At 60.1% G+C, this 64,625-nt stretch overlaps 8 protein-coding genes across 12 annotated transcripts in view; 6 read left to right on the top strand and 2 right to left on the bottom strand.

Moving 5' to 3' along the window:
* The first annotated feature begins 6,832 nt into the window (after positions 1–6,832).
* SEMA4G (semaphorin 4G) lies at positions 6,833–16,485 on the top strand. The gene is given in 16 exon segments (XM_085229964.1): positions 6,833–7,571; positions 10,837–11,043; positions 11,126–11,274; positions 11,359–11,421; positions 11,506–11,604; positions 12,070–12,163; positions 12,375–12,488; positions 12,624–12,803; positions 12,964–13,132; positions 13,201–13,345; positions 13,429–13,651; positions 13,725–13,840; positions 13,924–14,075; positions 14,150–14,211; positions 14,438–15,883; positions 15,966–16,485. Coding segments are annotated over 15 exon segments (2,892 nt in total). The 5' UTR covers positions 6,833–7,306; the 3' UTR covers positions 15,292–15,883; positions 15,966–16,485.
* MRPL43 (mitochondrial ribosomal protein L43) lies at positions 16,475–17,128 on the bottom strand. The gene is made up of 3 exons (XM_085229961.1): positions 16,987–17,128; positions 16,807–16,913; positions 16,475–16,724 (listed from the first exon to the last, which is right to left on the bottom strand). The coding sequence occupies exons 1-3, from the start codon at positions 17,115–17,117 to the stop codon at positions 16,510–16,512; spliced, it is 453 nt and encodes a 150-aa protein (XP_085086087.1). The 5' UTR covers positions 17,118–17,128; the 3' UTR covers positions 16,475–16,509.
* A 152-nt stretch (positions 17,129–17,280) lies between these two features.
* Positions 17,281–20,876, top strand: TWNK (twinkle mtDNA helicase). 3 transcript variants are annotated; one of them, XM_085229957.1, is made up of 5 exons: positions 17,281–18,538; positions 18,859–19,099; positions 19,345–19,452; positions 19,786–19,927; positions 20,232–20,876. In XM_085229957.1, exons 1-5 carry the CDS (start codon positions 17,281–17,283, stop codon positions 20,451–20,453), a joined length of 1,971 nt encoding a protein of 656 aa, XP_085086083.1. In that variant the 3' UTR covers positions 20,454–20,876. The 3 variants fall into 3 exon arrangements, with proteins under 3 accessions (XP_085086083.1, XP_010713048.2, XP_085086082.1); XM_010714746.3 differs by having other exon boundaries at positions 20,196–20,876; XM_085229956.1 differs by having other exon boundaries at positions 19,786–20,063; positions 20,196–20,433.
* A 153-nt stretch (positions 20,877–21,029) lies between these two features.
* LZTS2 (leucine zipper tumor suppressor 2) lies at positions 21,030–25,882 on the top strand. Its single transcript, XM_085229958.1, is given in 7 exon segments — positions 21,030–21,181; positions 21,539–21,592; positions 22,355–22,825; positions 23,219–23,788; positions 23,985–24,200; positions 24,202–24,255; positions 24,346–25,882. Coding segments are annotated over 7 exon segments (2,049 nt in total). The 5' UTR covers positions 21,030–21,157; the 3' UTR covers positions 25,006–25,882.
* On the bottom strand, positions 25,742–32,165 carry PDZD7 (PDZ domain containing 7). Its single transcript, XM_085229963.1, has 17 exons — positions 31,937–32,165; positions 31,172–31,536; positions 30,932–31,078; positions 30,492–30,660; positions 30,141–30,317; positions 29,637–29,784; positions 29,376–29,436; positions 28,514–28,939; positions 28,224–28,424; positions 28,053–28,094; positions 27,683–27,843; positions 27,516–27,607; positions 27,342–27,433; positions 27,198–27,269; positions 26,641–27,051; positions 26,328–26,428; positions 25,742–26,237 (listed from the first exon to the last, which is right to left on the bottom strand). Exons 2-17 carry the CDS (start codon positions 31,356–31,358, stop codon positions 26,088–26,090), a joined length of 2,637 nt encoding a protein of 878 aa, XP_085086089.1. The 5' UTR covers positions 31,359–31,536; positions 31,937–32,165; the 3' UTR covers positions 25,742–26,087.
* On the top strand, positions 32,153–36,032 carry SFXN3 (sideroflexin 3). Of its 2 annotated transcripts, none has more exons than XM_085229959.1 (11): positions 32,153–32,354; positions 33,078–33,244; positions 33,316–33,486; positions 33,576–33,674; positions 33,749–33,824; positions 33,905–33,990; positions 34,275–34,402; positions 34,476–34,525; positions 34,634–34,683; positions 34,881–34,928; positions 35,035–36,032. In XM_085229959.1, the coding sequence occupies exons 1-11, from the start codon at positions 32,154–32,156 to the stop codon at positions 35,129–35,131; spliced, it is 1,173 nt and encodes a 390-aa protein (XP_085086085.1). In that variant the 5' UTR covers position 32,153; the 3' UTR covers positions 35,132–36,032. The 2 variants fall into 2 exon arrangements, with proteins under 2 accessions (XP_085086085.1, XP_085086086.1); XM_085229960.1 differs by lacking the exon at positions 32,153–32,354 and adding an exon at positions 32,733–32,884.
* A 3,143-nt stretch (positions 36,033–39,175) lies between these two features.
* On the top strand, positions 39,176–43,907 carry KAZALD1 (Kazal type serine peptidase inhibitor domain 1). Its single transcript, XM_085229953.1, has 5 exons — positions 39,176–39,335; positions 40,453–41,030; positions 41,719–41,879; positions 42,338–42,485; positions 42,569–43,907. Exons 2-5 carry the CDS (start codon positions 40,535–40,537, stop codon positions 42,652–42,654), a joined length of 891 nt encoding a protein of 296 aa, XP_085086079.1. The 5' UTR covers positions 39,176–39,335; positions 40,453–40,534; the 3' UTR covers positions 42,655–43,907.
* Positions 43,908–60,458: 16,551 nt separating this feature from the next.
* The window catches only part of TLX1 (T cell leukemia homeobox 1), a 6,303-nt gene continuing 2,136 nt past the window's right edge, over positions 60,459–64,625 (top strand). Inside the window, exons 1-2 of one of the 2 annotated variants that reach the window (XM_003208074.5) lie at positions 60,459–60,927; positions 62,368–62,569. In XM_003208074.5, the coding sequence (XP_003208122.3) occupies positions 60,459–60,927; positions 62,368–62,569 (671 nt within the window). Of the gene's footprint in view, positions 60,928–62,331; positions 62,570–64,625 lie in introns of both variants that reach the window. The other variant, XM_085229228.1, reaches the window with a different exon arrangement.

Raw genomic sequence — 64,625 nt, 5'->3', positions numbered from 1 at the left:
TTTCTTTGCCCTCATTCTGTTTTTCCCCGCAGTACGCGGCTGCTGTTTGCTGAGAAACTGTGTCAGCTTCCTCGTAATTAAGAGCCTGGCAGGAGCGAGCGCAGCGGCCGTTCTGGAGATGTCACCTCTGGCAGGGAGCTGACCGTAAGCTGGGGATGTGGGGTGGTGTGGGGGGACCCACCAGGAGCCCAGCACAGAGCAGTAAGTAACCCCCATCCCTCACAGCTGGGATGCTCCAGCTGCCCACGTCCTCTCGTCTAGCAGCTCCAGCTGCGTCGGAGCCAAGGTTACAGCCTTGTCTGGGTTCAGCCCTCTGGGATGGAGCCCGTGTGCGTGCACAGGGGAGGAACAAAACAAGCTGCCGTTGTCTGCAGGCTGCATCTCATCGGCTGGGAAATAAATAGTTGTAATGTTGGAAAGTGAGATGGATGGAGAGCTCTCCAGTCAAATGGCCTGAAAATGAGTGAATAGAGTGAAGTTACTCAGTGGTGCTCTGTAATTTGGCTTCAGACTCTGTAGTTCTTTTATTAGCACGGAGGCTCAAAGCGGACAAAAGGAGATGGTGGAGCTGGGGATATTCTTGCCTCAGGATGTTGCGGGGGCTGAAAGCAGAGATGTTCAAAAAACGTTTTAGTGGCAGAAAAATCCATCAGGGTCTGTGAAGTGAAAGCGGCCGTCCCTGGCTGAGATCTTCCAGGCTGTATCCTGCAGGCTGTGGGGCGGGGACCCAATCCCACCTCCCATCCCATCTGATAGATGATGTCGGCTAGCAGAGAAGCAAAAACAAGGGAATGTGAGGCTGGATTTTAAATCTTTCCCATGTGATACCTTCGTGACAGAATTCGGTATTTCCCTCTGTAGCTGCTGTGTCGGGTTTGCCTCTTGGGGGCAACCTCGGCCTGCTCCAGCCGTGGCAAAGACAAAAGGGAGTTAACGCGGTGGGGAGGGGGTGACTCACTGCGTCTCTCCCTGGCTTTGCTTTATCAGATAATTTTTGGCAATCGATGCAGTTATTTGCTGAAAGGGTTTAAGGGAAGCTGTCTAGGTTGGCCTGCTCGCCGCTTTTCAGAAATGACCCAGTTGCTTCTTGGAGGTCCCAACCTTGCCATCTTTCGAAGTTTTTGCTGCCTCGCTGTCCTTTGGAGAGCGTGGCACGGGAGGACTGCTGCTCTGCAGCTCCGGGCTAATGGGCAGCACATAAATCCGCTCGTGTAAGATTCACAGCGCTCTCCCGCTGCTCTTTTGCCAGGGATCCCTTGGGCAATCGCTAATCCTATCAGCGCTGTGGTTATCCTGACTCGTACGTAGGGGAGATAGCAAACTTATTGCTCCAGCTCCGCTGGAGTCCCGTGTTCGTGAGCAGACGTGCCACACAAACCCTGTCCATAAATAACCATTTACATTTATTTAAAGGGCGTTGAGGTATATGGTGGAATAAAAGGAGTATTATTCATGCTTCGTGCTGCGGTTCCTAATGGGGCTTAGCACGCTGATATGACCTACAAAGCTTGTTGTTTCGTGCCCGCAGTGCTCTGATGTTCTTCCTACCCCGAGGGTCAGAAATGACGAGAATAAACGATGGTGACGGGTGTCTGCCAGATCCCCGCTCCCTCGCCTTGGAAGTGTCCTTGCAGGGAGCTGCTGGTGACATTGCCTGGCAGGCAGGGGGACACTGCGTGCTCGGCCGCTCACGCGATATGCACGGAGCGGCCTTGGCGTGCCGTACGAAATCGATGCCTCCTATATGCATAGCAATGCATCCACGGTTGGCTTTTTTTCCCCTGAAGTGCAGTGGGAGGGCTGGCCGGGCCACCCATGTGCGATGGCTGCGAGAAGCCCCGGTGTCACAGACTGCATGCAACCTCACAGCTCCCAGCACCTCGGTGCAGCCCAGGAGCTGCGGGTGCCCAAGAGCTCTGCCTGCTCAGGTTGCTGGGCTGAGTCAGTCCTGCTGGGACAGCGGCCCGGCTCCGGCCAGCCGGCTGCTCATTAACCCAGCCCTGCGGTGTGCGCTTTGCTGGCTTTGACACTGGCTTTAATAGCTCCTTCCTCTTCTCTTTTTTTTTTTTTTTTTTTTTTTTTTCCTTGTTGTTTATAAAGGTAATTGGCTGTATGGATATGCATGGACATGAATCAAAGGAATTCAGCTGACTCTTAAGAAGCCCCATTTACACCGTCATGTAATAGGAGATTTGTGCTAGAACACCAGGATGTGATGAATGCTGCCCAGTCCATAAACACCTTAGGACAAAGGCTGTTTGTGAGTGAGACATTTTGGTGTAACTTCCCAAAATCTGACTGCGTAGGGGGAAAACCATCAGGCTTTGGAATACATTAACTTGGTTGAGCAGCAGAGGTAGTGGTGGAATGCAAACCAAAGGCTGCAGAGAAATTGCACTGAGCTGCAAAGCCTATGTTTGTTGAGAAGTTGCATGTCCCCACGGCACGTGCCCAAGGCTCCTCTGACATCTTTTGCATGAATTACCCCAGAACTTTAACAAACAGCACTCAGAGGGTACGGCTGCCATCTTCCTCAGATGGAAGCAAAATCCACAATGTCACAGAGGCCGGGCTGCTTTTGGGATGCGTGCTGATAGATGTGTTGTTAGGAGGGAGATGTTTCCATGGCAAAGCATCACCCTCAGCGGGGCTGTGACCCTTGGGACCATCCTGTGCACTCACAGCATCGCTCTGGAGGAGAGAGGGAGCTGCGGGCTGTGCAGGAAGGCCTGAGCTCAGCCTTTGCCAGTCCTCTGACTTGGGAAGAAAACTAAAACCAGAGGCAAGACTGAAATAGCTCATTTTGTCTCAGCAGACAAATACTTGCTTTGAGCATCATTGTCGCTCAGTCTAAATTACTTTTAAATGTTGCTTGGGATTGGGCAGCCTTTCTCAGCTGCTCGCTGTGCAGCACCCCACTGGGGCAGTGCCTGTAAGGCCGAGCACTCGGATATCACAGTGATTCTTCCTGACGTCCACTTGGCTTCATTGTCTGACCCATGATTCCCCACCGAGGAGATGTCTCGGCTACATCCCAGCTGCACGCCTCTCCTCTGAACAAAGGGCTCTGTGCCCAGAGGAGGCTGGGAGCCATGGGAGGCTGGATGGATGGTCCTCTTGGGGATGGAGAGGAGAAGCTGCAGGCAAGAGGAGCTGAGAGCCCTCTTGGTAACGACAGCTGACGTTACCATAGGGCCAGAGGGATTTTAGCACCTGATTTGTTGTCCCTACCTCTCGTTTCACAGGAGCCTTGTCATGCACGGCACGGACAGGCGCCACTTGCAGTGCAGTCCCCCAGGGCACTCTGCTTTCGACACAGCCACGCAGCTCTCCCAGCTCTGCCGGCTCCCTGCTGCGCCTTCCTGAAGGCAGCCTTGCAGCCGCCCTCCTCCCCATCTCTGCAGCGCTTCTCTAGCAGATGTATTTTTAAATCCCAGCTCATAAATTTTGGAAGCTCCTCTCCTTCCCCCGCCCCCTCGCCCCTATCAAAGTGTCAGAGGCGAAGAAAAACCGTGAGAGTGATGTACGCGCTTAGCTTCGGCTGCCAGCGCTTGCAGGTTATTTACGGTGCTGCCGAGGCTGCTGCTTAAATCGTGTGGATGGCAGCAGCCCGGGCTCGGTGTGCAGGAGGGAGAGGTCGCAGCCCTTTGGTTGGTAGCGTGTGGCTCCGTCCCTGCCATCGCTGCTCATCCCTGGAGTTTTTCTGCTCCCTCCTGTCCCACCTGCTGCTGACCTGCCCTTGCCGTGTGCTGTCTGTCTGTCCGGACCGGCTGGGAAGGCTTCCCCTGCCTTTCCCTGGGGCAGCAGGGCAGGGGAGGGCAGGCGGAGGCTGCCGTGACTCAGCTGCTGCTCCCTGCAGCCAACCTGCACCTGGGCAAAGCATCCCCATTTCCACTTGTAAACGTCGGCACCGGGTGGGGGGAGTGTGGCATCCAATTGTGCAGAGGTTGGGGGCAGTGACCCCCCGCTGCTGTACGGAGCCAGGGAAAAGTCTCATCCATAAAAGAAACTGAGCCCTAAGTGCCCGCTTGGAGCCGCAGCAGCAAGGACTGGCCATGCCCATGGCTTCTGGCACATTACAACTTTCTCAGACAAATCCTGCAATTGTAATTTTCCTTGCTGGCTCCCGGCCCCAAGGAACGGTGGTTCGGAAACTTTGCTCAACATTTCAATGGAAGAGGATCCTGTGCCTTTCATGCTCTGCGCCTACTGGAGCATTCATCTCAGGGCCGATGCGCTTGGCAAGGCTCACAAGAACTGCACCGGGTCAGGATGACCTGAGCACCAATGGCTCCTTGTGTCCAGCTCTGTGCTGCGCCTGGAGGGATGCAGGGGAGCTGGGGGGAGAGCTGCTGTCATTCCCGAGTTGGGTTCATCCAGAACCAAGGGGCTCTTTCTGCACCCCTTTCAATACAGCGTTGGAGCTGCGAGCTGGTGGGCACCATGCTGGATTATCATGGATTTCACAGGGTTTCATAAATCCCCAGCTCCCAGCACGAGGAGGTTTTGTAACTTGCGGCACCGAGCCAAATCCCTGCAATGGGGCTGCATCTTGCTGCTCTCGCTCGGAGCGAAGGAGGGGCAGCACCAGGAGCAGCCCGGCCTCCCCACCAAGTGCTTTCTGACCAAAGGCAGCAAACTGGGGGCAGCCTGGAGCACCCTGCGTGCCAAGGGCTGCGGCACTCTCCGCGTTGTGAGATGATCCCAGCAGTAAATGGAGCACTGTGGCTGTGTTGTCGTTAGCAGTGTCACTTGGGATGGTGGTGTGGTGTGATGTGGAAGCCATCATCATGCTGGCTGGGTGTCAGAGGGGCAAAGCGGGCTGCAGGCAGGCTCACTGGGAACCAGCTGGGTGTTCTGAGTGACACAAAGGGCAATTACAGAGCAGCCAGGCTGGGCTGGCTGGCTGGGCACTGCAGCGGCTCCTCTTCTTCCTCCCCACCCAGCTGCACTGCACCGCAGGGCTGGAGCAGGACTGTACTGTGTTGAGCCCCCAGCTCTGGCTGCAGCCCCAGGAAGGCTTCGCATGGCAGCAAGGCCCGGCCTCTGCACCAGTGGGGCCCTCCATTGCTCCGGAGAATCTCATGGGGGCAGCAGAGCAAGCGGAAGCTCTGAAAATAGATCTGTTTCCAGCTGCCGATGACTCGCGTTAATTAATTAAAGCCTCGCAAGCTCAGGCCTGTAAATAGGCAGCGTGGAGCACACCGGGCTCAGCTTGCTCTTTGCTCATGCACTAATTACCCCACTCCAAGGCCAGGAGCTAGCACAGCCTGAATTTGGGCTTGGGGCCACGTGGGCGGACAGGAGTGCTGCTGCGGGACAGGACAGGATGGGATGGGATGGGACCGGGACCTGGGGAGAAAGGGGTTGAGCCATGGCTGGTGGTTGCAAACAGCTGTTCCTGTGCCCATCCCTGTACCAGGAAGGCAATTGCAGGCAACAGAGCCTCCTTGAACTCCCCATAGGGACAGCTGGCATGCAGGTGGCTCCCTCCATGCCATGCCACAGTGGAGTCGGGATGCAACCCAGGGGACCACACAATCTGAATTCTCCATCCCAAAAAAGCTGTGTGGGCAGTGCTGCTGCCCTGCCATGCTCTGGGTCCGGTTGGCTGTGCCGGGCAGGGCTGCAGTGAACCTGGTGCACAGGTGTCTGTCTTCCGTGAGGAGGGCAGGAGGCAAGGCGAGGTGCGGAGGAGAAGCGAGGACAGGAGGAAATGGCAATCAGCTGCTGGAGCGTGCAGGTGTGGCGGGAGAGCGGCCAGCAGCCTGGGGAGAGGGCAGCGTGCTGGGAGCGGTGCTGCACGGCTCTGCCAACACAGCAAGGAGGCACAGCACCCACCTCCCGCTCCAGCCAGCTTCCCAGTGCCCTAGATGCGACCTGCAGATTGCGTGCCGTGCTTGAGCTTCACGTCTTTGTGACGGATGAGGAAGGAGGGCTCAGCCACGTGGGGCAGAGAAGGCTCCAAGGGGCTCAGCACTCCTAGCACACCCCACGCACACGGTGCCAGCACCCCCAGGGCAGCACACCGGGGGATCTTTGGCTGCAAGCTGGCTGTGGTGCGATGAGGCCGTGCTGTTGTTTCCCCTATTAAGGACTTTGCCCTCACACAGCTCGAGGCCGGGCGCAGTGCCCGGCTGGGCGTGTAGGCTCGTGCACCTGGCTGCTGGCCGTGCTCCAGGCACCCACTCACCGGGTTCGGGGATCGGGGTGGCCTCAAGCCGGGGTGCTGCGGGACTTGGAGGTCACTCCCGCCGCTCTGCGCTCTGGCCCCCGCAGCACCTCAGGTCCGCGGCCCTCACAGCCCCGGGGCGGAGCGCGGCGCGCAGGGCGGCCGGCAGGGGGCGCCGTAGTGCGGGCGGCACGGCACGGCACGGCACGGCCCACGGCGGGGCCGCGCACAGCGACCTGCGGAGGGCAGCTCAGCCAGCGCCGCGCCGCGCCGGGCGGAACCGGACCGAACCGAGCCGCGCCGCAGGCAAGCGCCGGGGAGATGGGATCGGGGCCAGCTACCGGTGGGGTGCGGGGTTCGGGTGCTGGATTTGGGGTTTTGGGTCCGCAGACGAGGTGCTGCGTGCCCCAGCGTAGGGTGCGAGTGCTGAGCACGGGGTGCTGGCTCATCACCGGGCAAGATTTGCGGTGCTGCGTGCGAGTGCCGGGTCTGGCGCTGCGTGCACAGCTACGGTCCGGTGCCGGGTCCGGTGCGGTTCTGTGTGGCGGGCCGGGCTGCGGACAGGCACCTCGAGAGGGTTCGGGACGGAGGTGAACGGGGATCGGGGGTGCTGGGAGCGGTGCCGGCGGCGGCAGGGCCCGGGGCAGGATGGAGGCGGGGGACACCTGGCGGGGACTTTTGGATGACCACAGCTGCGGGGGAGGAAGGGACGTGCGGGTCTGCTGGCTGTGCAGCCCATCCTCCCGGCCCGTTCCGCTCAGGGTTTGGGGCTGCGCCGCTGGAGCTCGGGGATGCCCCGAGCAGGGGGGTTGCACCGTACCGGCTACCGTGCTTGTGCCGGGGCAGTGCATTGCGCCCTGCTCCTGCTCCTACTGGGCTGTGCTCGCACCGCCCGCAGCCCAGGTGGGCCCGCGGCTCCTCCGTCCCGGAGCCTGAGGCGGGGGTGGGGGACGCGGGGGGGAGCCGGCGGTGCCAGGGCACCGTCTGTGAAGACAAAGAGCTGCCCAAAATGGACGAGGAGCACAGACTCCCCCAGAGGCAGGGATCTGTTGCTGTGAGTGATGCCCGCTGCCGGCCCCCTCTGTGGCTGCGGCCCCCACCCCGACGGCCGTGGTGACGTTGCCGCCGCCCCCCATGGGATGTGGCCGACGGGTACGGGGCAGAGCTGCCCCGCCGTGCTGTGATCCCTATCAGCGCTTTGTTTTTGTGTTGCAACCGGAGGGGAAAGAAAAACACAAAACCAGTGCCAACCCTTTCAGCTCCCACGAGCGAGGGCTGCGCGGCTTTTCCTCCCCCCACCTCCGACGTCCATCTGTTGGAACCTTTCCCTGCTTTCCCCACCAGAATACCGGCAGCGAATGTGGGGTGAGGGCAGTCGGGTGGCTGCAGCAGGAGGAAGGTGAGGTTTTGGGACACCTTTGGTACCGGGCTTTGCTCTGGCTGGGCTCAGCCCCATTGCTGCTCCCCTAGGGGCTGAGGATCACTCCATCTCACCGCTGCCAAACCCATGCAAATCCACCCGGCTCTGATGTGAGTGTGGCTGCATGGAAACCACATCAGGAAAGGCTGAGTCCCACACTCGTGGGGTGTATGGGAGTGGGATGCGGAGTTAAAGAGCATCAGCTGCAGTTTGACCCCAAAGCTGGAGTTGTTTTGGAGGGAAACTGGAACAAACAAGATGAGGTCGTTAAGCTGGAACCAATAAGAGCGTTGCCATCATCTAGTTTTGCTGGAATTCAGGGAAAAAGAAATAAGGAAACAGTTTATCTTTGGAATAAATAAAGCATAAAGGAACAGGCGTGCAGGGAGCGCCCGCAGCCCCATGGGCCAGGGCCCCTCTTCCCGTATCCCACAGCCATGGGAGCAGTGCCTGAAACCTGAGCACCAGGGAGAACCCCGTGGCAAAACCCCGAGCAAATCCCGTGGTGACCAATGGCCCAGCAAGATGGAGCGCAGTGCGTCCATGGGGATGAGCAAATGGGCCCGAGTTCGTCTCAAACCCCAAATCTGAGCAAAGCTGCACCGGCAGCTGCTGGCTCTGCAGCATCCCTTTAAATTTAAGGTTGAGGCTTATGAGTTGGGTTGTTTTTTTTTTCATTTTTAATTGTTCCTGGGGGTTTAATTCTAAAATTATTCTCCTGCTTCTGCTGGAGAAGCAATGTGCTCTGACCACAAATCCTTTTAAGGCTGAGCTGCACGATGAGCCACGGCGTGCAAGAGAACTGGCACGGGGACCTCTGCTGGGAGCTCTGCTGGGCACAGAAGGCTGTATGTCTGTCCGTCTGTCTGTCTGTCCATCTGGCCATGCAGTCTTGTTTTGCCACAGCAGGGGGAAAAAAAAAAAAAAAACAGAGAAACTGTTTGTTTTTTTTTCCGGTAGAGATTTTCCCAGCGCTGCCTGCCTCTCTCTGGAAATGTGGGGCTGGGGCGGCGATGCTGAGGATGGAGGAGGTGGGATGTGGAGATGGCTCATCCCTGTGATCCCGCAGCAAGGTGGAGGCACAGCACCTCGCATCCCCATCCCCCCGTGTGCTGGTGGGGGCAGCTCGGCGTCCGGCTGCGGTGTCTCAGCACACTTCTCAGTTCCTGTTTGGCTCCCATGGCGCTCTCCCTCTGCTGCGCCCACATCCCAAATTTGGGGAAAGGAGAAGCATCGCGTGAGCCGCGCTATCTCGTGCATCTCCTGGGAAGCGCCTCGGGGTCGAGCAGGGTTTTGTTTAAAGAACCAAAATAAATGCAGAGCAGTGCTGGTGGAGGTCACGGCACTCCTTCCCTCCCCGGCCCAGCACCCAGTGCATCACAGATCCCCTTTTCCCGGAGGACTTTTGCCAAGTTGGCGTTTTTCTTGCTGCTGTCGGCAAAGTCCTGTCTGGCTGAGAAGTGGATTACCTCCTGGCCTGGGTCGCAGCCGCAGGCATGTGGGGATGGGGATGGGTGTCCCTGCTGTGCCCCGTTTGGGGCCGTTCGCTGGCGCTGCACCCAGGGATGTTTTATGATCTGCTGCAGCAGAGGCATGGGAGGGCTGTAAGTTGAGGAAAAGCTGCAGAAAGTTGCCTGGCAACCCTCATCCCACCTCTGCTCGCTGGGTACCGCGGGATCTCGCAGGATTTCGCTGCCTTTCCAAAACTGAGGGCTGCCGGGGCTGCATGACCCTAAATGGGGATTATCATTTTGCTTAGCTTTCCCTTGTCTCCCTCCCTCCCTAAGCCCGTAGCTGTGCGGCTCAGGTGCATGCACTGCTTTGCAGAGCGTGGCTTAGGGATGCTGGTGGCCGGGGGAGCTCTGGGTGCCCCCCAGCTCATCCCATGCTCTGGGCTCAGACTGGGAGCAGGGCCCCCATGTGGGAGTGGGCATGGAGTGCCCAGGTCACTGCAGCGTGGAGAGCACAGCAGTACTCTGATCTGAGTTGGACTAGGGATGCTCTCATTTTCCGCCTGCTCCTTCCCCTACTCTGTAAGTATTAAAAAAAAAAACAAAACTAAAAAAACCCACAAAAACAAATAAATAGAAAAGAGAAGCTCAGAGCAACTCTTTCTTTCGGGTAAAACATTAACGAGCTCTTGGAGCGAGCTGCTTCATTTCCTTCAGGACAAAGTTGATCTGACGTGGGGGTGAAGGAGCCTTCGCACATGGGCGCAGCCGCTGGGCTAGAACGGCACGACGTGCCCAGCCCCGGCGCTGCCTGGGTTCTCCCGGGTAAAGTCCGGCGGTGCGGTGTGACGAGGGCAGGGTGTGCACGCAGGAGGTGCGGTCCGGCCATGAGCGTGGCTGCGCCGTGTTTGTTCCCGGTGGTGTTTGGGCTGTGCTGAGCTCATAGCTCTGAGATGTGACATGGGCAGGAGATGCTGTGTGCCTGCTCGCTCACTTCTGTGCCCTGCTGGTTTCCTGTTGTTTCCCTTCTCCCTCCCCTCTGCCCAAAGCCCAGTGCGGTATTTGCTTTAGGGAATCTGTCTGCAGCAGGCGTGTTTGAACAGCTTCGCTGGAGGGCCAGGTATTTGGTGTATATATAGAAAAAAGCCCTAAGCAAACAGGTTAATGCCAGCTGCTTTGCAGGGAGGTCTCCTGTGCGGAGATATCCTATGGTCTCTGTCCTCAGCAGGCAGCTATGGGGTGCTGGGATCCCACATCCCATCCTGCCTCCCCATGTCTCCCCATCCTCCTGTCGCAGTTACAGTCCCCGTGGACGCTGGTGTCCCCGTGTGGCCACTCAGCTCTGTGCCTCTCTGTGGTGGTTTCTTAGCCAGGATTTGCTTCCTGGCTGGGAGCTGAAGATGCTGAGCTTCAAGGCAGCTGTTGATAAAAGGGAAACTGAAATATAGTGGAAAACACTGGGGGGAAAAAAACAGTCTTGCTTGAAAACACATGATGGAGGTGCCAAGTGACCTTGTTTTGCTTTCACTTTGCCCTGTGCTGCATGTGCCTGGAGCATCCTTCCCCAGCCCTCTGTCCTCAGCAGTCCTGGTCAGCTCTCTGCACATTTGGGGTTTCCTTTACTTCCTGCCAACTTCTAGCTTGGTTCTGGGGCTGGAACAGAGCCCTTTGGCTTTCAGGTCACACCAGCTGCCCCGTTACCTTCTTTGCATATGGATAACCTGGGGACCACCCCTCGTGGTGGCCAAACTCCTGTGCCCAGCAGCCCCTCTCACCTTGGCTCTCTGTTCCAGAAGGTTCCTGGGCAGCCCATCCCCAGCAGCAGCTGTGCCAGCCCCTCCAGCCGGGGGCTGCCCTTGCTGGGCACCGGGGACTGAAGATGTGTGGGGACACGGTGCGGCTGCTGACCGCCCTGCTGGTGGCCGTGGCCATGGGCTACCCCAACCGGCGCTCTGCCACTGACCTGGATGCCACCCCCAGGATGACAGTCACCTTTGATGGTAAGAGGGCCCAGGGAGGGAACAGGAAGGAAGCTCACTCTGCTTGGGAGCGTTTCACTGTGAAAACCATTTTTCTCCGCAGAGTTGTCAGGTGTTCGGCGGTTCAGCGGGCACAGCCTGAACTACACCACACTGCTGCTGGAGGACGAGCGCGGTGTGCTATATGTGGGGGCCAGAGGGGCCATCTTTGCTTTCAATGCCAGCAATGTGGCTGATGGCTCGCACCGCATGGTGAGCTGGTGCCCCCCATTCCCAAACAGCCTCCAAACTTTTGGCGTGGGGTTTCACGCTGTGATGGCACTTCTCCCTGTACAGATCCGTTGGGAAGCATCTCCGGAAAAGCAGCTGGACTGCCTGCAGAAGGGCAGGAACAACAAGGTACGGCCATTACTGGGCAGTGAGGGTCCTGTGGTGTCCCCAGGTGGTGTCCCCAGGCAGTAATGTGCGTCCTGTCCACCGCAGACCGAGTGCTTCAACCACGTGCGGTTCCTACAGAGGCTGAACACCACGCACCTGTACGCCTGTGGCACCTACGCCTTCCACCCGCTCTGCGCTTCCATTGTGAGTTCGCTCGTCCCCATCTGGGGTGGCTTTGGGGTGGCAGCACCTGGGCACAGTCACTGTCACACTGATGCCACAGGTCCCTGACGGCCACGTGGGCTCCTGCATGTCCCGCATCCCTCCCACAGCCATGATGTGTGCCCCCATGTCCCCAGCTGCTCACGGCAGGTCTGTGCCTGTTCCCCCAGCTGTACTGCCAGTCTGGTTTGTCCCCAGCCACTAGAGGAGCCACCACACTTGGCTCCATCATTATTTAAAGTGCTTTGAACTACAACCCTCAAAGAAAATAACTCCTACGGTGACACAGATGTTGCAGGGAGGACCCAGCCCAGCTGAGGACAGCATTGGGTGTTGGTGTTTTGTTGGGAACTCATCCTGCCTGGAGGGGATGGCTGTGGGCGTGGCTTTGTCCTTGCCCTAGTGGACACATGGCTGTCCCCCATGCTGATGTCCCCGGTCCTGCAGGATGCTGACAGGTTCACACTGCCCTCCCGCTTCGAGGAAGGCAAAGAGAAGTGTCCGTACGACCCTTCCCGTGGCTACACTGGCCTCATTGTGGGTAAGTGACACTTCACCAGGTCAGGACACTTTGGGCCACTATGGGGGCAGCCAGCCACATGGACTATGCTTGTGGAGGGTGCAGTGAGATTGGGTATCTCCTTCCTTCTCCTCCTCCTCTGCCTGGGGCACGTGGATGTGGCGGCTTTTGGAGCTGTCCCCACAGTCTCTGGGGTATGGTGGCCATGCTGACGGGTGCCTGCCCTGTGCAGATGGTGGATTGTACACAGCCACACGCTATGAGTTTCGGAGCCTCCCTGACATCCGGAGGAACCTGCACCAGCGGCCGCTGAAGACAGAGGAGTCCCCTCTGCACTGGCTGAATGGTAAAAATGTCTCTGTCCCCTGGGATTGGTGCCTGTGCTCATCCAGAGTGGTGTACTGCAGGGGAAAACTGAGGCAGGGAGGGACTGGTGACCTGGTGAGTTCCCAATTGCTACCTCTTGCTCCATTTCCCCCAGATGCCGAGTTTGTGGCCTCCATGCTGGTCCAGGAAAGCAAGGACAGTCTTGTGGGTGACGATGACAAAATCTATTACTTCTTCATGGAGCGAGCAGGCGAGGAGACCACATCCTTCTTTGATAAGAGCCAGGTGGCTCGGGTGGCCCGGGTGGCCCGTGTGTGCAAGGTAAGGGTGTCCGGTGGAGCAGAGGATCCAGGCATGCACCTGGGGGCAGAGTTAGTTGTGTGCTCTGGAGGGTTCCCCTAATGGGGAACGGGGACTGTGAGGATGCGGACTGGCTCTGCACTGGGGGTGCCGGGCTCAGTGCACCCGCCAAGAACTCCTGCCCACCTTCCCAGAGTGATCTGGGGGGAAGAAGATTCTGCAGCGCAAGTGGACATCCTTCATGAAGGCGCGCCTGGTGTGCTACATCCCCTACTATGAGGTGCTGCACAGTGTCTGCAGCCTGGACAGCGGTGGCTGGGCCAGCACCGTCTTCTACGCCGCCTTCACGCTCTCGGCGCAGTGGTGAGTGGAGCCAGGCGTGGGGCTGGATGGAGGTGGTGGTGGGGGATAACGGGAGGTCCTGCACCCAGGAGGACGATGGAGGCCTCGGCCGTGTGCCGCTATGACATCTCCGAGGTGCAGCGTGCCTTCGAGGGGCCCTACATGGAGTACCAGGACTCCTCCCGCAAGTGGTCCCGCTACGATGGAGCAGTGCCCGAACCCCGGCCCGGCTCTGTGAGTGCTGGGGATGTGCGGGTTTTGGGGAAGGGGCACAGATGGGTGAGCCCCACTGACAACCGTGTCCTCCTCCTGGGCAGTGCATCACAGACAGCTCCCGCCGGAGGGGCTACAACTCATCGCAGGACCTGCCCAACAGCGTGCTGGACTTTGTCAAGCTGCACCCGCTGATGTTCGAGGAGGTGCAGCCGGCGGGCGGCGAGCCGCTGCTGGTCAAGAGAAGTGTGGCATACAGCCGCCTGGCGGTGGACCGGGTGCAAGCTCTCGATGGGCGCTCCTACGACGTGCTCTTCATGGGGACGGGTGAGTGTAGGACATGGGACGGGTCCCTGCGTGGTGCTGGGGATCCCTCATCCCCTCACCGCCCTGTCTGCAGGGGATGGCTGGCTGCACAAGGCCGTAGTGCTGGGCTCAAGCCTCCACATCATCGAGGAGGTGCAGGTGTTCCAGGACTCGCAGCCTATAGAGACGCTGGTGGTGTCCCGCAGACAGGTGAGGAGTAGCTATGGGGCTGGGGGTGGCATCGGGCACCCCATGTGTGGGGCAACACTGCGAGCTGGCCCTTTCCATCCCAGAGGAGCCTGTATGTGGGGGCTGCTAGTGGAGTCCTGCAGGTGCCCCTGGCCTCCTGCGCCAGGTACAGCTCCTGCTATGACTGCATCCTCGCTCGGGACCCCTACTGCGCCTGGGACGGCTGGGCCTGCCGTGACACGGCCAGCGGGGACAGGTAGGGGCACTGCTGATGGGCGGTGGCTGTGGGGCCAGCAGCAGGGCCATGTGCTGAACCCCAGTGTCCCACAGCACAGGGCTGGTGCAGGATGTGCAGAGCGGCAATGTGGGATGCCGGAGCGGCTCTGGGCGTGGTAAGTCATCATAGAATCACAGAATGGTTGGGTTGGAAGGGGACCCAAAGCCCATCCAGTTTCAACCCCTGCCATGGAGAGTTGGAAGGTCAGGATGCCCAGGATCCCATGCAACCTGGCCTTGAACACCTCCATGTGGGAGGCACCCACAGCGCTCTGGGCAGCCTGTGGCAGGGCCTCACCTCCCTCCAAGTGATGAATTTCCTTCTGACATCTGTCCCCGCAGGCTTCCTGCCATGGAAGAACCGCACGGTGCTGTGTGGGGATGATGTGCTGCTGCCCTGTGATCAGCGCTCCAACTTGGCACGGGCTGTCTGGCTGCTGAATGGCAGCGAGGTGCCAGGCACTGGGCAGGAGCAGCTGCGCGTTGGGGTGGATGGGCTGCTGGTGACCAACACACTGCCAGGACACAGTGGCGAGTACCGCTGCTATGGTGAGGAGCGTGGGCTGCGCACGCTGCTGGCTGCCTATAGCCTTACCGTGCTGCCCCAGCTGCCTCGTGCCACCACCACCACCACCTCTGGGCCCATTGCGGCCAGCCAGGCTTCTGGAGACACCAAGGTGGTCTATGTGTCTGCTATCGTGGTGCTGGTGGTGCTGTGTGCCGTGCTGGGTACCGTCCTGCTCTACGTGTCCTGCTTGGAGAAGCGCAGGGGGAAGTACGTGCTGGGGGAGCCGCGAGCTGTGAGTCCTGAGCTGCAGACCGTGTCAGCCAGCTGCCTGCGCAAGGCCCACAGGGAGGATGAGGAGGAGGAGGATGAGGAGGATCTGGCTTATCCCTGCCTGCGCATCATCCCTGGTGAAGCACCCACAGCCATCGTGTCCTCAGCCAAGGAGCTGCCGGTGGCTGTGCCCCCCCCTCCTCCGCCACCGCTGCCCACCGAGCTCACCAACGGGGTGGGCTCCCTGCCCAGCGTCCTCCGCAAGATGAACGGCAACAGCTACATGCTGCTACAGCAGCAGGACGAGCCGCTGTCCTCACCGCTCTACAGTGCGTCCTTTACAGAGGAGCTCAGCAAGATCCTGGAGAAGCGGAAACACATGCAGCTAGTGGAGAAGCTGGATGAGAGTTCCGTGTAGGACCGGGGTCCCACCAGTCCCTTCTCCCACCCCTGCCAGCAGTGTTACAGACTCAGCGAAACTACCTCTGGGACCGCAGCGCTGGGCTGGGCCCGGGCTCGGCCATCCTTTGGCTTTTCACTCACTTTCGAGACTTGATGTACAGAAAAAGAAACAATGGGAAAAGAAAGGGAAAAAATATCCCCCAAAGAAGAATCTATTTAAATTTGGGAGCTCTATTTATGTATAAAAACCCACCAATGGCGACCGCAAGCTGGAGGCAGGAGCTGGAGCACAGCTGACGGAGGACATGGGGAGGGAGGGCTTGTGTCTGTCTGTCCATCTGTCCATCCAGGCAGGCAAGACCTTGTCCTGGATGTATGGACCTGGCCCACCCCATTGGGCATCCCCAGCCCTGGGTGCTCAGGCACTGAGAGGTGGGTGCAGAGCGGGACTGTGGGCTTGCGGCTGTGCTGCAGGGCCACCAGCTGCTGCCTGCACATCTGCTCCCCAGGGCTGCCTGCAGGAAAGATGCTCAGCGAGGGACAGCGAGGAAGAGGAGAGCTGTCCCCACAAGTGGGATGAAACTGCCCATGCCTGCCATCAGCCCAGGGTGAGATGTGGGATGGGTGCTATGGGGAGGGGTACCATTGTGGGGAACCTGACCCTGACAGCGTGTTGCCCTCCCCCTGCAGGATGCTGTTGGCTGCAGGGCTGCTCTCCGTGCCTGAGGGCCACGCACACCATTTGGCTTGTCTGCATCTTTGCCATGTGGTGTGGGAAGGGACCAGCGTCCTCTCGGCATTCTTGCCCTGCAGACTGGACATGATGCACTTTTGCATCCTCATGCAGTGCCAGCAGATGCTGGGATCTTGGCCGCTGCCCCTGTGCCACGGACTGTCCCCTCACACGCTGAGGAGCCCTGCCCCAGGCTTGCTCCCTGCGGGGCCTCCAGCTCCCTGTGGCCCTGCTGGCCCTAACTCCCTCTCCACCCTCATCTACCTCTGTCCCTCACCCCGGGGACAAGAGGGACATCCCAGCTCTGTCCCTCCGTGTCCCCCTCTGCCACCCCCTGGACTGAGGGCATCGCCCAGAGCACAGCCCCCTCCCCACCGGGCATTCCCTTTCCTCTCTGGGGTGGACGAGCTACCCCGAGGCACATCGCGTTCCCCCGGTACGGCCCCAGGGCAATAAAAGCGACGGCTCTGCGTGGAAGCGGCGGTGCTTCAGCGTGCGGCTTTATTGCGGCGCCGTGCGGGGGCCGCGCACGGTGAGGACGGAGGGTTTGTTGGTGAGCGGGTGCCACTGGCCCTGCACGCTGGGGTTGGCGGTGTGGAAGGGTTTGCGGATGCGCACGATGTCCAGGCCGGACTGGGAGGCCAGCTTGGTGGCCAGCTGCACGATCTCCTCGCTCGTCTTGCTGGCGATCACCTCCTCCCGCACCGTGCCGTTCACTGCGGGACAAGACGGACGCTCGGTGTCGCCGCGCCGTCCCCGCGGCGCCTCCCGCCGTCCCCCCTCCCGCCCCGCACTCACGGTACTCGGCCTGCAGCACGGGCGCGGGGCAGTCGCACGGCCGCACGTACACCACCACGTCCGGGTGCCGCCGGGCGAAGTCCATCGCCTCCTCCTCCACGAACTGCCTGCGGGACGGAGGGGGGGATCCGAGGTCAGGGGTCAGAGGTCACGCGGCGGGGCGGCGGGCGGCGGGCTCACCTGGCTCCGCGGGCGTCGGGCGCGGCGGGGCTGAACACCACCTGCAGCCGCTGCAGCTGCCGCACGTAGCGGCCCACGCCGTTGTGCAGCACGGCCGTCAAGAAGCGGCTCGCCGTCCCGCGGCCCGTCATCTCGCCGCCCGGAAGCGGAACGGCGCTCCGCGAGAAGGGGAAGGGAGCGAGAGCATCCGGCTGCGCCGCGCGCCGGTAGTGACGGCGAACGCGGGAGGCATGGCGGCGCCCGCGGGGCTCCACGTGGGGGGGGCGGCCTGAGCCGGGCCGATGCGCGGGCGGGATGGCGGCGGTGCCGCTGCGGCCCTGCAGGGCCTCCGGGCGGTTCCTGCCGCTGCTGCGCGGCGGGGCGCGGAGCCGCGGGGCCTCCCCGTGGGCGGCGGGGCCGGGCCGGGTGGCGCAGCGGCGGTACAAGAAGGACGTGCTGCCTGAGCCCGGCGGCGCCGCGCCCGCCGTGTCCGTCACCGAGATCCGGCGGTACCTCCGCGCGCAGGGCATCCCGTTCCAGGACGGCTACAGCTGCCTGCACGCCCCCAGCCTGTTCGGGCCGGAGCTGCCGACCGCCGCCGGGCCGCCCTTCACGCTGTTCATCGACAAGACGACGGGCAGCTTCCTCTGCACCACCACGTTAGCCGAGGGCGGCTGGCAGGACCTGCAGGCTGCCGTGGAGCTGCGGCACCGCGGGATCCCGGCGCCTGGCCCTGAGGAAGGAGAGCACGAGGAGGAAGAGGCGGAGGCGAGGAGGGCGCGTGAGGATGCGCGGCGCATCTGGGAGCGGGCGCTGCCGCTGGGAGAGCTGCTGGACGAAGAGGAGACGCAGACCACCAAGGCAGCCTTCGGCATCGCACCGCTGGCCAACAGCACACTGAAGCGTTTCGGGGTGCGCTACCTGCGGGCGGCCAAGGCCCTGGTGTTCCCTTGGTTTGCTCCACGCGATGCAGCGCTGCGGGGCCTGAAGCTGCTGGTGGCAGAGCAGCAAGGTGAGGCCGTGAGCTACACGGAGGAGACGTTTCCCCGCTTCGACGCCTATCGCAACCTCTTTGGGCTGCCGCTGATCGGCCGTCGTGACACCGAGGTGGTGCTGACCGGAAGGGAGCTGGACGCTCTGGCCCTGCACCAGGCCACCGGTGTGCCCTGCCTGGCACTGCCGCGCGGGGCCACCATCCTGCCGCCTGCCCTACTGCCCTACCTGGAGCAGTTCAGGCGTGTTACGTTGTGGCTGGGTGACGACCTGCGCTCCTGGGAGGCTGCCAAGCTCTTTGCCCGCAAGCTGAACCCCAAGCGCTGCTCGCTGGTGCAGCCCGGAGACCTCCAGCCACGGCCCTTGGAGGCGTTGAACCGGGGGCTGAACCTCACCAAGATCCTGCGTGCCGCCCTGCCTGCTGGACACAAAGCCATCGTCTCCTTCCGACAGCTGCGCGACGAGGTGTTCGGGGAGCTGGCCAACAGCGAGCAGGTGGCTGGTGTCAAGTGGGCGCGCTTCCCTGAGCTCAACAAGCTGCTCAAGGGGCACCGCCGAGGCGAGCTTACCGTCTTCACCGGTGAGGGTCTCCACCCAAAGTCTGGCATGGGATGCTGCTCATCCCAAGCTTGGGATGCTGTTCTTGGGTTGTTCTTTTTGGTATGACCATTGCCATTGTGCATTCTCCCCCAGCTCGCTTCCCAGTTCATCCCAAGCTTGGGTTACTCTCATTAGGTTCTTCTTCTGGTTCTTCTTCTTGGTATGACCATTGCCATTGCGCATTCTTCCCCAGCTCACTTCCCAGCTCATCCCAAGCTTGGATTGCTCCCGATGAATTCTTCTCTAACCAGCTTTTAGTATGATCATCACCATTGCCCTCATTTCCCTGTTTACTTCCAGGTCCGACAGGCAGCGGAAAGACGACATTCATTAGTGAGTATGCACTGGACCTGTGCACACAAGGGGTGTGCACACTGTGGGGCAGCTTTGAGATCAACAACATCCGCCTGGCCAAGATCATGCTGACCCAGTTTGCCACCCGGCGCCTGGAGGACCAGCTGGAGCTGTATGATGAGTGGGCCGACCGCTTTGAGGACCTGCCACTCTACTTCATGACCTTCCATGGCCAACAGAACATCAAGTATGGCACCATCCCTTTGTCCCTTAATGGTGTTCTCCTTCTGTGTGCTGTGGCACAATGGGATAGATGTGGGGCTGATCACACTGTGGTGGTTGGGGTCGCAAAGTGTGACTCATGGGGCTGCACAGTGGCATCCATCTGGTGGAGGGGGTGGAGGAAAGGAAGGAGGGAACAGGCACTGTGGTGCCGCCAGTTCCCCCTGTGTTTGGCTGGGTGTCCCCAATGCTCCTGGTGTTCCCGTGCAGGACAGTGCTCGACACCATGCAGCACGCCGTCTACATGTATGACATCACCCACGTGGTGGTAGACAACCTGCAGTTCATGATGGGCCATGAGCAGCTCTCTGCAGACAGGTAATGCTTCTATGGGGGTTTTGACACCACCTGGGTGTCCTGTCTGGTATAGGAACCCACATTAGAATCAGTAAGAATGGAAAATAACTCTAGGATCAGTGAGTCCAACCCCAAGCCATCCCCGCTGTGCCCACTAAGCCACATCCCTCAGTGCCACATCTTTCTTTAATACCTCCATGGAGAGATCTGTTCACCACCAGCCTGTTCAGTCCCTCACCGCTCTCTGAGAGGAATGTTTCCTAATATCCAACTTCCCCATTTTGGGGCAGTCACCCCCATGGAGCACTGACACCCATGGCTGCCCCCATTGTGCCCTCTTGCTGTCTCCCACAGGTTGGCGGCACAGGACTTCATCATCGGTGCCTTTCGCAAGTTTGCCACTGACAACACGTGTCACATCACACTGGTCATCCACCCGCGCAAGGAGGACGACGAGAAGGAGCTGCAGACCGCCTCCATCTTTGGCTCTGCCAAGGTGGCTCCTCCTGGCCCTCAGGCGGGGACGGGGTGGGGACATCGGCACACCGTGACCCAAAACGTGCTGTGGTGGGGCTGGGTGTCCCCTGTCACCTGGTGGCAGATTGATGCTTATCGGCTGCGGGTGGGATGCGGTATGAGTTGCTCCATGGGGTAGGGGGGAGAATGCTGGGTTCACCCTCCGAGGGCTCGGTTCCCCACAGCTCTCTGGATGTGGGGGTGCCCCATGCCCTCCAGCACCCCCTGGAGATGTTCTCCTCCCCCAGGCCAGCCAGGAGGCCGACAACGTCCTCATCCTGCAGGACCGCAAGCTCTCGACGGGTCCCGGGAAGCGCTACCTGCAGGTGTCCAAGAACCGCTTTGATGGCGATGTAGGCGTCTTCCCGCTGGAGTTCAGCAAGGCCTCGCTCACCTTCTCCTCCTATGGCAAAAGCAAGACCAAGCTGAAGAAGGTGAAGGAGGAGAAGGCACCTTCTCCCAAGAAGGGTCCCAATGGAGGTGTGGGTGGCTCCGGCAAGCCCTGAGTGTGGCAGGGACAACCTTGGCACTCAGGCACACCATGTACCGTGCGGCTGTGCTCCTCCCGTGCAGAGCATCCTCACATTCCTCAGAGATGTGAGAGGAGCGGGAGAGCATACGCAGACTTTGGGGTCTCTGGACCCTGAGCAGGTCATTATATGGCTGCTTAGTAGGGGCCAAGGCCCAGGTTTACCTCCCACGTGGTATGGTGCTGGTACAGCTCTGCCAGCTGTGACCACAGGCCCCCCAGCCATGGGGTACCACCACCAGCAGCAGCAAGGCCTCAGGTCCCAGCCCCGGGCACCTCGGAGCCTCTCGTGGCAAAACACTGTGTCTGAGCCCGTCCTCCTCACCGCGGGGAGCCCCCGGTGGGCTTTTGGCCCCATCCTTCTGTTTTCTCTACACTTTTATTAAAGCAGAACCGTGAACGCCGTTTGTCCTTTGCTGCCGTCCCCGCGCTCCCATTCCCCATCCCTCCACCTCTGGGTCCCCTTCTGCCACGGGCTCGGACCGTGCCCAGGATGTGGGGCAGGACGGCACCGCGGGTCACACGGCCCCACGCGTACGTACCTCCCGCCCCAGCGCCGACCCAGTGGCGGGCACCTCCCCGCCACCGCGCCCCACAGCACCCACGCGCGGGTTCGCCACCCGCACCCCACACGCGTGGGGCCGGGAGAAGGCGGCGGCCGCCGGGAAGGGAGCCGGGCCCATGGCGGAGGACGGGGACGCGGAGGTGAGCGGGTCGCGGTCCCCCCCTGCCGCCCGCGGGGCCGGGGGGCGGGTTGAGGCCCCGGCCGCCCCCAGCGGGCCGTTCGCGGCCGTCGCTGCCCCGCGGCCCGGCCGTAGGGCAACCCCCTGCCGCCTCCCGTCCGCCGCGGGGCCGGGGGCCGGGGGCGGTGGGGCGGGCGGGGCCTGGCGCGGGCCGGGCCGGCGGGGACCGGCGGGAAAGCGGCGGCGGCGGAGCGGCGGGTGAGCGCGGGCCGGGCCGGGCCGGTGGGAACCGCGGAGGCCCCGCGGGGATCTTCGGAGGGGCGGGAGGGGGGGAATGGGGCGGCCCTGACCCCGCTCTCTGTTCCTTTTCCCGGCCCAGGGGGCGGCGGAGCCGGGCCGGGACCCGCCGGACGGATGGGCCGCGGCCAGCGAGGTGAGAAGCGGGGCGCCCCGCGCGGGGGCCCGGCGTCACCCCGGGGTGATGCTGGGGGCGGTGGAGGCGGGGGGCGGCCCCGGGGCGGTGCCAGCGCGGCGGGCGGAGCGCGGCGGCCCGGCGGCCCGAGCGCATCGTGGGGCGGCCCGGCCCGGGTGGGTCCGGCTCGGCCCGGGGGGAGCGCGGCGCTGCGGTGCTCCGGCGCGGGGGGCTGGGGGCCGGGGGCGGCGGGTTGACCGTGAGGTGTGGGAGAGAGGGATGTGGGGACAGGGGATTGGGGTGTGGGGTGCTGTCGATGCCGGGGGGGGGGGATCGAGGCGAAGGATGCGACGGGCGAGGTGTTTGGGGCGTCCTGAGGGCTCTGGAGCCGGGAGCTGGGGTACGGCAGTGCGGGCAGTGCTGTGGGGCAGGGCAGGGGTGCAGGTCTGGGAGCAGTGGAGCAGAGGAGGCACGGTGACGGCCATGCGGTGGGACCGTGCTTAGCGCGAGGGGCAGCCCTGCTCTCCGTGGAGCTCTTCCTTTGGGCCTCGCTGGGGAGCATTGGTGCTGCGTGAGCCCCCAGCGTGCCCTGTGCCTCCCCCCCTTCTTTGGCTAATCCCAGCTTTATGCTGCTCTGCTCGACGCCTCCTCCAGCCCAGCATATCTCTTGCACCCATCCCACATCCGCCTGCCCCATTATGGGGGTCCTATACTCATTGGCATCTTATGGGATGAATGAGCGAGTTTGCTGCTTGATGACCCCACGTTGCCTTTCTTTTACAGGCTGCCCGTGCCCCCCTGCCCGCTGGGGGCCCCCCTGCCATGGCTATCGTGCAGACGCTGCCTGTTTCCATCGAGGCCACCCCTGAGGCGGCTGCCCAGCTCCGCACTGCCGCCTGCTCGCCCCTGCCCACCCACAGCACCATGGGCAGTGTGGGCAGCCTGATCGCCAGCCGACCCTGCCACGATCGCTCCTGCCAGCCTGCTGGTGCTGGGGGTCCCTTCCGTGTGCAGGATACACTGCTGCAAGCTAGCCCCCCAGATCCCCTGCTCCACACTTTGCCCCCTAAGAAGCCGTGCTCAGCCACTGCCCATGCCTACACCAACGAAGTTTTCCATGGGGAGTGGCTGGAGGCCGCCTCTCCCATCAGTCCCTGCAGCGATTCAGATGAGGCGCGGGATGAACAGGCCCCAAGTGATGGCATCCGGGGGCCGCCCCCCAAGCTTGTCCCTGTCTCTGGCAAGCTAGAGGAGGTAAGATGGGAGCGGTGCTGGGGGATCTGCTCAGCACCCTGTGCAACACTGGGGCTGCTGGGCTTGGGGAGAGGTGCTGGTGCATGCAAAGAGAGAACACATGGTCCGTGTCCCTATGGGTGGTGGTGATCTCTGTGCTCCTGTTGCCCTCTTCCTCGTGTCAGGAGTGGCCATTTATGTGTGGGAGTCTCTCTTGAAACTGCTGCATGGAGCAGAGGGCATCTAGTGGTCATCTTCGTCAGAGCTGGAACACCTTGAGGTGTTGGGTGGGAGCAGAATTGGTGGGGTTACTGTGTTCTTCCTGGTGCGCTGGCAACATCCCTAGCCTCTGCCAGGCCACTTCTGGAGAATGCTTGTTCCCTAGACCCCACTCTCTCCTCTTTCCCCTTGCAGAATGTGGAGAAGACTCTGATTCGCCCCATGGCATTCAAGCCGGTGGTACCCAAAATCAGGACTGCTCCAGGGCCAGCCAACCAGGGGATACGTCCAGGGACTGCAGCGCTGTCAGAGAGCCAGGTGAGCCTCACTCACCTGCTGGGGACCACCGGGGCCGACAAGCCTGGCTCACTGAGCTGCCGCGCCAGCAGCCACTCAGGCACGCTCTCAGACTCGGGACGCAACTCTCTGTCCAGCCTGCCCACCTACAGCACAGGCTGCAGCCAGCATACTGAGCCTGGCAACCTCCCAGCCACCCCTCATGGCCACCCTGAGCCCTCAGGTGGCTACCGCCCACCAGCCGGCCCTTCCAACTCGGACAGTGGGCGCTCATCCTCCAGCAAAAGCACGGGCTCGCTGAGTGGCCGGGGCCGGCCCTCCTCTGAGAGTGGCTCCTGTGAGTGCTCGCCGCTACCAGGTGAGGAGGTCCTGTTGGTGCGTGAGCTGGAGGACAAGCTGCGGGAGAGGGAGGCTGAGCTGCAGCAGCTGCGGGACAGCCTGGATGAGAATGAGGTGGCCATCTGCCAGGTAAGAAGCCTGCAAGGGTGTGGAGAACCAGGGGAGCTCTCAGGGTTGGGGGTGCCCGTATGGCCCCATCGTGTGGGTTTGGGTTGTGCATATAGTGGCGTGTCTGGGGAACCCCGTGGAGGCTCTAGATGTCGACCTGGGGAGACATGGAGGTGATGGTGTGCGATGTCATATCTCAACATTCACCTGTGCCCAGGTATACGAAGAGAAGCAGCGTCGCTGTGAGCAGGAGCTGGAGGGTTTGCGGCAGCGCTGTGCAGCCCAGGTGCGACAGGCAGCCCAGCAGGCGCAGCGTGGGCAGCAGGTCCTGCAGCTCCAGGTGCTGCAGCTGCAGCAGGAGAAGAAGCAGCTGCAGGAGGACTTTGCTCAGCTGCTGCAGGAGCGGGAGCTGCTGGAGCGCCGCTGCGCATCCTTTCCAGCGGGAGCACACTGAGCTGGGACCACGGCTGGAGGAGACTAAATGGGAGGTGAGCCATACTGGGGACAACCGTGGTGTCCCTGTTTCTTGGGGGGCAGGATGGGGCCGTGGCCAGTGCCTGAGCAACCACTGTCCACAGGTGTGCCAGAAGTCAGGTGAGATCTCGCTGCTGAAGCAGCAGCTGAAGGAGTCGCAGGCAGAACTGGCGCAGCGCGGTACAGAACTGCTGGTGCTGCGAGCGCAGCTGCGCGAGGCGCGGGCCGAGCTGCAGGCAGGTGAGCAGCAGGCGCGGGGGCTGCAGGAGGCCGCCCGGCTGAAGGCGCTGGAGCTGGAGGTGTGCGCCAATGAACTGCAGCGACGCAAGAGTGAGGCTGACCTGTTCCGTGCCAAAGCGGGCCGTCTGGAGCAGGAGGTGGCCGGGCTGCGGGATGCCGCTTGGGGACGCTGCCCGCAGTCCAGCGAGGGCTGCCCCGAGCCCGGCGAGGAGCCGCGGGGCATGGCGGGGCTGCAGCGGCAGCTGGAGCGGCTGCGGGCAGAAGTGGCACTGGAGCGGCGGCGTGGGCAGGAGCAGCGGGACGCCTTCGAGCAGGAGCGCAGCACGTGGCAGGGAGAGAAGGAGAGGGTGATCCGCTACCAGAAGCAGCTGCAGTACAACTACATCCAGATGTACCGCCGCAACCGGCGCCTGGAGCAGCGGCTGCAGCACCTCCGGCTGCAGGGAGAGGAGCCCCCGATGGAGCCCTGCGAGACCCCCGGCCCCGATCTGCCCTTCGAGGAGATCACGGCCACCGAGATCTGAGACACTGCCTGCCCCAGCCCCTGGGATTTTGGGAGCTGTGGGGCTGAGAGCGGGAGTTCCCGTTCGCCACTGCTATGCACTGCGAGGGGGCGCTGGGGACCTCAGGTGCTGCCCCCTCCCCAGCATCGCGGTGTAGGTTGAGGTCGTGTTGGCTGCACCATTGCAGGGGGGTGCCTGTGAGCTGTGGGGCTGAGGGGGTGCCATGTCCCAGAGCTGGTTCTTGCTGATCCTCTTAGCAGCCAGGGATTAGCACGCTGACTTCAGCCAGGGTCACCTTGGGGAGGGTGTGTTGTCACCTCCCTCACATCTCTCCCAGCACTGTCACACAGCCCCTTCCCATAGGGACAGCGTTCCATGTCCTTGCTCATGCCAGCCTTCCCCCCACCTTCCCCAGCGTGTTTGTCAGGGGATTCATTTCTGTGCCATTTTAAATAACTCTATTTTTATAGGACCTACCAAAAAACACCTCCTCCCCCTTACTCACACTCTGCCTGGCCATGGTCTCCTCACTCCTACCATGGGGCACATTGCCCTTAGTGCCTTCCCCGTGCCCTTGTCCCTGTGCCTCTCCCCCAGAAAGCCCAGCCGTGCCCCTGTGATTCCCAGCCTGCTCGGTGTGGGGAGAGGGGCTTGGTGTCAGGAGCCAGCACTGGCCACCAGCATGGGGACACCAGGGATGGGGACAGGCTGTGTGCCCACGGGGTCAAACCAAAGGAAGAGTCTGGCCGTGCCCAGCTCTGGCTTGCTCGCCCCTGGCTGCCGGGGGGCGTTATATTTTTGTACTTTTATTTCTGTTGTGTCCCACTTCCAGAGCCTGGCTTGCCCTCTTACCACACGGATACACTGATTAAAAACAAGCCCCTGGCTGTGTTTTTCAGGGCAGTGTCCATGTATCTGTAGCAGGGTTGGGACTGCCTGCCTTCCTTCCTTATCCCAAACATGCCTCCATCTCAGTCCCATTTTGGGCTGCCCCTCTGTGCACACACGGGTCCTTTGTCCCTGCTGGTTGAGACCGGCTGCAGCTCAGTGCGGAGCGAACCAGCTCCATGGGGGTGTGGGATGGCTTCTGGGGAGGTGCGGTGTCACTCCAGGGGGACAGCAGGCACCCGCACCACCAGCTCCATTGGCTCCTTGGCTTTGTTGCGGTAGGCCTGGCGGATGATGTCCACGGCACGCTGGTGCGTGACGTTCTGCAGGCTCTCCCCGTCTACCGACACCAGCTCATGCCCTGCCTGGTGCCAGGAGGAAAAGTATGAGATGCACTGCAGGAGGGCTCAGTGATGAAAAGATGAGGGGCTGGGTCCCCCAGAGCTGCCCCCTACCTTGAGGACTCCGCTGAGGAAAGCGGCCCCCCCAGGGAAGATCTTCTCAATCTTCACCATCGGTTGTGCCCGTGACTCAATACCACCAGAGATGCTGATCCCTGCGGTGGAACCAAGGTGCCTTCAGACCTGACATGGGGACCCCATGGTACCCCCATCCCTGGGCTGCACGGCCTCTCTCTGCCCTGTTTTGCTAGGTCCTAAGCAACTGCAACTGGCAGAGCTCAATGTTTTGTCCACGTGCTTAACCATCCCTTGTTAAGGGGGTTCCAACCATCCCAAAGGTGCTGGTGCCCATAAGGCTCTCACTCACCCAGCGAATGCTTCAGCTTGGACAAGGTGACAGTCAGCAGCCGCTCTTCTTCCTCCTCTTCCTCCCTGGGGCCATTGGCGAGTGGCACAGCCCCCCTCTCCCCTCCCAGTGTGAGGGGAGCCCGTCCTCTCCGGGGCTTCACCGACACCGAGCAGCGCCCGTCCTGAGGCTGGGGGCTGTGCAGGGGCTCAGCCAGCAGCCAGTTGGGGGGCCTGGGGCTAGCGGTGGGCGGGGGACCACTGGTGTAGGTGTAGGCGTCTACTGGCACGTCAGGGAGTGGGGTGTAGGTGCGGGGGTGCAGCCGGCGGGGGCTTGGGGAGGCCCGCAGCCGGGCAGGGCTCTGCGGCAGCCCCTCGACTTCCTCTGGTTCGGGGGCCCCCGCTGGCTTCAGCAGGAACCCTCCACGGTAATCTGCAGTGAGAGGGACTCAGAAGAGGGGTAGCACCCCTGGCACCACCCTATCGGACCCTAGAACCCCTCTTTCTGGAGTAAACCCTCATTCCTTAGAGCCCCCTGCCCCAAATTGCCCTGTATCCCCCCTATCCCAGGGCACGCACCAGGCACAGGCGTGATGAGGTGTCGCTTGGGGGTGACATCATGGTGGGCTGGGCGTAGGGCAGGCGAACGCACTGCACGAGAGGAACAGTGGGGTCAGCGTGGTGACCTCCCACTCTGTCCCCCAGCTCCATGCTGAGCTCTACCTGAGCGGCTCTTGAGGGCATCAAAAGCCTCCAGCTCCAGTGGCATCACCATGCTGTCGAAACGTCCCAGGTCTGTGGGGGCCACCACACTCCTGTAAGGACAAACGGGGCTCACACTGCAGTGTGAGCAGAGCGCAGGGTTCCAATCCATCCCAGTGGCACCCGTGTGCCCACCTGACATCCCGCAGCAGCAGCACCTTCTCGGGCCTGTCCAGGATAGCGAGCAGTGGCCGCACCAGATCCTCCACGCCGCCCTCGTGCAGGTACTGCAGGCGTGGAATGGCTGTCAGCCCCAAACCCGCACCCCAGTTTACCTCCCAGTGATGCCCATGGTGCCGTACCCGAGTGCAGTGGCGGAGCACGGCCGTCACTTCATCGGGGCTGAGCAGCCGTGCTGCTGTGTCCTGGATAAGTGTAAGCCGTGCCTCGGGATCACCACCATCAGGCTGTGGGGTGCCCAGGCTGCAGAATGGGGCTGGGATGGGGCCACGGCGGCTTTTCTCTGGGGAACAGAGCAGAGGGTGGCCAGTGAGGCAGGGATACCCTGTGCCCACTGTCCTATACCAGCCCCAAACCCATATGCAGGCTTGATCCATGCCAAAGTCACACACAAAGCACTGGAAATGGGGACCCCTGGTGCCCACCCCTTACTTGGCCACACCATGCAAGGACAGGCGAATGCAGAACCCCCCCCACAACCACCCTCATTACCCCGCTTCAGGCTCCGGATGACAAATTTCTGCACAGCACCTACTGCAAGGGAGATGGAAATGGGTGAGCAACTGGGGCAGCGGTGAAATTGTGTACACAGGGACCCGCCTCCCACAGCCCCATCTCCCATCAATGGAGCTCTGTGCCTGGCCCCTGACCCCATCCCAGTACCTCTGTCCCCATCAGGATGCCCCAGGGACTTGGTGCGTGCCCAGCGCTCAGAGCTGGGGGGCTCGGGGCTGGGGGGTGCCCAGCTCTGGCTGCTGGTGCGGCCACCCTTGAAGAAAAGGTTGACGAGGGTCTTGGAGCGGTGCAGCCCGGGAGGAGCCCCCCGTGACCCTTGTCCCTCCGGCTTCTTCTTCCGCTTCTCCTCTGGGAACAGAGCAGGAGGTTGGGATGCACCAGAGGGGCCATCCCAAATAGGGTTTGGGGCTGGGGGGCTATCGGTGCTGAATTCCTACCAGCCACAGTGAGGTCGCTCTGGGAACGTGTGATGGGCTGCCGGGGCCGGCTCAGCGCCAACAGTAGCGCCGTTTTGGGGGAATGGGAGAAGGTGCGGCGTGGGTGGGTGCCGGGGGGCTCGCGGGCGCCCTGGCCTCGGATGGCCGTGTCCCGCAGCAGCTCTGGGGGCCGCACCGTGCGCCGCGTTTCCTGCAGCCCCTCGGTGGCTGGTTCAGTCTGCATGGCCCGTTCAGCACGATCCCGCGCCCAGCTCCGCCGCGGCCCGTCCTCTGTGGAGATGGCCACGTCCACTGTGCGGGTGGGTGGCCCAGGGGTCACCGTCCCCAGCCCATTCACTGTCCCTGGCGGTGGTCCCGAGGAGTAGGAGGAGATGGAGGAGCTGGTCTCTGAGGTCTGAGAGAGCTGCTGCAGCTGTCCATTGGTCACTGCAAGGCATGGCAGGGACAAGCAGTGACGCACCAGGGGACACAGGGTGGCATACCAGGAGGAGATGGGGTGGCTCAGCAGGGAACACAGAGCTTCGCATCCCCCATGGACAGGGACACTGGGACTATAGGGCCACAGGGATGGCAGGCTACTAGCATTGCAAAGGGAGGGGGGAATATGGGAACACAGGGCTGCGGGACATGGCACAGAGATCTTTGTGTCCCTGGGGATTTCATGTCCCCTGCAGGGATGGGGACAAGTGGGGACTGCAGAGATGCTGACCGTGGCACATGTTCCCTCCCAGGACAGAGGACACACATGATCCCATGGCATACAGACCTTCTCCCTCCCCACTGGGACCCTCTGGACATCTTTGCCCTGAGGGTCCCAGTCCTGCCGTGTGTCCCCCCAGTACCCAAGTGACATGGTCCTTACAGCGGCTGAGCCAGCAGTACTCGGCCACCAGCTCCTTGTAGGCAGGGAAGCGGCCGGTCTCCTACACGCAGGGAAAAGATGAGGGGTCAGCGCGTACCGGCTGAACCCGATCCGGGTGCCAGCCATGAATAATGCATCCCCCTCCCACCAGCCATGAAACCCAAGCGGCCCACGGCCGTGCCAACCCCCCCGGGAACTGGGATGTGCTGGGACAGTGCCAACATGGGGGCTAGCTGACCCCACAGGGCTGGTTACAGGTACCTTGATGGTAAGCATGATGTGGGTCTGCCCCTTGAGCACCTCCACCGCCTTGCTATGGCTTATGTCTTCGAACTTGACTCCATTGGCTGCAAGGACTTGGTCACCCACTCGAATGCCATTCTGCTCCGCCAGCCCCCCAGGGTCTACCCTAGGGTGACAGAGGAACAGGCTGGGGATGGAGCCCCTAACATTCTGTCCAGACAGCCCTGTGTTCCATCATCAAAAGTCTCGGTGCCCCAGCATCCAATGTGGCAATGCCCCAACACCCAGCATAGTGGAACCCCAGCACCCAATGTGGTGATACCCCAGCACCCAATGCAGTGATGTCCAAGCACCCAATATGGCTATACCCCAATACCCAACGTGGTGATGCCCCAACACCCAATGTGGTGATGTCCCAGCATCAGTCAGGGAGGTATGCTCAGCCCCAGAAAGATCACAGCAGAAACTGAGTGCTGCGTCCCCCTGGTACCCCCAAGGATGAGGACACACGAGCAGCCATACTTGGAGACATAGATGCCAAGGCCGAATTCCCGACCTCCGCGGATATTGAAGCCCAGGCAGTAATCATCAGAGGTGGTGTAGAGGTGGACAATGCGCCGCAGACCATCCTCAGAGCCACTTTCTGATGGCGTCGAGCCACTCTTCTCCACCACGAGGCGCCTGTTCACCACATCCACCCTGGGGCATGGACACAGCATTGGGTGGAGGCATCTCTTGTCACCCAGTGGGACACTGATGTCACTCAGTAGAGTGAGAGTCTCCCACCTCTGGGCCCCTACTTGCCCTCCAGCATCCCCCACTGAGCCTCCCCATTCCATGGGACCGGGTTTGGGGTGTGGGTGTCCTGCTCACCAGGCTGTCTTCTCCTTGGAGAACTTGATGCCCGGCACACGGCCCATCCGCCGGACCACCATGCGGAGGCGGTTGTTGCCAGTGAGGACCTTGACAGCACTGCTCATGGTGATGTTCTCTAGGCTCACACTGTTCACCTCCGTGATCTTGTCCCCCACGCACAGCCCGCCTGCTCTGCAAGGGGCAAGCAGCTCAGTTGGGCACCTGACCTAAAACCACTGACTTTGCTGGGTGCCCTGTCCCCAAGTGGGTTGACCTGTCCCCAAACAGGTTGATCTGCTCCCTCCCCAATATCCCCAGTGTCATCCTAACCCAGTGGGAACAAGCAGCACAAGGTGGGTGCAGGTGATGACATGAAGGTCAGTGTCACCATTGTGGCACCATGTCCCTGACAGCTCCCCAGTGTCCTGGTGGCACGTATCTATCCCTTGCTCGGTGGCACCTACCGGCAGCGCTGCCCTCCTCTACTTTGCTCACGAAGATGCCCAGCCCATGCTCGGAGCCACCACGGACACTAAAGCCCAGCTTGCCATCCGTGCTCTTCTCCACCGTGATGGCATTGATGACATCGCTCTCATTGCTGCTGGCTGCAGGAACAGACGTGTCACCAGCTCAGACTCTTGCTGGGGGACGCAGCGATCCCTAGGCAGGGACAGCTGTCCGGTTGGGTGCCCACGTACCTTCGATAGGGGAGTTGATGAGGATGACGCGCCCCATGGGGGACGTGGCACGGGCGCTGCGGGTGACCCCGTTGAGCAGGCGGCTCTGCTTGCTGAGCAGGCAGCGGGGCGCCAGGCTGACCTCGCTGCTGGAGCTCCGCGACCGCCCGGCCGCCATCATCTCCGCGTCCTCCCAGCCCTGGGCCATGGCGGCAGCCGAGCGGTACGACCGCGGCTCGCCAGGTGCTCACGGGGCCGGGGCTGCCCGCCAGCCGGGGGAGACCGTGGCACCGTCCCGCAGCACATGCCCAGGTTGGGGCGCGTTCCTCAGCAGCGCAGCGCTAGGGCCGGCTGGGGGGCGGCAGGAGGGGTCCCGGCGGCACAGCCTGTGGGGGGGACAGCGAACGCCATGGTGTGACCTCCCCTGCTGCCCAGATGCCCCGACTTGCCGCATCCCAGTGGGATCGCCGGTGGCACCGCGGGGACCTCAGCCTCAGGATGTGGATTTGCACGGAGCCCCCCCGCTCCCCCAACGCCACGAATCTCTCCGTTCCCGGGGGAAGGGCGCGGGGGGGATTTTCCCGGCGCCCCCCGCTCGCCCCGGCCTGACCTCCATAAATAAGTGATGTCTCCTTTGCGTGCGTCCCCTCCGCGGTGTCCCCGCCGCCCGGCAGCCCCCCCTCCCAAGGGCCACCCCTCCGCGCTCCAGCGGCGCTCCCCCCGACGGGGCGCTCGGCGCTGGGGTCCCATGCCACCTCCTTCCCCCCCTCCCCGTGCCCTCCTCACCTGTCCCCATGGTGCCACCTGCGAAAGAGACACCGCTCGGCGCGGGGGGGAAGGAGAGGACGCGGGGGGGGAGACAGCGGCACCGCCTCCCGCACGTCGGTGCCAGCGGAGATTGGCTGTCCCGGCGGTGTGCCGGCCGTGGGAGCTGTCACTCAGGTGGCCGGGGCTGGCGCTGGGCGCGGGGGGAGCCCCGTGTCACACCCCCTCCTCCCGTGGGATGAGCCCCCCCGCGGGGCCGCGCGCGGAGCCGAACGCCGCGCACGGGAGTGCTGAGGCACGAGATGGGGCGTGGGGCTGCCCCTCCCCCGGCCCGAACGGTGCCAGCCGGTGTCGACCCATTCCCCCCGCCCCGGGGCTGGTCGTGACCAACGGCAGGGCTGGCGCCGACCGCGCGAACCCGACACCGCGCCGGTTTCAGGTGATGCGCGGCAGCGGGGGGGGGAGGGGGGCGCGGGGCGGCCGGGCGGGGTCGGAGGTCCCGATGGCGTTCCTGATTGGACGCCCGCAGCCCACGCGCCGCCGCGAACGCGCGTGTGCCCCCGCGCGCGAAGGCATACCGCCGTGTGCGCGAGGCGGCTCGTCCCCGGCTGCCGCGCACACGGGCGCTGTGCCACGCGTGTACGCGCGGAAACACGCCCAAATGCACATATACACACGCACCCACACGCGTGACCGCGCGCGCCCACGTGACCGCGCCCACGTGACCGCGCCCGCCTTAGCTCTCCCACGCAGGATTGCCCCGCGTTCATCCCCACGCGCGCCCCCCGCCCCGTGGCCGTGCCGCGCCGCACGTAGCTCCGCGTGCCGCAGATGGCCCCGCTCAGCCTCAGCCGCCTCCGCCGCGGCCCCCCCCCCGCGCCCCCACCCCCGGCGTGAGGCGGCCCCGTGACGGGCGCGGACGTCATCGGGGCGGAGCGGCGCGGAGCCGAGCGGGCGCTGCCCGGAGCCGTGAGTGCCGGCCGGGAGCGGGAGCCGGGGGGGGGATCACCCCGCGGGGGTGGCGGGGATAGCGGTCCGAGCTGCCGAGCTCCGGGAACGGCTGCACGACGGGTGGGAGCGGGGCTGGCGCGGGGCTTTTCCGGGGGGCGGCTCTGGGGCTGCGTGTCACCGCATCCTCCTGTGCCCCCCCTCCCCTTCGCAGAGGATGCCCCCCACGCTGCCCAGCACCATCGACATCCGCGAGCCCCGCTGGGACCAGAGCACTTTCCAGGGCCGAGCCAAGCACTTCTTCACCGTCACCGACCCCCGCAACCTGCTGCTGTCGGGGGCGGCCCTGGACGAGGCGCGCCGCCTGGTGCTGGCCTACAGGTACGGGACGCGGGGTCCCACCCGCGCGGGACAGCGGTGGGATCTGTGCCGCAGCTGTGCACACCCTGCAGGGCAGGCACGGTGCCCCCAGGGCTGACCGAGGATGAGCTGTGGCGTGCCAAGTACATCTATGATTCTGCCTTCCACCCCGACACGGGAGAGAAAATGCTGCTCATCGGGCGCATGTCCGCCCAGGTGCCCATGAACATGACCATCACCGGCTGCATGCTGACCTTCTATAGGTACCGGCCCCCTCCCCATCCCCAGCACCCCCGGGTGCCTGTGTCCCCCCCCTACCATGGACGTTCCCCAACGATGCCGGTGCCCGTAGGACCACGCCGGCTGTGGTGTTTTGGCAGTGGGTCAACCAGTCCTTCAATGCCATCGTTAACTACACCAACCGCAGCGGGGATGCCCCTATCACCCCCAGGTGAGTTTCCCCAGCATGGTGGGACATTCGTCTGTGGGGCGGTGGGACGTGGGTGTCACCTCCTGCCTTTGCAGCCAGCTGGGGACGGCCTACGTGAGCGCGACCGGCGGTGCGGTTGTTACGGCGCTAGGGCTCAAGTCCCTCACCAAGGTAAGGGTGTTCCGGGTGTTTGGGGACATCCAGCTGTGCCCCAAAGCCTCTCGGTAACCTGCTCCCTGCTCCCCTCCCAGCACCTGCCGGCCATCATTGGGCGCTACGTGCCTTTTGCGGCTGTGGCTGCTGCCAACTGCATCAACATCCCGCTGATGAGACAGAGGTGGGTTCCCAACTGCGGGAGGGGACATGGGGACATTGTGGGGAGCAGTGCCCATGCTCTGCAGAAGCTTTTTGGGGCCCCAAACACCAAAAGGCTGGTTTGGGGGTACCAGCTCCTGATTTTGTCCCAAGAGCTGTGGGTTAATGCCAGCATCCCTGGGTGCACACATGGAGTCCAGCCAAGAGCCCCAGCATATCACGTAGTGCATGGGTGGGGGACCTGGAGGACACCAACCTCCCTGCTTGCTGTGCCCCTATCCCCCTTCATCCCTGCTGTCCTTACAGGGAGCTCAAAGTGGGGATCCCCATCACAGATGAGAATGGGAACCGCCTGGGTGAGTCCACGGCAGCCGCCCAGAAGGCCATCTTCCAGGTGGTGGTGTCCCGCATCGGAATGGCAGCCCCGGCCATGGGTGAGTGCCCAGCCCCAGCCCTGGCCATGTGAGTTGGGTCCTATGGAGCTCATTTCCTTTTCTTTTGCCCCAGCCATCCCCCCAGTGATCATGAATGTGCTGGAGAAAAGAGCCTTCCTGAAGGTACAGGGGCAGGAGAGTGGGCATAGGGATGGCCCACTAGCACTGTGCTGGAACCCTGCAGGGGAACAGCACCTGCCCACCTCACTGACACCAAACTGTCCCCTACAGCGGTACCCGTACCTGAACGCTCCCCTGCAGGTTGGATTGGTGGGACTCTGGTAAGTGACCCCAGGGTGCATCCCAGGAAGGTGGGATGAGGGTGATGCCCTGTGCCAGGAGCAGGTTTGCACTTGGTAGGACAGATGAAGCCTCAGCATGCTTGTTGGCCCCACACTGGGGACTGAGGTCTGGGGCTGGGAGGTCCCCTCCTCATCTCCTGGCTGCCTCCACTGCTCTTCTTGTCTTCTCCATGCAGCTTGGTGTTTGCAACCCCACTGTGCTGCGCACTCTTCCCACAGAAGAGGTAAGGATGGGCATTTTGCCCAGCTCTCCAGAAGTGCTTTTGCTCCTTTCAAGCCAAAAGCTTGCAGATGTCTGTGTCCCCCCCAACATTCCATGTCTCTTGTCAGCTCGATGCAGGTGAGCCGCCTGGAGCCCAGTGTCCAAGCTCAAATCCGGGAGGTGGACCCACAGCTGCACACTGTCTACTTCAACAAGGGGCTGTGAGCACGGGGCCGCTGCGTTGCTGAGCTCAGAGCGTCCCAAAGATGCAGCTGCTGCCCTCTGGCCACCTCCTGTCCCTGGGTGCTTGGGTATAGCTGAGCCCCCGAACCCAGCGGGCTCCCATCCTAGCACCTTCCCTGAGCTGTGCTTTACTGCTCTCCCGTCCCTTCATGGGGCTGTCCTGAGGGCCACCAGCCCGGTGCCAGGAGCAGGGGATATTTCCCTGGTGGCACAAGGCTAGCGGTAGCAGGGCTGGGCATACAGGTGCTTCACGAGGGTGGGGACAAAGGGGCCCCGTGTGCTGCTGCCATCCTCCTGCGGTGCTGCACATTGCTGGGACACCCAAGTGTCCCAACCTTGGGCAATATCATGGGGTGGCTGTGCTGTTGGTGTCCCTGCAAGCTCCGACCCACGTTGTACCGGGTGTCTCCATCCTGGCTGTCCCCCAGCGTGTTTCCCGTACCCAGTGTGTATGTGGCTGTGTTCAGGCTGTGTCCCATGGCATCCCCCAGGCTGGAGCCTCAGATGGATGCTCCCACCCTTGGGCATGGCATCCAGAGAACACAACCCCTCAGAAGCCAGAGGTGAGCACTATGGGATATACAGTGCAGTGGGGGGGCCGCTCCAGCCTTGGTGTGCGTGCGCAGCTCCCCGTGCGCTCTGCTCTGTGCTGATCCCGGGCTGTAATCTGGCTTTCCCCGGAGCAAATGGCACATTTTAATCTCAGCAGTCTCCATTTTATTCCCTTTAATGCGCCTTTGCTCAAGGCTCGGCTCCTGCATGGCTTCCTCCATGGACCTTCTCATATGGCTTTAAGCACATCGCTGTTTCCTCTGGTTATTTTTGTAATACATACTCCGTACCTGTATCTACCAAATAATAAAGGCAGGTTGTTTATACAAAAGCAGAGAGAAGTCCCTTGCTTACCGCTCCCCATGCCATGGAAAGGGGCTGGGGGCTGCCTTGGGGACACTATGGGATGGATGGTCAGCACAGAGCACGCAGCACCCATTAGGGATGCAGGAGCAGCCCCGTCCCCCCCAGCCCCGGCATATTGCACATATCTCCCCCGAGCCAGCCATCGGCGGCTTATAAATAATGCAGCCCCTCGCCGTGCAATAAGGGCTTGTCAATTGCTGTTCTGCTCTCATAAATTAAAGATGAAAAGGTACAAGGCTCTTGCCAGAAAAATGAAGACAAATTTTTAATAGCTTGCCAAGACGCGGGGAGAGAGGGAGCGCTCGGGAAAAATGAATTACGTTTTTATTATGTGTTTTATTGTGGTGTAATTGAACGGGATTAGCTGAGAATACAATATATTTCCAGGGCAGAGCAAAGAAAACAAAAATAATGATGACACTTCTCTCCACCCCCCCCCCAACCTGTGCACGGACAGCTCCTGCTGCTCTGGGAGCAGCAGATGTGGGGCTATGGATGGTGACACACTGCAGGTGGCACCGCTGCCACCCTGGTGACACGGTCCTATCCCGCAGGTTGCGGTGCTGGGGCCGTCAGGGTCGGGGTGGGGGGCATCGATTGCTCTCTGGCATTGTTAATGAGCCGCCCAACCACAGGCTTTAACCTTGCCCATAATGAGGGCGAGCGGCAGCAATCCCTCCCGCTCCCCCAGCCTTAATGAGCTAATCAATACTTGTTCTCAGCTTAATTTCCAGCTAATTGCTCTTTAATGACGCCTGGAAATGGGCTGCCCGCTGGCAGGCTCCCCCCTCCCCACAGAGCGTCCCCGGGGTAAGGGGTGCCGGGTGGGGGTCACCTTCCCCGCTGGCGTCCCCAAACCCCTATTAGAGGAGACACGATGTTGTACCCTTGGAGGGGTGTCCTCAGGGTGGTCGCATGATGGGGTTGAGGTGAAGAGAGGTGTGGGGGGCCGTGTACCTGCAGGGACAGGGTCAGGCTGTGACGGCAAGGGGACGCAGACGACGCCAGCAGCGCCCTGGAGGTGGCAGCAGAGACCCCATAGCCTGTCCCCACTGCTTCGAGAGCGGCGTCAGCCTCCAGGACCCTGGAAGTGTTTAGGCCAGCAAACGCAAGGGACCCCCCAAACACCCTGACTGCAGCTCGTATGGGATGGGGCACCCTGTAGCAAAATGGGGACAGAGTTCCCAGTCCAGGTCCCCAGATCCCAGCCAGACGTGGCCCTTGGTGGAAGTGCTGGAGATGACCTTGTTGTGGGGGGCGACACTGGTGGCAAGGAGAGCACCAGCATTAGGCTGGGAAAAGCAACAGCCGTGGGCAATGCTATTTTCATGGGAGTGGGATTGCAGAGCACGGTCCCCTCACCCCAACTTCGTAGGGCTGCACCCCATTGCAGAACCTGGCTGAGCTCCTGCTTGCTTTGTGCCTGGGGTCAGGGGGGAGCCTGGTATGTGGCAGGGGGGTGGGAATCGTGCTCCTGACCCCAAGGTGTCAAAGCTGGCAGGGGGATGCTGGGCAGAACGCTTGGGGAGAGGGCAGTCCCCGCAGCTCCCAGGAGCTGAGTGACCCACAGAGGTGACAGACTACAGAGTGTCCAGTGACAGAGTGTCCCTCACCACCCAGACAGTGCTGCTGGGGGCCCCTTGGGAAACCTGCATCCCTCCTGCACACAGCTGCAGCCGCTTCCCCAAGAATTTGCTGACGGGTTTGTTCTGGGCAGGAATTTGCTGTGGGGAAATCTGAGCCTGGCGGTGTAGGCCCTGCTTGGCACACGGGGTGGGGCCTCATCCCCAACAGGGTCCCGTGGGATGCAGCCAAGACCCCACTGAAATACACGTGGAGCCAGGGTCAGAGTGGCAGGAAGCAGAGATGGGCATTGAGCTGAAACACAGGAGATTTGAGTTATGATTAGAATCAGCCTTCATGCCCTGAGAGCCATCCGGCAGGCCAGCAGCCCTGCTGACACGTGCTCTGCCCTGGGCGTCACGCAGCCTTCCGTCCTGCCAGATCTGACACAGCGTTGAGTCATCTGGCCCACGGCCTCTTTTCCAGGGTGGGATTTTGCTCATCAGCCACAGCCCGTTGGAATCAGCCAGGACATCAGCCCAGGGCATGGCTGGGGCAACCTGGGATGGGCATGGAAGTAGTGATGGGTGCACATGTTAGAACCCAGGAGGGATGCCACAGCTGAGGGAGCATCTCAGGGGATGATCACTGGGGATAATAGTGATGAGAGGCAGGTGGAGCCTTCCCACAGCCCTGAGATGTGCTATGTAATGAGGTACACTGACTGAACCATAACACAGCTCCTCATTAAGCACAGGTTAGATCTCCCACCCCCCTAATTCAGAGCTGCTGCAATTTATTAGCACATTCAACAGTCTCATTAAGCAGGAGGTTTAATTACCTGCCAGGCTGGGGCTCCATCTTTTTCCCAGGGCTAAGCTAAGCTGTTTCCAGGTGCTGGGTTGGGCAAGGGCAGCACTGGACATAGGGATGTCCCAACTAAAGGGCACAATTTCTACCAGCTCACCCTGTCCAAAATGCTCCTGGAGGTGCACAAAGTGGTACCTCAGCCCCGTAGCTCCCAAAGCAGCCTCAGCAGCGCTCCTCCAGCCTCAGCTGCCCCAAATCCCACAGCTCCCAGCCCAGCCATGGGGCTGGGGGCCGCCAAAGGGGAAGCAGAGCCGGCAGGAAGCCCCTCGGCAGCACAAAGCCTTGTGTATTTTCCATCCTTCGCCTCGGCCAGATTTGCAGCATGCCTGAACGAAAGCTCCGGAGCCCAGAGTGGATTTGCAGCAGGGTTTTGGAAAGCAAAAGCAGATTTTTGTGGTGTGGAGAAAGAAACCAGATCCACTGAGGGGTCCCGGGATGGTTTTGGCTTTGCAGATTTGCCGCAGAAGCAAATCCCACAAATTCTTCACAGGGAGCTGGGGGGGGGGGGGACGGACGACTGCAGCCTCCCCCAGCACAGCGCTTACGCTCAGCCTAGGACAGAGGCGGGTGCCCCACAGATCCCACCTGGGGAAACTGAGTCACGGGGGCTCTGGGAGCTGCGCGTTGCTGACGGATGGAAGATCCCGGCCCGGCACCCGGCAGGGAAGGGGTGGCCGCCAGCGCGGGGCCCGTCCGGAGCTGGGCCGGAGCCCGCGGGGGGCGTGGGGACTGGCGTGGCGCTGACATCACGGCCGGTGGCAGCGGAGCCCCGCGCCGCGCTGCTGCCAAAGCCATTGTGCATCGCAGCCGTCGGCGGGGCCCGCACCGCGCTCCGGTAAGTGCTGCCGCGAGCGGGACAACCCTCATAGAGATTCAGGGTAGCGTTGCATCGTCTGCCCCTTTCCTGGCCCCTTTTCCTGGGGTTGGAGCTTTCCTCCCTGCAGTCCAGGGACAGGGAGGGAAGGCAAGCAGGACCCCCCCCCGCCCCTTTTCCCCCGCTGCCTGGGGGTCTCCGGTTAATGGGGCAGAGCTCTGCTCTCCTTTTTTTAATCCGGGGGGTAACAAATCCTGTCAGGCTGGCTTTGGGCTGCCTTAGTCCTGCTCCTGTGGGGCTATCAGGGGGCTGAAGCCCTGCCGGGAGCGTGGAGGCTCCCAGAAGGGGGTCAGGTGCGGCCCCCCATGCCGGATTTTACCTCTCAGCCTCCACTTGCTGCAGGGCAGATGGCTGTAACTTCACTCTGCCCCTCCAGCACAGGAGTTGAAAGCTGGGGGCTGGGGGAGGGCACAGCTCATATGGACCTACACATCCTTCCCAGCAGAGATGGGATGTCTGAGGCCGATCGGCCCCTCTGCTTGCTGCGGGAGAGGGGTTAACTTAGGCTGGGGGGTGGGAACCCCGTTGTTCTCGCTTCTGCACCGAGTTCCCTGGTGCTCAGCCACCAATGTGATAACTGTGGAATTTGCAGGGCTTTCCTGGTGTGGCTAGATGTGGGGCTCAGAGCAGGGAGGGGAGGACAAAAGCCAGGCATGAGTGGGAGCATCCTCCTGGCTCAGCTCCCCTGGCTTGGCTGCCTCCTGCATGGAAAGAGCCCTTCGTCTGCTTCTCTGGGCAGTGATGGAGGGAAAAATCCTCGTGACTTTTGAGGAGAGGTGAGAAAAGGAGAGGGATACCTGGCTCCAGAACTGCTCCCTGTGAGGAGCAGAGCACAAGGCAGTCGGGAGAATATGAGGCAGCCCCTCAAGTGGGATTGCAACAGGCTGGGCTCTACCTGCTAGGGGAGAGGGCTGAAGCTGTGGGTATGGGTCAGCATCCAGTCAGGGCAGCGGACGAGGGGGTTGCACAGCAGCACATTTTGGGGGTGGGAGCTGCTTTTGTAGCGTGGTAGGAAGCGGAGGGCCCCAAGATGTGGCACATCACACAATACTGCTATCACATGTTCTCTTCCTTGCAGATCGAGATGGCCGCTTTGCTCTGACCCATCCAAATCTCCACCCAAGTGATGCTGGAACCGGGCTCTGGGAGCGGCCACGAGGATGCCTGAGGTGCTGAGCTCCTCCTGCCTGCTGCTCTCCCTGCTCACCCTGCACTGGGCTTGCCTCCAGCCGGGCCGAACTTTCCCCAGCAGCGCCGAGTACCTGCAGCGTGGCTGGCAGCGGCTGCTGGAGGAGGGTGAGGGCTGCGCCGAGTGCCGGCCGGAGGAGTGCCCGGTGCCGCGCGGCTGCCTGGCCGGCACGGTGCGGGACGCCTGTGACTGCTGCTGGGAGTGTGCCAACCTGGAGGGACAGATCTGTGACCTGGACAACACCAACCACTTCTATGGCAAATGCGGGGAGCACCTGGAATGCCAGCTGGAGGCTGGAGACCTGCAGCGCGGCGAGGTGCCCGAGCCCCAGTGTGCCTGCCTGTCGCACCAGGCGCTGTGCGGCTCCGACGGGCGCACCTACCCCCAGATCTGCCGCTTCCTCGAGTCTGCCCGTGCCCACCCCGATGCCAACCTCACCGTGGTCCACGAGGGTCCCTGCGAGGCAGGTAGTGTGTGGGGAGAGGGAGCGCGAGGATGGGAGGTTGGCTTCAATATTTCAACCAGAGGCCCCTCTGCAGTGGGTCTGGTGCAGGGGGAGGCTGTGCCAAGTCGGCTCGGGATTTATGGGAGGCGGTGAGCACTGCTGGCTGGGGCAGAGCCAGGCGTCGTTAGCGAGCTTTTGGCTGCAGCGTGCATGGAATGTGGCTGGGGCCAAGGAACGCCCCAGGAACGTGGCTCCTTCATGGAAAGCTGGGCCAGGTCAGTGGGCTGCACTGCTTCCATGTCCCATTTGAAGCCATGTGTGTGACTATGGGCTTGGGACAACCCACTGACACCACTCGCTGCAGCTGAAGGAGGGGATCGGGGTTGACTTTGTTTTCTGTATCTCGTGGGATCTTTGAGCTTTTTCCCTCTTGGCTGCCCATAAGAGCTGGGACAGGCACAGGGAGAGGAGAGGTTTGTGGCCAGGACGGGAGACCCAAAGGCTGCATCACAGGGGAACTCCTTGTGCAGGTGGGGGAAGTGAGGCTGGGAGGGATTGGAGCCCTTCGTGGGTCACTGGCGAGCTGGAGAGTGACCTTCTGCAAATGTGGGTGAGGAGAGGGGAATGGGAAGGGTCCTGGCATCACTACCAGAGCCTGATACCCTCAGCCCAGTATGCTTCCCTGTCTCCTCTCCATCTTCCATTCCCAGAGCCTCAAATCACCTCCCCTCCTTATGATGTGTGGAATGTCACTGGCCAGGACGTCATCTTTGGCTGCGAGGTCTTTGCCTACCCCATGGCATCCATCGAGTGGAGGAAGGATGGCACAGAGATGCTGCTGCCGGGAGATGACCCCCACATCTCTGTCCAGGTGAGTGGTTGGCACAGGGGGGATGGTGACCGAGATGTGAAAACATCTCTGATCATTGCTGAACTTGCATACACAGGATGCGCAGGGGGATCAGCCTGGTTCATCTCCACTTACCATGCCTGCATCCTGCCTGTGGCCAGACCAAATATAGCCCTCTTGGGTCATACCCAGCTATTACAGGGTGTGGATGGAGGCATCCTCCATCCCTGGCCACTGTACTGAAATAGCTGCCTGCAAACACAGCTGCAGCACAGCTGGGGCCAGAGGAGGCTGTTTCTTGCTGGGGACAAACAGGACATAGTACAGTTGGCGCCAGGGAGCTTAGGGCTGGCTCCAACCCCAGAGCAGTGCTTAATAGGGTAAAGAGAGCTTCTCCACATCCCACTCTCACCTCCCCAAAGGGTCATCCCACGGGGGTTCCTTCACCCTGGGGCTCACTGCTGTCTCTCCCTTTGCAGTTCAGAGGTGGCCCCCAGAAGTACGAGGTGACCGGCTGGCTGCAGATCCAGGGCGTGCGGGTGACGGATGAGGGCACGTACCGCTGCTTCGCCAGGAACAGGGTTGGGGCTGTGATGGCAGTGGCCAGCCTGACCGTCCTCACTCCGGGTGAGCAGAGGGAGGGGACCTTTGGGCAGGGCACTGGCTTTCGAGGGTGGCAGTGTCACAGATTTCCCGTGCTGCTGTTTCAGACCAGCTCAACCTGACGGGCTTGTCCTTGCCGGAACCCCGTGCCGTGCCTGAAGACTACGTGGACAGCGAGGAGGAGTACTACTAGCCCAGCTGCGGAGCTGGCACTGGGCAGCACTCGCCCCAGGGTGCTTTGGGGTTCAGGGATGGATCCAGAGCACATACTCCAGCCCTGAGCAACTCTCTGAACACCTCTGTTTTGGGCTGGAGACACAGAATCACAGAATGGCCTGGATTGGAAAGGATCTCAACGATCATGAATCTCCAACCCCCCTGCCACAGGCAAGGCTACCAACTCCCCAATTTAATACTATACCAGATTGCCCAGGGTCCCATCCAATCTGGCCTTGAACACCTCCAGGGACAGGGCATCCACAACCTCTCTGGGCAGCCTATTCCAGATGACAGTGTGGCTTGTGTGTCACCCTAGGGGCAGAGACATCCAGAAGCTTGCTGCCAAAATGCCCTTCTTTCCCATTTTGTTCTTAACCAGAAAAGTAGTGATTTGAGGCAACATGACATTTGTGGTTTCACCCCTGAACAGTGTTGTCCTGAAGGCCCACGTGGCCACAAACACTTTGGCTTTTTTGGATTGGCTTTATGCTTCTTCTCCCAAGCAGCTCTCTGTGCTGACATCTCAGTGAGTGATGAGCCAAGTGTACACTCAGGGCTCTAGGCAACCAACAGGGATCGTCCCATGGGGTCCCTTCAGGTTGGCTGCTCTCTTTCCCTTTCTTCTTTCTTCCCTTCCTCTTTCTCTTGAGAGCTGGCTCAGACGATGCAATTACAGCATCAAAACCTGAGCGAGCAAATAAAAGGGGTTTGTCTGGAGTTGGCAGCGGCCCAAAATTCCTTCAGCCGGTGAGGCTGAGCTGGTCCCCACCCCATGCTGCAGCCAGCAGTAATGCCTCCCCAACCGCACCAGGTCCCTGCACCTCTGTGGTGGCTCCTGGGCTCTTTCCATGATGGTGAACCCCATGGAGCTGGGACAGCCTTAGCTCCTGTGCTGCTTCTGCTGTTGTTTGGGCCATTTCCTCCACTGCTAATCCCCTCTCTGTTCTGTACACCGAGTGTTTGGTGGAACTGGGCCATGCTGTGGCTGTGGCTGCAGTAGGGAAACCTGAGAGCATCCCATGGCTCGGAGCCACCTGGCCCTTTGTTGACACCTAGCCATGCTCCTGTGCCAGCTCTGCCTGTGCCACTGTGTCACCAGGCTGGTGGGGACTGAGGGGCTGGAGCCCATCCATAGGGCGGCAGCTGCAAATCCAGGTCTCTGCTCCCTGCAAGGCAGTGGGGTTGGTGTCCCCTGTGCCACTGAAAAATTAAAGGAGTTGATATCGCTGTGCGCCTGGAATCGGTCACTGCCACAGAGCATAATTGAGGTTATTTGTTGTCTCTGAAATGTTTGGTCAGCTCTGCACGGGTGCCTCCTTGAAGGGATGCATAAGGACAGTGCTTAGCTCTGGGCACCTGGAGGGTCCTGGGGATCTGGGAAGCCTTGCTAATGTGGCCACCAGGTGCACATGTCACAGCACCTCCTATCTGTCCAGGGCACCCCATGATACCAAAGGCTATCGCAGGGCTGGGGACAAAGGAAAGGGTCCCATCCTGCCGTCATCCAGGGATGTGCTCTAAAGGAGCGATCAAACCTCCACCAGACCCAAAGCCCTATAGGGTACATGCGGGGTTGGTGCTTTTTGGCCACCCCGAATGTTTTGGCTGCTCTGCTTGTGCACTCACAGCTCAAGCTCTCTGGAATCAGTTGCTTTCTGCCACAAATCTGCAGTTTCTTGAGCCCGAATCCACAGTGCACCCAACCTCTGCTGCTGGGTTTTTTCACAGCCTCTTGCACGAGGGCACATCATAGTCCCCAGAACGCTCCAGGACCAGGGTGGTGACTGCCCAGGGGTGACCCGAGGGTGTCCCACTGCCCTAATGGACGCTCTCAATGCTCGTCCCACCCTCGCGTTCTGGTGCTGCCAGCGGCTTGTTCAGGCGCACGCATCCAGAGTAGCCACCGAATCGCGGGGTGGGAGCCAGGAGCGGGAGCTGCAGCCCTCCCAGCGGCTGCCGCCGTCCTTCCCCGGGCTCGGGGGGACCGCAGTGCTGTCCCCATCCGCCGCCGAACAGTGCCACCTCCCGGCAGAGCCACCGCGGGACGCGGGGCTGAGCACCCGGTGCAGCTCCCTCGCTTGGCCGCGGGGAAACTAAGGCACGGAGCAGCCAAGCTATGGAAACTCAAGCATTGCGGCCACCTGCGCGCAGGACCTCTGTCCCCAGCCTGTCCCCAGCCCTGGGGACAGCAGCATCCCTTGTATCGTCTGCACGGTGACCCCTCCTCGCCCCGATTCAGGTTGAAGAAGAGCACTTCCCTGCCTCTGCCCTGCGCTTACGCTGCCTGATAAATAAAATGGAAACAAATCCTCCAGCGTTTGCAGCAAATGGGTCTCCACGGGGGGTGGCTTTCAATAATTCGAATGCCGCCGCAGCGCAGAGCCCATGCCAATGGGTTTTAATAAACACTGCCGTAATGTGACATGCAATTTATTATTCAGCTTAAAACAGGAAGCAAAGAGTTTAATAACTGCGGCAGGTTGCCGTCTCTGGCACTGCGAGGTGCTGGCTGAGAGGGGGTGGCACGTCCCCCAAAGTGAGGGGCTGGGGTTCAAGTATGCTTTGGGGAGTGCTGGTTTGGCTGTGTCTGATGCTTGGGGGGTTATCTGGGCAATGTGGGGGGTGGCCTTATCGCAGGGCTGGCTGCTGTCTCTCCTCACGGTGTTTTTGGCCCTGGGGCTGCTCTCTGTCACTTCTCTGGTCCGTAACAGCCGGAGGCAGGCGGAAACGGGAGCCTCCGTGCCTGGTCCCTGCTGCTTCCGAAGTGGGGGGATCTGGCTTGCAATTACCATGCCTTTGGCTTGGCAGGCCTCAAAGTGTGAGTGATGGCAGCAGCCCCTGCACCCGTGAAAGCTGGGGGGTGCCTGTGCTCTTTCACAGCCTGCCAGCCCCACGCCCTGGGGAAACTGCAGCTCCTGGGTGAACAACCTGTAAATTCACATCCCAGATCTGGGATGTCCTGAGCGTGCAGTGATGGTTTGGAGCACATCAGAATGGGTCTCCTGGCCTCGAGTCACCCCAAACTCCACCTCTCTCTCTTTGCCACCCGCCCATGGTTATGGAAGGGTTAAGCTGAAGGTCTCAGCTGAGCAAGTGCTCTCCGGGACATCCCGCAGCTGCCCAGCCTCCCCTCTGCCCCTGCCCTTATCCATCTCTCTTATCCACCCGGGCAGGATCAGGGTGCTTCTCTCTGCCTCCTGATGAGGAGCAGAGCTGGCGGAAGTGGGGATGGGTTCCACAAAAAGGAATCCCTGTTCCTGGGTCAGGGGGCCAGCGTCTGGGCAGGGACATTTTGTCTGTCCTGTGCCAGAGCATCCCTAGCAGCATGGATGCTGCCTTGGATGTGCTGTTTAATTAAATGTGAAGGGCTCCCGTGCTTCAGCCCTCACTGCAGCCTGAGCGACTTCAGGAAAGAGGCCTTTTATTAAAAGAGAGAGAGGCTCTGCCAGGCAGCCATCAAACAGCACATTTAATTGTCTCGGCTTGTTTAGCTGTCGTGCAGGGAGGGATGTGCTCTCAGCCAGGTCCCCAGGCTGTGCAGCTCAGGAGGATTGCTGGGGTTGGAGCTGCACCTGGGGTACCAAACTCACGGCTTCATCCTGGGGGAGAATATTTGGTGCTGTGTTTGGTCTCTGGGCTGGGCCAGGCTAGAGCTCAGCGTTTGGAGAGGAAAACAAAGATCAAGAGGGGGAGGAAATGTGGGCTTTTATCAAAATCTCCTACTTCAAAGTTGTCCGGCTGAAGTGCTCCCCTTTGGTTTAATTTGAAGTGATGTTTCCTTCAGCGACTGCAGTAAATGGCATCAAATGAGGCTGAAGCGGCCGGAAAGCCTGGAGAGGAAGTGTGTCCTTTGGGAACGGCTGGAGTCAGACCTTCCCTGCGGGTTCAGCCGCAAGATGGGGACAGGAGATGGAGCTCCTGCCCTGTCCTGGGGCTCTGCAGAGCGGCTTTGGGGCCAGCTGCTTCCAGCCCCATTACTGCAGTGTTCTCTGCCCCTATCCCACTGGGGCAACTCCTGATTTTGAGGGTGATGCAGCTGCAGCTCTACCCTGGTGCATCCCCCAGCTCGCAGCCCCTGGGGCTTTGGCAGCCCCTCCGCATGGCTGAGAGCTAAACCAGACCGCAACAAGCTGCAGGCGACTTGCAGGGGAAGGGGCACAAATCCATCTTCCTGATGGAGCGCTCTGGGCTGCCTTGAAACTGAAGAGGATATTCCCTTCTCCCTGCTCCCGTGGCCAGGGAATCGCCCCTCTTTAGAGGCATAAGAAGGATGAGCAGAGCCGTACTGTCTTCTTCCAGCCTGGCATCCCTGCTCCAAGATGACAGGTCACTTCTTCCTCCCCATGCCCCTCCTCTACCTCCCCCAGCTCCGCTAAGCGCTCCTGGCTGCTCTGGGATGATGCAGGCAGGCGCAGAGTTCATGGGAGCCGTACCTGTGCTTTGTCTTCATCTGTCACCCCTGCTGACAGTCAGATCCATCTTAAACTGGGAGCGAGAGGGGAAGAGAGGGAAGCAATAATTAACCTCTGTGCGGGCCGCTCCCGAAATGCCGCGCTCTGGTGATGCACGAGGAGACGGCAGTGACACTTTTATTGCTGCTCCAGCGCTGTGCAGCGCGTGGAGGAGGTGATGTGGCCGGGCTGGGACACCTGAGGCTTTATTATGGCAGAGGATCCACGGGCACGTGGCTCAGTTGGGGTGTGGGGCGGTGGTCTACATAGGCCTTGGGGGGAGATTTGGGGCTCTAGGTTGATGTGGTGATACATAACATGCAACTGGACCTTGTCCTGGCACTGCTGGGACTGTCAGAGCAGTGGCAGTACTTTCCTGCATACCGATGCCCATTCAGCAGCTGTTGCAGTTTCATCTATTAGAAAAGTGAGAGCAAATCAGTGCCAGCTATGCTTGCAGCCAAACCCCAGGTTGTGCCAATCCAAAGGGGCTCTTGACACAGCCAGGGAGGCACTAAGCCCAGGTGGATTGGCATCCTGGCAAGGGCAGCACCCTGAACTGCAAGCATCCCAGTGAGCCCCAGAGCAGAACACAGCTACTGCGCTGAAGCAGATGTCACCTGTATGAGTTAGAGATGGGGGGAAACTGAGTCACGGAGGATGGGACTGATGTCTCTAAGTCTCATACATTTTCCTCTTCTAATTGCAAGAGCATCTGCTGGGAACCAGTCAGCAGGCTGAGGAATGTCCAGCACCAGGGAAAATTAGCCAGTTTAGCTTTGCAGGGATATTTTGCCAGGGGCAGAGGGGGAAAACTCCTCTTAACACCATAACCAACCTGTCAGGCTGCAGGCAGGGCCATGCACAAGTTCTGCCAGCTCCCCTGCGTTGAATTGTGCAAAGTTTGACCACTCCCAGCACAGATGGGGGTTTAATCAGCCCCGGTTTAAGCACATGGGTGTTCAGTGCTAATCCAATTTCCCTCCATTCATTAGGATGGTTATTCATCACTTGGGAATGATGAAAGGCTGCGGGTCCGTGTGGGTGCTGGGGAGCAGTACTGCTTGATGCCAGCATGAGGCTGAGCATCCTTCCCATACTGACCACCAGCAGGGATGGGGATGGTCCCTCAGCCCCTGAGTTGCACCAAGGAGCGAGCTGGGATTGCTCTGCTGGGGTCTGGGGCTGAGTTATCCTCAGGGTCACCCAGCAGCTGGTTGGGATAGGAGCTGATCTACATTGGAATGTACCCAGGTGGAGGGATGCTGGTGGGAGAGGAGTGGGAAGACATTTCCATGTCCCAAAGACCTCGCATTACCATGGAGCTGCCTCCTGGCGATAGGTCTGTGCTGTGGCCTCTCTGGCTGGGAGCTGGCATGCAGGGTGCCCTCCTCCCTCTGGACCTCAACACACGTTGAGGCCCTGAGATTACCCCATTGGTTTGGGAGTCTCCTTTGCCTCCATTCTCACCCATTCCCACTTCTCCTTCTCCTCCATCAAGCACTGATCCCACCACTCGAACCCCAGCTCATGGCACCTGTGGGATCCCCCCAAGCCTCCTTCCATCCAGCACCCTCTTTTCCACGCTGTGCCCCAGCCACGCAGAGATGCCCCAGCACCGGCACTCCTCTACCTTCCGAATGGGGCTGGTGGTTGTGTTTGATGGGAGCAATCCATCTCCATCACTGTAATGACCGTTCCCATTAATCGGCCATAAACTAATAAAGTAAGCACTTTCCCCTCCATCCCCACCACCCCCCCTAAACTTCATTAAGTCTTTAGCACATTAATATGTCTTACTTAGTGTCTGCTTTGGCCTCTGATGTTGTTTTTTTTTTTTTATTTTCCCTCTCTTTTTCTGTGGGTAGCAGGGTTTTACCTGCTGATGCTATTCCCCACAGCCCTTAGGAAGCTCTGACAGCCTGGGCCATCCCCACGGCAGAAGCATGGTGCAGGCAAGTGGGGAAGAAAGGGAAAGGGATGGGGGGTGGCAGAGTGAGGCGGGGATAAAAGATCCCGTACACCTCCAAATTAAATTTGTGATGCCTGGCATCAGATGGGCCCGCAGCCAGAGATTAATTCAACTGATCAAGTTATAAAGAGCGCTGCGGCGGGTAATCAATCTTGGAGCTGTCAGGCAAATAGGCAGCAGTATTAACCTGGCAGAGCTCACACACATGCGCACGCACGCACGCAGAAGCCCTTTCAATTCCTTTTGCATGGAGAGTTATTTCCCAGTCTCATTGGGTTGGGAAGGGCTGGGGGAGGTGGGGGCAGCACCGCTTTGCTCTCTTGTCCCATAGCCCAGCAATGGCCCCATCGAAGAAGAGCGTCATCCTCCCCCTTTCCATCTCTAAAGGGTAGCACTTGGCCTTGGAGTTGGAAGTCTTTAGGGTCCGTTTTCTGGTGTCATCTGGTTCAGTGCCAGGTGGTTGGGGCAGGTCCTAGGTGCTTGGTGTATGGAGCTCAAATGGCCTCATATTGACTCGATGGGGAGAAGGACATTTGTGGGAAAAAAACCAGGGACAGGGTCCAGCTGGGAATGGGCTGCTTGGGAAAATGGCCAAAGACCAGGATTTAGGGTAGGGGTTGGAGAGCCCTGCAGTAACTGAGAGATCGCCAGTGCCCAATAGGATCACTACCTGGAAATGGTCCCAGTGTTGGTCTCAAGGCTGATTGAGGGAATGAAGGCAGGGACCTACTCCTGATGGCCACTACAACCCCATCTATGTGCAAGATCTTGGTTTGTGAAACCCTTCAGGCTCTGAGTGCTCCTCTGCCATGAGCCCTCCCTTCTGATGTGGGTCCTGGGGGGCTGCAAACCCACGTGGAGCTCTTCAGTTTCAAGCTGTGCTGCCCCATGACCTATTCAATGCTTGAGTTCTCCTGCTTTCCTTCCCAGTGCCAAAGCTGCGAGCCATCAGTGTGACACAGGCAGGGCACACGGTCCAGGCTGATGGGAACGCTGTGGCCTTTCCTGGAGGCTCAAGTGGGTCCTTCCAAACTGCATAGGATATTCTGAGAAACGCGTTGGGGTGGGAACTGACGTCCCTACAGGAGGGATGCTTTGCAAGCCAGGACCCCGGTCAACCATCTCAACATCCTCTCGCTCCCACGGTTTCCCTGAATGTCCCCTTCAAGGGCTGTCACTCAGCCTGGGCACCCGGCACAGCTACAGCTGGCAGCCAGCAATCCCGTCTGTGCCTGGAATGTACGGAAGTAGAGCAAGAGAGCTGCTCTTGGGGTTGGGATCCAAAGGGGATGGATGTAGGGGAAGGATCTCTGGGACCAACTCTCACCCACTGCCAGTCACACGGCCAGAGGTCTCCTCCTCTCTGTGGGTCTCCTCTCTGGCCAGAGTGCAAGGCCATGACTGGAGTTGCTAGCTCCCATCCCCCTCCTGCTGCCCCCGCCTCTGATTGATGTTGCAGCATCTTCCCATCGACAAACACCTGTATCCTCCTCCAGCTACGGGGCTCCAGGCGAGGGGCCGCATCCCGCTGCCAACTGCTCCTGCTCAGCTCATGTTAGTGGATATTGGAACTGGTCGGTGCCAAAGTCTTCTCCAATTAATCTTCTCTCTCCCCTCCTCGCTAGGCTGAATCCTGGGGAGGATCCATCGATCTCGTCGATGTCCAATGGAGCAGCTGGAGCTCGGCTGGAGCACCTTCTGCAGGTTGCTGAGCACCAGTGTGATGCTGTCTTCATTTTTGATGGGATTATTAGCATTGGGTGTGGAGGAGGGGGAAAAGCAAGCACTAATTGATCTTGTAATAAAGTTAATAGAAGCTCTTATGAGCTTGCCCATTAAGAATAATTAAGGAAAGACAAGGGAGGGAAGGAGAGTGATGGGAAACCCTTAGAGGCTTGCTGGGGCTGCAGCAACCCTTCCACCCTACACTGATCCCACAGGACTGTGGGATCTTCTTCCAAAGATGTTCCAGAAAAGGTTTGCAGCAGGTTCTGTGGACTGCTCAGGGATGGTCAGCTGCACATCAGCCCTGACGTTTGCTCCTGGGCTGGTGGTGGGATCCCAGTGAGGACCAGAGCACCCCCAAGCTGGGTGCTGGTCTCCCACTGCTTTGCCATAAGTGATTGGCAGAGGGACCCACGAGGAGGTCGGTGACATCTTAAAAGCTGCTGCAACATGAGCTGCCGGCTTGGGAACACCCATATGCTCTTCTGGGCCCCCAGCGGGGGGTGGCCAGGCCTTGCAGGCTCCAAATATTGATCATGGCTGGGATGCTCACGGAGCCTCTCCCATGCAGCTATGGCCAGATGTCACTGTTTGAAGCGGAGAGACGTGATCCCCAGCACTGCCAAAGCAGCGAGTGCTCTGCAGGGTCACCCCAACTCCCCCTCCCATGTCTGTCATCAACCACAGGTGAGAGATCCACTGGTGGCCATGCAGGCTGGGCACATCATGTGTGAACTGAAGGGTGCAGCCCTTTCTCCCTGGTGAATACATGTGGCTAATGGGGCTTGGGATGCTGTGTAGTAATCCCGAGCAATGATTTACATTTAATTAGGCAAATGAATATGAAAATAGACTCTGCCCAAGAGCCTACTAATAACTTTCTGTGTTAATGGGTCGGACTCATATCACTCTGATCTGGCAGACCACAGTGCAGCAGGGGGTGAGTGCCTTCCCCTTTGCTTCAGCTTGTCCTGAATGCAGACTCCTCTGCTGATTTCTGGCTGCTCAGGAGCCCACCAGCACCTGTAATTGAATGCAGGGACTCCAATCTGAGGGAGCAGCACTGCATTAATCACTGCAGCCTGGCGGGGCCAGACTGATAGATCTTCCTACCACATAAAATAACTCATGTTAATCATTGCCTTCAATTTATCCTCTTCTCTGTCTTGTACATGAATTATTCAGGGTGGTGCCAAGGCAAGGAAAGCCGTGTGAAAGTCCCATGGCTGGTGCCAGTGACCCTGCTCCTCTAAACAGAAGGGTAGTATGGGATGCAGTGGGACTGAACTGCCTTATGGGGACACTGCCCAATGGACAGCCCATCCCATGGGCATCCCATCCCACAGACAGCCAATAACATGGACAACTCCATCCCATTGACAACTCCATTCCATGGACAACCCATTATATGGACTTTCCATCCCAAAGCAGCCCCATCCCGCAAACAGCCCATCTCCTGGGCATCCCATTGCATGGACACCCCATCCCATGGTTGCCCCCATTCTGCCCCATGGCTCTGAGTGAAGCTGGCATGGGGGCTGCCCATATCCAGGCAGGCATGCTGCAGATTTGTGGCTCAGGTCTTTGCTCTCACAGCTGCATGTTGAACCCTCCGAGCATCTCCACCTGAGCTGCTTGGACAGGCTCTCCTGCCATCGTTGTGCTGGCTGCAGGGCCGTGTCCGTCATTGGCGCCACGTTTGTTTTGCTGTGGGTGTTTTGCTTTAGCCCCAATTACGCTCAGGCTTACACCAAAACAAACAAGCCATGGGACACGGAGGTACCTGCCAAGCTCAGACAGGCTGGTGCCGCGCCTGGCCCCGGGGCTGATAAAGGACCCACGGTGTCACTGTGCTGGAGTCTGGACTTGCAAAATGTGACACGCTTTCTCCCAACAATTAATCACCAGGGAGCAAGCGGCACCAATTAATGGGTAATTGGCCCCATTTTCAGCCAGCTTTTCCGGGCCCAACTCCTGTCGTGTGCAATAGGATGGGCATCCCCATTGCAATGCCTCGTTGGGATGGGAGAGAAACCTGATGCTGCGGTGTTCAGGAGGGATCCTGTTGGAAATACCCATCTGACACTGCTTGAGATAAAGCAGGGAGGCCACTCCACTTGGGCTTATCAGACACATTTCCTCCAGAGAGATCTCCATCAGCTCGGGGAGGAAACTACTGAATTTTTGTCTTTTTTTTTTTTTTTAATTTCAGAAGGAAGAAAGGTTTCAGCTAGTTTAGGGGGAAAAGTACATATATCATGCTTGGTCTGTATCTTGTTAGTGAGGAAAGTTTTAAAATGGAAAATTGGTCTCTGCTTTCTTCCATTACCAGAAATAGAACACCTTAATATTATTTTTTCCACAGCTGAGGTGAAGTTACAAACTGCAGTCTGGAGAGCAAGGTGGAAGAGAAGTTTTAAAGCTGAGAAAGAACAAGTGATGCTCTTGGAAAGCTGCATTCTTCCTAATTGTCCAGTGGAGACAAAGCGAAGCGCTGGCACAGCGTGGGAATTTTCCTATCTACTTCAAAGCAGATTTAATGAAATTCCTTTTTTTTTTTTTTCAGTGAAAGACACACTGGAAGAATTTCCACAGTATTTGCAAAGCCTCTGCACATCTGGGGTGATGGTGCAAAAAGAGAAGTGAGCACCAGGGGGCCTTCCCAGTGCACTGCCCCATGACTGCAGCACTTGGAGCTGCATGGGCTCAAAGGTTCCCATGGGCACAGGGAAAACACAGGAAGTAAACCCCTTCCCCAATAATAACAACAGTAGTAACAACAAATGAAGAAGCCTTCCCACAGCTGTAGGCATTTCATCCTGCCAAATGCTGAGCACCTGGAGCACAGCTCCACCTCGGCCATATAACCCTCAGCAGGGACATAGCTCTCCTTTAGCTGAGTTCTCTGAGAGGAAGGTGGCTTTGCAGGGGATGTCAGTACTCAGTGCTGTCCTTCCCTTAATTGCTGCTGACCCCAGGATGTAGGGCTCTTGGGGAGACTCTGCTCTCAAAGGTGAGGTCAGGTGTGAGAGATGCTGGGCAGTGTTCAGGTGATGTATGGCTTTGTATGGGATCAAGGCAGAGCTGGGGCTGCTTGGGTGCTCAGGCTACACAGGAGCGTAGCATGGCTCCTCCTGCCATCAAACTCCTGATGTCCTGAACTCTGCTTCACACTGAGACAAACCTTGATCTTGGGTAGGAAATGCTGTGCTGTACCTGGAGCATGTGATGCTCATCTCCTCCCTGCCTGGTGCAGCAAGCAGAGGACAGGGAACAGGTTAGCAGCTCACTTTGTGTCTGTTATCCTGGTCCCTGAAAGGGCTGCAGATGAGCTAAGTGAGGGGCTGAGTAAATAAAGGATTGACCTTTCACCCTTGGGGGCCAGAGGGCAGCTCCAAACTAGTGTTAATGTGAAATGGAGAGGCAAACTTTGCAGGCACTGGAGGAATTTGCCCTGGAAGCATCAAAGAAGGCAAAGGACTCGTGTGTCACACTGTCTGCACCAACATGAGGTGATGGCCCTACCACCCATGGCAGTGGGTTCTGGTGGGGATGCTGCAGCTGAAGCAGGTCTGAGGGAAGGGTGAAGGGGAACTCAGTGGCTGGAGCTGAGCGTCCAACCAACATTTGGCCATCAATGAGCCCATGGCTGAGTCATATGATAGAGGCAGAAGACCACAAGGGAGGGGTGGGTCAATAAGAGGTGGCAGATGGATGTGGCTGCTGGAGGGCAAGTGGATAAAGGGCACAGCCTGGAGATCTGGGGATTGGCAGAGAGGGGCTTAGGTTTGTTGGGGGTGTTGTTCTAATGGGGGAAGACTAGACGGTGTTTTCGGCTGCTGCTTTTCTTGGTTTCAGGGTAGTAATGCACTGGTGCTCATATGGGAGTCCCAACCTCAGATAGTGATGCGTAACCCCAGAAATGCTGCTCTTCCTGTGGCACAACTGATGCTGTCGTACTGTTGTGCAAATGTTTCCCCCAGAGTGAAAAAATCCCTTGTCCCCCAAAGCACCCTGTTAAGAACTTCCACACCTCATTGAGCTGTTATTAATAGAGGGTTTGTCGAGTGTCACAGCACAGGCATAAAATACATTAACATTATCATGTAATCTTATTTAGCAAACGCTTGTGCTGCTTTGCCCTTGGTAATTGCATTTGGGAGATGCAATATTTATGGAAGGGGAAAAGGAAATGTCTTGGCTCATCTCCTCCGAGCAGTAAAAGTGCTGGGGAAATAAAAGGTGCCGGGAAGGATTGGGGGAACCTGGGACGGGACGTCAGCGCTGCAACGTCAGTGCTTGATGGGACTCCGAATCTGGGAGCTTTGCTGCTGAACCGCGCCTGGAACAGAGAAGGACACAGATCCGGGCTTTGCTAGGACTTTTCCTCCTGTGTTGGACCCCAGCGCTTCCCCTGGATCTCTGCTTGGACCTGGGGCTGCTCTGGAGTCCCGGAAGCTCTGCGGCGATTTATTCCCCAAACCGTCCCGTTTGTAGCGGCACTTGGCGATGGTGACTTGCGGAACCGAAACCCCACAGCATCACCTCCTCTCCCCTCGACGTGCGCTGGCGCGGTGTGTGTCTGCCTGCCGTCGGGCCCCGCCCGGGGTGTCTGCTCGGGGAACCCGGGGGCAGCGATACTGGAAATCGCAACTAATTGCAGGTGGAAAACGCAATTAATACACCTGGAAACAACGCAATTAATCAGTTTAATTTACAAGTGTGGAGAAAGCTGTTTGTGCAAACGCTCGATGGTGTTTAAACCCCGATAATCCCCCCGACTGGGTACCGTGTGCGTGTAACGGAACGGGAGCTGTGCTTGGAAACCCCATTGCGACCGAACTTTCCATCATCTCCCATTTTTGGTCACAGGTAACCCCTAACCCACCCTGCGCTGTAAGAGGCAGAACTCGGCGTTCTTCCTGTGGGCGGAGGAAGAGGCGCGGAGCGCGGTGTCCCCCCGGATTTAGGAGCAATGAGGACTCCGAGCACGGCTCGTCCCCGTCCCCACAGCCCGAGCGGGGCGGTTCGGTCTCACCCGTGTCCCGTCCGACTGCGGTGCCTCCGGCCCTGCTCTCCGAAGGCTAATGCAAACAGCAGCAAATTAGGTTTAAGTTTACCTATTGGCTCTGCCGTAATTTCTATTTGCTTTTTGTGTGCTAATTAACCTCGGGGAGGGAAAAAGGGAGGAAAGAAAAAACCCAAACCAACAAATAAACAAACGCGAGGAGGGTTTGGGAGGTTTTACGACTAAGCTCCTGACAATGTTTGCAATAATTAAGATAGTTATTACTGAATCTTCTTGTTAGTGAAAGCTGCTCTGGTAGCGGAGCCGGGCGTGCCGCTCCCCGTCCGCAAGCCCTTTGCGGAGCTGCCCCTGCCCCCGGGGGCTGCTTTTAAGCTGCGAGGAGGGAACGAGGGGAAGAGACAAAAATCTGTTGGCAAAACAGGACTTTGTCTGATCGCGAAAAGGCCCGGGGGCTGGAATAGGCAGTAGACAAAAGCCGCTCCCCGGCAAACAAACACGCGGGGCATCTGCCGGCAGCCCCGACAGCACCACGAAGCCACCCGCTCGGTCGCGACAGGCCTGACTGTCGCAGGGGGCAGCGCTTCGGGAGCCCACGCGTGCTCCCTCGCTGAATTCGGAGTAGCAATTAGCTGGCACGAGAGGTGTGTAATTAAGCCGGGAGTTATTAACGGGGCAGAGCCCCCGGTGTCCCTCGTTGCCGTCGGTGCCCGCGGGGGTGGCGGCCAGACGCCGTTCATTAGCGGGGCTGGTGCGGGGCGGGTGGCCGAGGGGAGGGGACTAATGGGATTTCACGCATTTCTGCACGGTGGGGAGAGGGGCTGCTGCCGCAAGTCCAATAACTTCTTGGCAGATGCTCCTCCGGCGAGCGGGAACGTTGAATATTCATGGAGTGCCCCCGGGTGCTTCAGCCCCCACCGTCCCGTCCCCTCCGAAGGGACCCAGCTCGGTGATTTTTGTCGCTATCGGGCCGCCGGCCTGTTGCATGCCCTTGTGCCAGGAGTAGAGGGCACACCGCACTGGGATCCCTCCGCCCTGACGTGCGGCCCAGAGCTCCGCTGCCCCGGCCCTGCCGCCCTATGAGCTCCGAACGGTTTGCTCGTTTGTAACCATAAAGGGGAGAAATATCGGTGCGGGTGAAGTTTGCGCGGTGCCGCGGATCCCGCAGCGCCCGGCACTTTATACTCATTAAGTGCAGCGGCGCTAAGTCATTACCGTAATAAGGAGTTATTCTGAATACAAGGGGCCACGTTTCCAAAGCCATAAATTACAGCTGTCAGTGCGCATTCGAGGGATCAACGGAGCTGGGAGTAATTATTTACGGCGTGCTTTATAGAGCAATTAAAAATTCCCCAAATGGTGTTAATTGCTTTCAGGAAGAGCGGCCCGCCCTTTCCGAGCCTGAGGAAAGCCGCTGCCCGCCCGGCCCCGATGGGGCGGGGGCTTTGGGGGCCGCTGCTCGATGAGGGTAAACGAGATTCGGAGCTGCGAAACCCGCACGGCTTCGGCTGCTGCCGGGAGGTAGAGGGAAGGCGCTCTTCTCGGCCTCTGTCGCGACAGATCGCGACGGGCCGAGGCGTGGCTGCTCTCCGAGGGGGTGCGACTCGGCCCCGCGTGTGCTGTGTTCGGTAACTGATTTCACAGGGGCGGGGAGGGAGAGAAAGAACTTCGGCGAGTGACGGATGTGCGAAAGGGTGAATAATCGCCCGGGGTCGGGAGAAACCCCCAGGCAAAAGAAATGAACGAATTAAGGAAGGAGAAAGGGAAGGAGACGCCTGGGGGTTGAGGTGCCGGTATTGAGGTGAGGTTGCTCGATCCGATTTTAGGAAATGTGGAAGATGTTGCAAGTTCCTGAAAGTGCTGCTCGAAACGCAGTCTTTGGAGGAAGAGCAGCGCTTGCTGGGACGCTGCCAAAGTGCCAGGCGTGCCACTTTTGTCCCCCGTCCCCGCAGGAGGGCTTTGTGTTTCGCAGCTGCTGCCGGGCCGGAGGCAGCTCGCAGCGCTCCTGGGAGCCTCGAGCTCCGGAGAAGAGCGGTGTCCGAGGGGGAGCCCTCGAAATTCAGCAAAGCAGAAGGAAATGGGAGTGGAGGGTGGAGGTCAGGCCCCGGTTGGTCTGTCCCTCTCGGCTAGCAGGAGGCAGATGCGCCGGATCAATGAGAAAATCTGAGAAAGGGTCCAAGACCTTTATGGGAGGGGAGAGAGGGAGTCTCGTCTCCACAACAGGGCTTTTCCCAGTCCGTAACCCCAAGCTGGGGTAGGGCTGAGCCACTGCTTTGGGAATGAGCCTGTTCCTGCAGCTGCTTGAGGATGGGTGAAGGGGAGAAAAAGTTTCAAGGCTGTGAGGAGCGTGTAAGGCTGAGCTGGCTGTCCTGGGACGCCTCTGCCACCAGGTTATTCATTTGTAGGGGCACTGGATGCGCCTCAAAGTGAGTGCTGATCCTCATTTTTCTCTCCTCTAGGGATGTGAACCTGAAAGCACCAAGACTGGCCCTGACTTGGCCGGGTGTGAGAAACTGTAGCACTGCATGCAAGCCTTCTTCAGTCCCAGAATTAGAGAGCTGGATGCAGAAACGATCTGCCAGTTCTCACAGCTGGTTCTCACAAGGCAGGGTATCTCTAGAGCCTAGTGCTCTATGGCTCTTTCAAGCTCCAGCCATGCAAAGCCCTTGGGGAAACTGAGGCCATGAGCAGTTTCAGCTGGAGCATCTGAACCAGGTGTTGCCATGGGGCTGAGACAAGCAGTGCCCAGATTCCCAATGCTATGAGCTGCATGGCTTCCCCAAGGCTGCAGGTGGGGTCTGTGGCCTGTGCAGGAATTAAATCCTGGGGTTGTGCATAATCCCCAAACTCACCAATAATTCCCATCGACTTCCAGAGGTCTGAAACCCGAGCTGCCCCACATGCATAGGAGCTGGATAAGAGGCTCAGGCTGGTCTGTGGAGAAGGATGAAGGCAACAGCAGACTTGGGGGACTAGAAGGCCCCTGCTTGGGTGCAGCTCCCCGGACCTGCTGGCCCCAGCCCTCGCTCGCTCCCTCCCTCCCTTCCCAGCTCCTCCTAACCACAAGGACTTTGGTTGATGGAGCTGGCGCCAGCGAGTTCCCTGAAGGGTTCAGAAGTCAAGAACTGAGGCAGGTATGGGGAGGGGGGAAACCTGACCCCGGCAGGCGGGGGATGAGGCGGCCAACCGGGCACCGAGCTGGGCATGGGGCTGCCAGGAGCTGCTGCCCGCTGTACCCCTATAATGTCCCCACAATATCCCTGCAGTGTCCTTGCTGTGGGGCTGTGGTGATAAGAGGGCCCCCAGTGAGGGTCTTGGGTTGCCACAGCACCCTAATGCTGGGATGTATGGGTGGACAGACATGCAAGAACACAGCTGTGCAAGTGACTGTGAAAATATGGAATTGTGGGGCAGCATGAAGACCAAAATACTCATCTCCCCACAGGCAGGTGCAGGAGGTGGTGGTGGTGGCAGTGGTGGGCATGGAGGCACAACAGAGGGATAGGGATAAAGCAGGACACAGCCAGGAGCAGCAGATACCCCTTCAGCCCTCGCCCTGGGGGGAGCAGAAGGAACTAATTTATGCCTTGGGCAATGAGGCCCCACGGCAAAACCTCACAGCACAGGAGGGTAGCCCTGGGCCCCCACCGCCTCCTCCTGTGCTCCTGCCTCCAGGCCTGGGCATCTGTGGGGATCTTCCACCTGTGCCTCCATTCAGGGGTTTGGCAATAGGGGCACATCCTCCTGCTCAGCTTTTGAGAGTTGCTGAGATTTGAAACTGAGAAAACCAATCTGGAGAAAGGGGAGAGGTGGAGGTCCACCAGAGCCGTTGTTGCTCTCGTTTCTCACCAGCTCCAGGACCAAAAGCCCCCTCCTGCCCCACACTAGGTCCCACTGTTGTTCCCGGGGGAGAACACTGTCTTCCTGAGTCTCCCTTGCCCACCACATCTCTGCACTGCCCTGCACACACCCAGCACAGCAGTGCTGCCTTTATAGGGCCGAGCCGGGTGGTGAATTTTTTTTTCTTTTTAAGGGGGGGCCGGGGAAGAAGAAACTCCTTTTCTCATGTGCTCCTCTCCGCTGTCATTCACTCGGCTCCTTTCAGCACGCAGCCAATGGAGAGTGAGGGCCTGGGAGCAGCAGGCCTTGGGTAGTGTGATTGATGGGCAAACAGGACGGAGGGGCTCTCGCACACGCACTCCGCCGTGCTCAGCTCCGCGCCGCGGGGCTCCGGCTCCACATTGCCGGCGGGGGCTTCGGCTCCTGGTCCTCGCGTGTCGGTGCGTGGGTGCCTCGGGGGTGGTGGAGTCCTGGGTCGGGGCTTGAGGGTCTCGGGGTGTGGGCTGCCTCTCCCGCGTGCGCCCCGGCGATGTGTGGCTCTGAGCGTGGGGCTGGCTCGGAGCGGTCGTGCGTGGCTCTGTCGCGGTGTCCCGGGGCGCGCAGCTGCGGCGCGATGGGTCTGAGAGCGTAGTGCCTGCTCGCGCCCGGCTCCTGCGTTCTGCTGCCGCGTTTCGGGGTCTGCGCCGCTGTGCCTGGGTTCGGCGGAGTGGCCCCGGGGCTCAGTGTGCGGCTCCGCTGCCGGAGCGAGGACGGACGGTGGAGGCATGGAGCACCTCGGGGCTCACCACCTGCACCAAGGCCAAGCCGAGCCTATCAGCTTCGGCATCGACCAGATCCTCAACACGTCGGAGCCGGGCAGCTGCATGGTGTCCCACTCGCGGCTGCAGGACTCGGCCGATTACGGCCTTGGTTGCATCGTGGGCAGCGCCTACAACACGGTCACCGGCGGCTACGGGGCGAGCGGCGGAGGGGCCGGAGCCTACGGCGGCACTTCGTGCAGTATGGGAGCCTTGCCCGGTTCCTACAACGTGAACATGGCGGTGAGCATGAACGGCAACGCTTTGAGCTCGGCCGGGGGGGTGATCCGCGTCCCGGCCCACCGCCCCGTAGCCGGCGGCGTGCACCAGTCCCTCTCCGCCGCCGTGCCGCCGGTGAACGGCATGAACAGTCTGACGGGGCTCACCTTTCCCTGGATGGAGAGCAACAGGCGGTACACAAAGGACAGGTTCACAGGTGAGTCGGGACCCCCCTCCACGCTCCTCTCCTCGCTGGGCAAGCAGGAGCCGGCGCCGGGCCGTCGGGGCTGAAACAGGCCGGGAGCGCGAAGGAGTGGGAATGCGGGAGCGTTCCGGCTGCCCTGCGTTTTATTGTCGTTAGTATTGTTATAATTCTTGGGAAAAGGCGGAGAGCTCCTCAAGCCCCCGCCGCCCGCGCAAGCACCCACCCAAAGTTGCCTCGTCGATCGAGGCGCCGTCAGAAACCCCGGCCCGGGGGAGCGCGGCGGTCCCGGTCCCCTCGTGTCCCGCGTCCCCGCTGCGCTCAGCCCTTCCCCGACCAACGGGGACTTTGCACAGCTCCGAGCGGGGTTGGAGCCGCTTCTCGGAGCCGCCGCCTTTTCCAGGTGTAGCCGCGCTCGTTTATTATTTTCGTGGTTTTTTTTTTTTTTTTTTTTTTTGTTTCCCCTAACAAAGCAAAAACTCCAACAACGAAAATAAGGGGGGAAAAAAACGCAGCCAACAAAAAACAAAAAAATACCAAGAACGAATTCGTAACTGGGAAAATTTTCTCGGCCGCGGCACCGGGACCGCTTTTGTCCAAGTTCTCGTTTCGTTTCGCTCCGCTCGCACTTGGCCCCGACCCTGTCCGGCCGCAGAGCTCGCGAACACAGCAGGTTTTACCCAATTAGTATGATTTTTTTTTTTCTAATTATTATTTTCGTGGAGAAAAACAAACGAAACGAAACGAAACAAAAACGAAAAGCAAGTCCTGTTTTCAACGCTCGAAGTTGTTTTTTGGGTACGAAACGAGCGGGCAGGGCTGTTACCGCCGCGCCGAACCGAAATTACCCCCGTTCCCGATCGAGCGGGACGAGGAGCACCGGGCCGGGCCCTCTGCAACGCTCCCGGATCGGAACGGTGGGGCCGGGCCGGACTGCGGGCAGACAGCGGGACCCTCCCGTCCCCAAACTCCCACTCTCTGCTGCTTCACTGCTGCTTTTTCGTTTCTTCCCCAAAGCGCCGTGCTGCCCCTCCGCCCCAACCCCGCCATTGCTTGTCGTTTTGTTTTGTTTTTCTTTTTCTTTCTTTCCTTTCTTTCTTTTTTTTTCTTTTTCTTTTTTTTTTTTCTTTTTTAATTTTTCGGCTTTAAGGGCTGCAGAAAACCGGGTGGAAGCCGTGAGAGGAGCTGCCCGCCCCGCCGTGCCCGCATCTCAGCGGCCGCCTCGGGCTCTCCCCTCCCTGTATGGCCGCCGAGGTCGGAGTTCGGTGCCCGGCTGCGATCCTCCGCCCGTGCCCATCTCTGCTCCGCGGCTCCACAGTGGGGGGGTCCCCAGCCCAGCGCCTGGGAGCCGGAGCCCTTGTGCTGATGTGTCGCTGCTTGCTTCTTTGCCTCTCATCCCCCCTTCCATGTCCCCCCCAGTGGCCCTCTCACCCTTCACTGTAACACGCCGTATAGGTCACCCCTACCAGAACCGCACACCCCCCAAGAAGAAGAAGCCACGCACGTCCTTCACCCGCCTGCAGATCTGCGAGCTGGAGAAGCGCTTCCACCGGCAGAAGTACCTGGCCTCTGCTGAGCGTGCAGCTCTGGCCAAGGCCCTTAAGATGACGGACGCACAGGTGAAGACCTGGTTCCAGAACCGGCGCACCAAGTGGAGGTGAGGGGCTGGGGGCCACAGTATGGGGCCGGTCCTGGGCTGGGGAATGCGGTGGTGAAAGCACTACTGGGTCTGCGTGTGTGTGTGTGTGGAGGTGCATCGGTGTGCGTGCACAGCTGTGTGCGTGCAAGCGGGGCATGTGTGCATGGCTGCACGGCGTGAGTGCATCTGTGTGTAGGCCACGTGTGTGTGGGTGTGCACGCGGTGTGTGCACGTGTGATCTTGCACGCAGATGCGTGTGCAAGCCAGCTGTGTGCACATGGATGCCTGTGCGTTCAGCCCGTGTGTATTCATTGTGAGCACAGGGAGTGTGTGCAGACAGATGCATGTGTGTGAAAGGGTGGTAGGCACATGGTGTGTGTGTTCCTGGGGTGCGGTGTGTGGGACCCCCAACCCGGCAAGGAGCCCGGGGGGGGCCTGTCAGGGAGTGACAGCTGCGACTGCACGGCCCCAGTGTCGCATAGGCAGTGGGACCCTCTGGGACCCCTCAGTGCTGGATGATACTGGGGGGCCTGGGCTGGGTCCTGCACCTGGTGCTGTTGGGATACGGAGCCCTGCATATGCTCAGATTTTGCCCCCCGCAGGGCTTACTGCTCCTCCTTGTAAAAGTGCATTTTTTCCTCCTGGATGTGCCAGTACATGTGGGCAGGAGAGGAGGAGGTCAGGCTCTCATGTAGCTCCCAGGCTCTGCCCCATTCTGCAGCTTCCCAGGGTGTCCCTGGAGAAACAATCAGCTTTAGTAACAGGCTGCAAAGCTGGGTGAGGGACAGCTGGGTGCTGGGGGGGGGCTGTACTGCTGGGTGCATCTTTTGCTTTTCCTGTGTGCAAGCTGCCTGAATGGGTGCACACTGCCAAAGCAAAGGGTTCCCGGCAGGAAAATAGGGCCATGCCTGCACCCCCCCCTTTTCCAGATGGATACTCCATGCAAAAAGGGCTGAATCCTTCCTTAGGATAGTCAAGCTGATCCTGGGTATTTTGCAAGTTAAAGCTTCACTCCTGGCTGTTTCTATATTTTCTTCAATGTGGAGGAAATGGGCTTCCCCAGGAGCTGCGTGGGTTTGGATGAGCAATGGGGGACAGGGAGCTTGAAACCAAGGGATGAGCCCTCAGCAGTTTCCTCTCATAAAGAGCCCGCAGAGGAGAAACTCCTCCAGCACAGGAAAGCTGTGGGCTAGAGGGGTTTCTGCTGGCTAAGAACAAGGTCCTGGAGGAGGAGGAACAGCCCTGTACAACAGGGTCAGCTGTCTTCTAACCTGGTTTCCTAAGGAAGTGAGGCAAATGCAGCTTGGCTGGCTCTCCTTGCGTCTGTCAATACTCCTTGCGTCTGTTGGCTAAGTTCAATCCCCTTTGGCAGGAGAGCAGAGGATACAAACCTATTCATACACTTGACAAAGAAAAATAGCTGGGTGAAGAGAAAGGAATGGCTGGTTCTGTCGGAGGGAAGGACTGCAGCCTGACCTCAGCCACAGTATTAGACATGGGAGAATCCACATGAGCCTGAGCTTGAATAAATAAGGGCTACGGGAGAGCTCTGCTTGTGCCTGAAGCCCCTTCCTCACTTGCATCCATGGGAATGAGGTGGTTGAGTATTCCCCTCCCCAGATTTGGGTGCTCGCTTGAGACACGAGCATGAAGTTTGGTTCCTTCCTCTGACTGAGCAGATCTGAACCTGCAAACCCCAGCCTGCAGCAGAAAGGTGAGCACACAGCCAGGTGCTGGTGGCATTATGCTCCAGCTGCCCGGCCGTGAGGGTCCCTGTTCCCAACCCCAGGAGCATCTCTTCTTTCTGCAGGCAGTCATTAAAAATTCATTGCAGTGCAGACTGAGCCGCCCCGGTGCCACAAGAGCCCCCGTCGCCGGGATGTGTGACTCAGGGAGATGTTGACACTGTGATGAGAACAGGGACTGAGCCGTGAGCCACATGCTCCTGTGCACACCTGGTGGCCTCGTGCCCCGTGTCCCCAGCCCTGCTCCGGGTGTCACCACCGCACTCAGAGCTGCCACCTCCAATCCCTATGGAGGAAGAAGACGAGATGACTTGTGTTCCCTGCGAGTT

This window comes from Meleagris gallopavo, chromosome 8, assembly GCF_905368555.1.
Source record: "Meleagris gallopavo chromosome 8, MGAL_WU_HG_1.1, whole genome shotgun sequence".
Taxonomy (NCBI): Eukaryota; Metazoa; Chordata; class Aves; order Galliformes; family Phasianidae; genus Meleagris; species Meleagris gallopavo.
This window is presented reverse-complemented; position numbering and strand designations above follow the sequence as displayed.

What these genes read in the sequence shown, in the direction of transcription:
- MRPL43 (XM_085229961.1), bottom strand. Translation starts at nt 17,117, where the DNA reads ATGACGGGCCGCGGGACGGCGAGCCGCTTCTTGACGGCCGTGCTGCAC. An exon ending in CCCGACGCCCGCGGAGCCAG is followed by an intron (nt 16,914 to 16,986) that starts GTGAGCCCGCCG and finishes TCCGTCCCGCAG; the next exon opens with GCAGTTCGTGGAGGAGGAGG. An exon ending in CGTGCTGCAGGCCGAGTACC is followed by an intron (nt 16,725 to 16,806) that starts GTGAGTGCGGGG and finishes CTTGTCCCGCAG; the next exon opens with TGAACGGCACGGTGCGGGAG.
- TWNK (XM_010714746.3), top strand. Translation starts at nt 17,281, where the DNA reads ATGGCGGCGGTGCCGCTGCGGCCCTGCAGGGCCTCCGGGCGGTTCCTG. An exon ending in CATGGCCAACAGAACATCAA is followed by an intron (nt 19,100 to 19,344) that starts GTATGGCACCAT and finishes GTTCCCGTGCAG; the next exon opens with GACAGTGCTCGACACCATGC. An exon ending in CCATCTTTGGCTCTGCCAAG is followed by an intron (nt 19,928 to 20,195) that starts GTGGCTCCTCCT and finishes CTCCTCCCCCAG; the next exon opens with GCCAGCCAGGAGGCCGACAA.
- PDZD7 (XM_085229963.1), bottom strand. Translation starts at nt 31,358, where the DNA reads ATGGCCCAGGGCTGGGAGGACGCGGAGATGATGGCGGCCGGGCGGTCG. An exon ending in GAGCGACCTCACTGTGGCTG is followed by an intron (nt 28,425 to 28,513) that starts GTAGGAATTCAG and finishes CTCTGTTCCCAG; the next exon opens with AGGAGAAGCGGAAGAAGAAG. An exon ending in GCATCCTGATGGGGACAGAG is followed by an intron (nt 28,095 to 28,223) that starts GTACTGGGATGG and finishes TCTCCCTTGCAG; the next exon opens with TAGGTGCTGTGCAGAAATTT.
- SFXN3 (XM_085229959.1), top strand. Translation starts at nt 32,154, where the DNA reads ATGAGCCCCCCCGCGGGGCCGCGCGCGGAGCCGAACGCCGCGCACGGG. An exon ending in CGCCTGGTGCTGGCCTACAG is followed by an intron (nt 33,245 to 33,315) that starts GTACGGGACGCG and finishes CACACCCTGCAG; the next exon opens with GGCAGGCACGGTGCCCCCAG. An exon ending in GGCTCAAGTCCCTCACCAAG is followed by an intron (nt 33,825 to 33,904) that starts GTAAGGGTGTTC and finishes CTCCCCTCCCAG; the next exon opens with CACCTGCCGGCCATCATTGG.
- KAZALD1 (XM_085229953.1), top strand. Translation starts at nt 40,535, where the DNA reads ATGCCTGAGGTGCTGAGCTCCTCCTGCCTGCTGCTCTCCCTGCTCACC. An exon ending in ACCCCCACATCTCTGTCCAG is followed by an intron (nt 41,880 to 42,337) that starts GTGAGTGGTTGG and finishes CTCCCTTTGCAG; the next exon opens with TTCAGAGGTGGCCCCCAGAA. An exon ending in CCTGACCGTCCTCACTCCGG is followed by an intron (nt 42,486 to 42,568) that starts GTGAGCAGAGGG and finishes CTGCTGTTTCAG; the next exon opens with ACCAGCTCAACCTGACGGGC.